The sequence below is a fragment of the Empidonax traillii genome, unplaced genomic scaffold (assembly GCF_003031625.1).
Source record: "Empidonax traillii isolate 1590-97213 ecotype Southwest subspecies unplaced genomic scaffold, ASM303162v1 scaffold374:size1477467, whole genome shotgun sequence".
NCBI lineage: Eukaryota > Metazoa > Chordata > Aves > Passeriformes > Tyrannidae > Empidonax > Empidonax traillii.
This window is the reverse complement of record NW_020955567.1, coordinates 247,982-320,070: the sequence shown is the minus strand read 5'-3', so window position 1 is coordinate 320,070 and position 72,089 is coordinate 247,982. Positions and strand designations below refer to the sequence as shown.

The window sequence follows — 72,089 nt, the reverse complement described above, 5'->3', positions numbered from 1 at the left end:
AGCAAAATCTTGCAAAGCTGGAAGAAAGCACTTCTAGATGTGGCCTCGGCTTGAATGGTTGGCCAGGCTAGGGCTGGCATTGCACAGTTTCAGATAAAGAAATGAGGTTAAAGCAATCACCAACAAGGAACAGTAAGATGGCCCTAAAGCCGAGGAGAACAAAGAGGAGGTGCATTCTGTGAAAAGGTGGATCACTCTTCCACCATGTGCTTAAGAGATGATCCACTCTTGCTAATGCTAATACTCTTCTGCAAAAGCATCCAGAACTCCCCAAGAGCCTCAGATCTGCCCCATGCAGCTGAATGTCTGTACAAGCAGAGTCACCTGTAGCAACACCTCAGTGATTTTGCTTAGCGCTCTTGTTTTCATATAAATGACTTTCTTAAGAAGTATTTACCTAGGAGGAAAAACAACAAAAGAAAATTCATCATCAACACAACAGCTGTGTAGTTAATCAGAAAGATTTCCCAGGTCTGGCGCTGCCCTGGGCCCCCTACTTCCTTCTATCACCACCCTCTGCTAGCTCCATGTTAATGCTTTAACCTCATACAGAGTAAATGTAGGGAGTGTAAAAGTTTAGCTTCCTCCCATGTTCCTCCAGCTACATGGATTTCCCAGGTCCCAGGCTGCATCCTGCATTTTGGAAGTTTTTGTTTTGAAACAAGAGGGTTTGAATTCCTTTTTCAATGCATGAAATATATGAAATGTAGTTACTGCAAGCAGCCACACCATGGCACTAACAAAGAAAAGTGGGTCTAAGCCAAAACCTACAGCTCATGACAAAACTTGCTACAATAGCACATTTTACTACGGCACAGGAATGTTAATGGGATACAATTAAATATTATATTGCAAAGAAATTACATGTCCCAAACAATTGCAATATGTATCTATGACCCTGGGGAAACTTTTTCTCAGCAGTGTGTTTATACTTATGTCAGTTTGCTTTTCCCTTAACTCTTCTTTTGCCATCATCCTACAAAAGTCATTCACAGTCCCAACTAGTTTGTGAGGCCATGACTGCTTCCCACATCCAGTGCCTCATCCTAGGAGGAGCAGGGCCAGCTGACCCTGCAGATTCAGGCAAGGCAGACATGATTACCACAAACTTGCTTTGTAATGGGAGACCAGAGAAAGTGCTTCGCAGAGAGCATCTGTGAGATGCCATAAGTTGCTGTGCCTCTCACCACTCATGCAGTTTGTGTCCCAGCCTGTGTTCCAGTTCCTCCTTTCAGAGGCTGGGTCTCCTGCCACGACAGAGTCTTTGTGGAAGGATATTATGAGCGGGTATGCATTTGGTGAGGAACTTGCTCTCCCACGAGGGCTGACTGGTGCAATACATCCTGCTGTGACAGGCAATGTGGTTGCAGTCCCTCATACCCCTCCCTCTTCTACAGCTTACACAAGGCTGGGTCTCCCTGCTCCTAGTTCTCCCTTAACAGCTGATACAAAGCTTAGTGTCTTGCTCTGAGAGTAAAAGATCACTTGTTTACTCTCCATTTGTTGAAACCACAGATTAAAGAGCCCATCTGTGAAGTGGCTAGGATGAAAGGTCTGCTGCGGCAGGAAGAGGTAATGCCTGTTGTGTCCTTTCACCTTGTCCTGTCCTCTTCCTCGGTCCTGTCAGCACCTGAGTACTCTGCCAGCCATGTGCATTTTGAGGAGCTTTTGGAGATGCTGGAATAATAACTAGAATTGGTGGAGTAGTCATGGGGGTTTCCCAGAGAGAGTCTGCTGGCACAGGGGTGTTTGCATGCCAGGATAAAAGTAGAGTCACATGATTATGGTTTTCAAATGGAACCTATGTCTAGATATTATTTCACTGACTGGTTTGTGTTGAGTGAGGGCAAGGCATCTTTATTAATGTGTGTCAGTGTAGCATTAGTATTTATTTAAAAGTCGAACCACTTTCCTTTATCCCAAAGTCTGGAGAGAGCCACCTCATGGGTAAATGATAGATTTGCAAGCTAAAGGCTTATATTCTCATTTTGCTAACTCTAAGTTAGAGGAACAAAACAATGACATAAAAAATACTTAAGCAAGTAATTAATGTTATTTCACTCTGGAGGCTGGTAGGCCTGTATTTTCTGTCTTTGTCAAGTAGAATTCTTCTGCTCTGAAAAACTCCTGTTTTCCCCTTACTCTTCAAGTAGGAGAGGAACAAGGTGGGGCTGCTTGGAGAATATGGCCTTTTTGCCACAAAAAACCACATAGAGCATGACTGCAGTGCAGGGACCAGCACTGGAATTAATTTGCCCTACATATAACTGAATTAAATCATGCTCTGGCTCCTGTGCTCGATGGGACCTTTCTAGGGGCTTCTGGATGCCACAGAGGAGGTTGGGAACTCATCGTGCAGGCTGCCACCAACCTGCCTGGGGAAGCGGCAGGAAGAGCCAGGCTGGGACTATGCTTCCTCCAAGGATGCATGTGTCTGCAGCCCTGTCTCCTGACAAACTGATTCAACCACACTGGTCTCATGCAGGCAGTGATGCAAACCTCAGGATGTGTTTGATGCCACTGCCTGTGTGATTTTCGTACGCTGTTTATTAAATCAGAGCTGGTGATTTCCGCTGTTGATGGAAGAGGTGGTGGAGAAGAGGGGGAGAAAGATTGTGTTAAAGAAAAATATGGAAATTTTTGTCATCTTTCTGTCAGCTGACAATTTTTTTCTGTGGTCAAAACTATGGAATTTTTTTTTTTTGAAGGACGAACTGCTGGTGAAGGAAACAAAGCAGCTATGAAAGCTGTAAGACCAGAATCCAGTTTTCTGTGAAAAAGGAAAAAAAAGTAATTTTGCCAAATCACTGTTTATAAAAGACATTACTACTGTAGTGTTTTAGTATGAGCTTTCTGTATCCTTGATACTGGCACCCCAGGGAGAGATCCTGCCCATTGACAGCCCAGGGAACAACAGGCCCAAGGACACCCTTTCCTGCTGTCTGCTTCCTGCACATGGACATCTATCTGGCCAGCTCCTCAGACACTGCCCCTCCGTTTAGACAGAATTGCTCTTTTTTTTTTTTTTTCTTTTTGTTTGTTTGTTTGCTTTTGTTTTTGTTTTTGGTGCTTTTTGTTTTTGTTTTTTTTTGTTGTTGTAGTGGGTAGATTTGAATCAGGTCATAAGTGCTAACAATCAGTGTATTCAGGATTTTTTTGGGTGACATTTTGAACCTCAGCTATGCTATTCCAGGAAGGGCCCTGTCAAGGCTCTGCCACTGTACATGGCTGGGAATGAGTGTGGAACCCAGCTGGAGACAGAGAGCAGTGCCCCAGTCAGATGAAATACTTTTTTTATCTATTGTAAGTTGAGTGGGCAGCAGAGACAACATTATGCTCCTTGGCTCACCCCTCAAACAAACTGGGGAGGCCAAGGCACCTCCAGAGATAACTGGGAGTTCAATCTTCCCTTACAGTTTTCTAACCTATCAAGATTTCCTCTGTTCAAGGTTGCATGTCTATTCACTCCGCACAGTACAGATACTCATTTTCTTTTCCACACAGAGCAATTCAAAAGTTCCACTGCAGGATTAGTGTAAATAATCCCTTCTGGCAAGCTCTCTAGACAAAAGATTGCCTATGAACTAATACTATGAGGACAATTCCTCTATCTGTAATCCCAGAAAACCACTTGCAATTCTAGGCAGTGAGAAGTGAGAGCAGAAAGAAAGCTCTAGTTGCAGAGATGAGCAACCAGTAGTGTTTGCATTACTAATTCTTTAGTGGTACTTGTACCCAAGTCTGTTCTGGATGTACTCCACTTCTGACAATATGCATAATTAGATGTAGCAAATTTTTTTTTTTTTTTTTATCTCTTAAAGACTCCTTGACTAATATTTGTGTTAGTTCAAGTTGTTATCTAAACTCATCTTCTGCAAGTCTGTGCACATTTTTGTGCATGCAGCGGGTCAAGTTCTAGTGGATTGAGTTCTTTTCTGTAAGCAAGGTCTGTTTGGTGACAGATTCTTAGAGAGCTGGGTATAACTCAATATAACAGGGCATTTTGCACACCGATCTTACTTGCAGTCTGGACATTGGGAACACCAATTAAAAACTGCTGTGATGCCACCAAATCTTCTTCCATCCTTTTGGCTCCTGTCCAGCTCCTTGCACCCAAAGATCAAATGGAGGGTGGTACAGAAGGCACTGATGCACATCTCTGCAGACTGGTGCAATAAAGAAGTTCCTGGTTGGTCTGGAAAGAGAATTCCATTCCACTGGCACTGCTGACCAGCTGAAGAGGGAGAAAGGCAGAATTTGGTCCAGGAATCTCAATTCTGCACAATTTCTTTGCCATCACACTGAGGAAGACTCCTGAAGGCTGATGAACCTCCACTCAGCTGAGAGCCATCTCCTCTTTTCAGTCAGAGCTGCATGACTTCAGGGGAATGCAGCAGAAAGGGAGGAAAAGCTAATGTAACTCTGGCAATACTGCAAGTTGATTTTTGTACTTCAGGTAGATGAACAGCAACATAAGTGAGTTTTTCGATATTATGTAGTTTATTTCAGTCTCTAATTAGGTTACGTTGTGTTCACAATCCCTTTCTTGACACTTGACACAGCAGCTGCCAAAGTTGGTTTCTGGACAGGATTTTCTTGAGAACAGCATGTACTGTGATTTGGATAAAGGGTGCTCAATCTGGATGTATGTCTGTACTTGCCCCTTCCATTGCAACGTCCTTGTGGTAATCTTTGTGAAACACAAACCAGCCGCTTTCTAGTTTTACACAAAAGACATTAATTGTGATCTCTAGCTTTGGTGTAACAACAAACTCTACTTGCAGGAATTGTCTACTTATGATGCTCTTTTCCACAAATTGCAGAAGTTTGCCTTGCCTCAGAATTCGGTACAGAGATTATTAAGTATTGGTAAGTAAAAGCATATAAAATCCTTGTAGTGAATCCCTCACGACCCCGTGTCTATTAAAAATAGCAGCTAACATATCTGATTTACACATGCCAGAGTGAAAATTACTGCCAGGTAATTTATCTGTGTCTGTCATTGACTATGGTTGGTTTTGGTTGCACTTTTAGTAAGCTCTTTGCACAAATTCTCCCTAAAAAGTGTGTAGGGAAGCTGCCTTATTGAATCAACCCTTCTGTAAGGTTATCAGCTTCTAAAGCCAAAAGAGTCCCCAACTACAAATATAGCAGCAGTAAGAGAAGTGGAAATCTTTGCATCCCGTTGATACGTTTGACTCAATCATATTTCTATCGATATATTAAACATATTTATATATGATTCTTAGTGCCCTTTTAACAGGTACTTACAAATCTACAAATTCTGTAGCTCTTTTAAAATGCATTAACTTTTTAGAATTTTTAAAAGCATGATGGAAGATGACAACTCTATTTCTTTTTATGATCTTTTTTTTTTAATTTTAGAAGACCTGCCCCTGTTTTTTACACTGATTTACATGGTAGCACTAGCCACGTGAGCACCACTGATTTGGTGATGAAGGTCACAGTCCAAATACTCATAGCCTGTCCTTGGCCCGGCACAACCTCCCAAGCCACTGAAGTAAAGGGTAGAGCTTGCCTGATGTAAAACAGGAATGAAGTCCTAATCCTTGTAAGCACCTTTTCCAGATAAGTCCTTGATGCATGGAGGAGTTTGTTGCTCTGACTGTGTCAGCATAATCAGAGCAGACTAGCTCTCCCAGTGCATTCAGATGCTGCAGCTATTCTAGTTTGCTCATATCAGTACAACTCCGTTTATAATGGAGCTTTTACACAGGTAGGTGTAACCTTTTTTTTTTTTTTTATAGCCACCTGGCAAAGCTTTGCACGTTCACTCTTGGCTGCAGAGGCTGCGAGCACGTGTTGACTCCCAGGCACAGCTGACCCTTTTTGGGTCTGTCAGATGCAGGGCGATGAGCATGAGTGGTGGTGGAGGGACCGAGGCTGAGACCTGCATTTGAACTGGCAGCTGGAGGGGTGGTCCAGCTGGGTGTGCTGTTCAGCAAACATTCACAGCTAAAGCAAAAAACCTGGATGCTTACAGACCACAGATACCTGGGATGTCTAATACAGCAGGCTTGAGCACTATGTTTGGCTCACACTGGTTTTGGCAGTTCAGAGGTTGATTTCACTGTTTTAGCTGCTTGACCTTCTGAAACAGGAACCAAGCAGTTTTGTGGTTCAGAAGCATAATTTTGTTTCCTAGCATGATAAACCTGCTGCTCTTTCCAAGGAAGGTTGCTTTCTTGGCTTGTACCCTCTCAACATCAGCCAGAATAATATAGGCAGCCTCATACCTCAGTTAACTCAGCTTTACATGACATTAAAGAGCATGCCAAACCAATGGAAATGGGAAAATGAGCAGTGGTGGGTGGTAGTCATTCATCTACTTCTTGATGTTTTGGCTTGTTTTCACTGCTATAGAACCCTCTAACAGGGTAGATAGGACCATGCAGACACATTATGGTAGAAAGAGTAACCTACTGTAGTAAGAGTTTTGTGTTTGTGGCTTGTGCTGTCGTGCAATGAAATTATCCATGCTTGGACAGGGAAGGGACTGACTGCTGCAATCTGGTGGCTGCTTTGAGTAGCTGGGGTTGCTGTGAGGCTCTGCTTCCCTAGATTAAACCACTGTTTCACCTTATGTATGCCTGGTCCTGTTGATCGTGGCATAGATATTTTACAAACATTGGACTTAGACACATCTTGGGGAATTATCTGAAATGAAGAGGAGAAAACACTAATTACTGTGTCTGTCCATATATTGTGGTCTGTTCCCCTGCAGCAGGCTGTGAATCATATTTCCATGGGGTGTGAAGATGACAGGAGGACAAGGAAAGTTCCTGAGCATTGCACAGAGCTGCTGAGTAACAGGAGAGGGTGCGAGGGGTGGCCACTGTGCCAGTGGTGGAGGGGCAAGCAGCCAGGGGTCTGGGACAGGTGCTGCTGCCAGGCATGGCTGGTCATGGCTCAGCTTCATACTGGGGCTGCTCTAGCATGGTACCATGCTGAGGCAGGCATATTCTACTGTGTAGAAAGGCTCATGAGCTCAAGCACAGCATCATCTTAGTTCAGCTCTCCCTTTTCTGCACTTGGAGTCTATAACTTCTAGATAATGACAACCACAGCCACAAAGATACCTAAATCCTTCCTGAACAGTGTATTTAGTTGAAAACTGCCACCATATCCACAGGCCTAGAGGAGCTCTAGATTTTACTAGCAATTTTCCAGAGATGCTCTAAGTTTGGTGGCAGCACAGCTCATGACAGCAATGCCATGCTGGCTGAGTGACTTGCTGCAGGGTGTTTCTCCCAGCCAAGACTGTACATGGCTCAGCATCAAATCTTGAGACAACTTCCCAGTTTTGTGGCCAACATTTTGGCTACTTATTCTGGACTGCCGTCCTAGTCCAGGAAGAGAACTGAGTATTTATGGAAAGAGGTTTGTCTTGTATCAGAATGGCTGGTTGCTTTCATTATTATATGGCAGATCCATGCCTACAGACCTAGTCTGTAAGGCAGGGATTTGGGTCTCCTCTCTGTCTGAGAGGATCCTCAAGCCAACTCCTTCCTGTTGGTCTCAAATTGTTGAGCTATAAGCCATTTTGTGGCGGCAGTAGTGAAAGGGCGAAACATAATTCTGTGGATGAGAAGACCATTGCTTTCACAAAACTTGTGCAAAACTGAAGTGCAGAAATGGGAGGAGTGGCAGGCATCTGTTTTGCCTGTACTTATCTCTGAAGAGAAATGTTCATAGCTGAAAGACGTGGCCTCAGGCAGAAGTTTCCTACCACCTGAGGAGAGTGGAGCTCTAACTACAGTGCTATTATGTGAAAGGTTGGAGCGTGGCTCTGTCCTCTGCCAGTGTTTTAATTGCAAGGCAAGTGCCTGAGTAGCTGAGTCAAACCCAAGCTGTAGGTGCTTTTGTGTGTTAGGAGGGGCACCTGGAAGAGAAAAACCTTGGTGAGCACTGCATAGCAAAGCACTTCATGGCACAGCTGAGCCTCCGAGGGCCAGGGCAGGCTGGGAGGAATGTGCAGAACTGAATTATGGATGCAGGGTCAGGGAGCGCTAGGCACATCCCCTGGCTTTGAAGTCAGTGCCTTGACGGGTAGCTCGTGATGGGCAGATGAACATGTCCCCAGAAGTGCTGGCAGCATCTGCAGGGCCTTTTGGCTTTGCAGCAGTGGGGCTGCCACAGGGGCCAGAGCACTGCTCTGCCTCCTTTGCAGCTGGAGAAGCTGTCTGCCCAGTACCAAATGAATGTTTTAATCTGCCAAGGATTGATAGGTGTGGGGCCCTGTTCCCCTTCCTTTACAGGGAGGAGTTTTGGCTGCATGAGAGGTTTCACAGCAATGCCTTCTTGCCTTGCAATAGACAGGCTTTTTAAAAAGGATTAGGCATTTTCCGTTTACCAGTGCTTCTGTGCCTCTTGTACTCCAAATGCTTGTGCTGTGGCTGTGGGGCACCTCTCTGATAGGACTGGGCACCCTGCCATATGGTGGAGCCTGCTTGGTTTACCTGCTTGGCTCTGGGACCAGCCTTCCCTGGCACACACGACTGCACTGTCAGAGTGGTATTTGCAGTGCCATATTTTACCAATATAATATTCACCCTTAAATTTTCCTTATCATGCTTTTCCTTAGCAGATTGCAGAGGATGGCCTTTGCCTCAAATATGCATCAGAGCTAGGGAGAGAGCTCCCTGCATGGAGGTGGCTGCGATCTACTGCCATCAGCCAGCAGCAGGGCTGTGCAGTTAGGACCCCAGTGTGGTTTCCAGGAGTCATCCTCTTGCTTCCCAGGAACCAGTCTGTGCCTTCAGCTTGTGTACTGACATGAAAATCCGACATGGAAACAAGGACAAGCAGCAACAACCAGATGACTGAAAGCACATTTGAGTGTTAGTGATATATTTTAATAAACACTATGCTGTTTTTTCTTCACAGCCCTCCCCTTTCCCCTGCTGCCCCAGGATGCTTTTAAAGCCTGCAGTGAGATGCCAAATTGCAGATTATGCATTTCAGGGACCTAATTGAAAACAGATGCCATGTTCCTGCAAGCTGCCTCTCTGTACTGGTTGTGGCAGACCTGGCATCGCAGGGACTACTGGCATGTGGGGTACACTGGGGGCACACCCCCTATGCAGGAAACTTCTGAGCGTATCACCCTGCCCTTCACCTCTCCACAGGGCCCTGGTACTAATTTTTTTTTTTTTTTTTTTTAAAGTCACTTTCCTCACACAGTTAGCAAGACCCCAAAGGGAAAATTGAGACCAGCCTTCAACTCCCCCTCCTCCCCCTGTCCTGCCATGAGTGTTCAGGGAAAACAGAACTGAAACAAACTGTAATGTTTAGGAACTGGCTAAAATTAGGATTCCTCACGAATAATGACATTCTCACCAGAGAGGGAATTAGTTAAATTTTTTTTTTCTGCCATGGGTACTGCTTTTTCTTCATGGTGGAGAGCATTTTGCTGTGCAGCTGGGAAAAAGGTGTACAAATCCCCTGCTTCCATCCACGGCAGAATCGGCTGCTGCTTCATTACAGGAATTGAAAAAGGAGTTGGAAACATGATAAACACATTCATTAGGCAAGTTTGCTCTATACTTCCTTGGACTTCTTCTGCAAACACTCTGCTGGTATGAGAGCCCAGCAAGGCCATGGGAACCTCCATCATGGTTCCTGCAGGATTTAGCTGGAGGAACCGGAGGTATTATGGTCCCTGCTGGGCTCACCAGCAACAGCTGCACCAGCACCAGCAGCTCTGGGGGACATGCAGACAGCTAGTCCCTCTGATGGCAAATAAAACCTCATCCAGGCATGTCTGCTTGTGACAAGCAGTGCTGTTTCAAGGTTTCATGAGCCTAAAGAAAGAGGGCAGTTGAAAGGAGAGAGGTGCCCTTTATGTATCTGTTAAATAAATTAAGTTTGAGGGAGATCTACTATTGTGTACTGAAAAAAAGAGAGTTGTTACAGAGCAAAGGAGCTGAAGTGTCTGCCAAAATGTCTAATACAATTCAAAGCCTTTAGATTTCACATAAAGAAACTACACAGCTCAACTAAGTAAGCTGGTTAAAGGCAAGCAGTCTTTTACACTTTAAACAAAAATGAGATAAAAGCTTCTCCCTGCCACGTGGCCAGGAATAATGTGCTGCCTCTGGACTCCTTGAACCTGACCTGAGATGCACTAACTTATCTGCTTTGACTGGGCGGCATCGAAGAGCCCTTCCTGAGTTCAGGAAGGCTGTAAATATGCCCATGGTGACAATTGCAGCTTTTGCTTGTACTACCATAGGAAATAACAACTTGCATAAAAAACACATGGCTCCGAGTTGGCACATTCTGAAGAGTATCAATGACAAATGCAAAAATGTGCTATAGGAAAAAAATGCTCTATTGTGTAAAGTGTCTAGGCTTTTTAAAGTGGTGATTATTATATTGACAGTGGAAGAAAGGATTATACAGTCTATATTTCTCCACTTTAGTATATTTTAACAACAGAAGAAATATTTTCAGCTCTGGAATCCAGACAATGAAGTGGGTCTGTGTGGTCCAATGCCTGATTCCCTGGGAAGGGGGGCCAGCTGAGGGCATAGGTAGGCCCATGGTATGGCTCCATAAAAAGTCCTTCGGATGCTCTTTTCCATCAAAATATTAAAAATGGAAAGCCCATTCCCTCTAAAATAAGCTCTTTCATTCATAGATGAGAAGTTGTGTGGAGAGGGCTGAGCCCATAATTTCCTCCTGTCAGTACTGTGTAAGGTAAATCAGAGGTGTTCAAAACAGAGGTGTTCACCACTACAGATGGTGTGGCTTGACTGAAGCAGTGGCTGGAAGGAGGATGGCTGCTCCTGAGGCAGCTACTGGCTTTAAAGCTGCCCTTTGCATTTATGTGAAACATTATCCTGGGTAGAACTGCTAATGGGATGCAAAATATGTATGTGCTTCCTTCATGACTCTCTTTATATGTACATACACTGTTTTTTTCTGTTTGTTTGTTTTCAGGATGTTTTTCAAGCAATAGCTCATTTTTCTATTGAAGTGTGATACTCTACCAAGGATAGGAAAATTTCCCACTGCACTTGACAAAAATTTCATATTAAGCATGCATTTGTTTAATATAGAAACAGAGTTTTATTTTAAAACATGCCTGGTTTTGTTTAGGTGAGCATAGCAAGCCTGGTGGTTAGGAAGTAATGCTCATTACTGCTATCATTATTGTTAGTAAAGTCAAAAGTTTTGAGTATGAATGGGTGAAAAATATGAAAAAAGTCACACTCTAGCATATCTTCATCTCATGACAGAGATTTTTTTTAAAGTCATGCTTGGAAATTGTGTATTTGCTTGTGTTTACTGCACTGGTGTATTTTAAAAAGCTGGTTTTTGAGTGTGAGTAAAATATGAGTGTACCTACTCTAGACACAGCTTGTTGGCATGAAGATGTTTTTGCAAGTGCCTGTAGATATTTCTCCATCTTTTCAACTACTCAAATCTATATTCCTGAGAGAAGAGGACCTGGTGTGGGAGGTGCAGAGGGCCAGCATTCTACAAACCCACCTGCTGATGTGGTGGAGGGCTTGATCCTGTGTGCATGAAGGGTGTGGACCCTGCAGGAAGCATAACTGTGACTGACAGACCCCCTTGTTCTGCTTGTCTTGTTTTTCTGCTGATTGAAGAACTTAGTGCCCATGGCATGCAGAGGTGCTCGCACAAAAGGTAAGACAGAGATTTCCCCACTGTGGTGGGGTCAGAGGAAGAAGAATGCCCTTGGATTAGAATCAGCAGGGATTTTGTAACTGTGAGTCTGGTCACTGTGAATTTATAAATTGAAGCACATTTTTTGAAAGCTTTTTATATGTTGTGAAGCCTTTCTCCAAAGCAATTATATGATTTATTAAAACATTTTAAAAAGGCTTCTTGATATGAAGGGAATCTCATACATAGCAGGGATAAAACAGGAGAGGTTCACTGTCAGGAGTCATTAATAAACTCCAAGGGGAAGAGACTGTCAAGAAAAGGAAATTCTCTGGCACAGCAGAATGGCAGGTAATTAATAATTGCTGCAATTACAGTTAGTAATAACTAGCGTACTTTTTGACTGTTCATCAGTGGCTTGCCAGGCTTTGTTACTCACATGTTCTTTTTGGTAAAAAACCCAAACCAACAAGCAAATCTCATTATGTTTTAGTGTGAGTTCAGCTCTTCTTGAAATGTTATATTTAATACTGAGTCAGAAACATTCTGTATTTTTATTTTAGGGAGATGAGTTGTTCTGAAGGCTTCAACACAGCTTCACAGGGCATCACCAGACTTCCAAAACCTGAGCTCCTCCTGCTAAGCTCACAGAGGTGAGGAAGTGGAACTTCTCCTTGGACCCACCAAGCCTGGAAATCCTGAACACATTTGCTTCCTTAAAAGGCATAGCCTGGTTCTTCCAGAGTCCAGCACAGTGGTTTGGTCCAGAAGATGGAGCCTGGAAGGGAGCAACTTGCACTTCCAGACCATTAGGATAGAGGAACTGAAGTGTGCTTTTGGAGGAGAGCCCTGTCTTGCAGCAAAAAGCAGGTGCCTGGTATGCCAGGGGACAATGAGATGTTGTGTAAGTAAGTGTCATAGAATTGGAAGGAACCCACAAGGATCATCAAAGTCCAACTCATGGCCCTGCGCAGGACAACCCCAAGAATCACACCGTGTGCCTGCAAGCATTGTCCAAACACTTTCTAAATGTGGCAGGCTTGGTGCTGTGACCACTTCCTTGGGGAGCCTGTTCCAGCACCCAACCATAATCTGGATGAAACACCTTTTCCTAATATCCAGCCTAACCCTGACACAACTTCATGCCATTCCATCGGGTGCTGTCACTAGTCACTACAGAGAAGAGACTGCCTCTCTGCTTTTACCTGTGAGGAAGCTGTGGAGTACTATGAGGCCTCCTTTCAGACTCCTCTTCTCCAGGCTGAACAAGCCAAGTGACCTCAACCGCTTCTCGTATATCTCTCCCTCTAGAACTTTCACTATCTTCATTGCTCTCCTTTGGATTCTTTCCAAGAACTTTTTATCTTTCTTATTTTGTGGCTCCCAATAATGCACACAGCACTGTAGGTGAGGCTGCACCAGCTCAGAGTAGAGCAGGACAATCCCCTCCCTCAACTGGTTGGTGATGTTTCGCCTGATGCTGCCAGGACATGGTTGGCCCTCCTGGCTGCCAGGGCTCTGCTGATTCATCTTCAATTTGCCATCAACCAGGACCCCCAGGTCTCTTTCCATGGCACTGCTTTCCAGCTTCTTGTTCTCTAGTCTGTACATACATCCAGGGTTGACCCCTCCCATGTCCCAGTACTGCTGTTAAGAATGGTTAGGCTTTCAGGAACATTTTCAACATCAGGCAGCAAATAAATCTATGGAGACTTTGGTTATATTGGGGAGTCAAAGCTGTTCAGAGGAAATATCACAAAAGAAAAGGAATTTCCATATTCTAAGGGGCATATTCTATATTTTCATATTCTAAGAGTAGGAGAACAACTGTGCGGCAAGACCTGAGATTCAAAAGAATTGTGGCATAAGTTTGTAGTGATTAAAAAAATCAGAGCTTTGTGTAATGTTAAATACAAGAAGCTAAAGTTGCTGTGAGCAAAATTAGTGCTGACTTACAATAGTGATTTCTGATAGCCATTAAAACTCTGTGTGGAGTATGTTTTATTTATTTTAATTAATGAAAAACAGACAAATACCTTTTGCATCCAGTGATCCAATGGTTAGCTTTTGTGAGACCACAGTGAAAAAGTGCCCTAAGACTTCCTAGCTAGGATGGAAGATGTCTCAAAGAATTGACAATGTGTCTTGACCATGGAAAGATCAGCTACGTTACGGCAGCCTCAGTGACACAGACTTTGAGTCTGCTATTAGGTGAGTATGTGCTCATACAGAGATATGTGCAACTCTAGCCAATTCAATGTTTTGGGATAGGTACCTTAGAATAATTTATTTAACTGACTGAGAATATCTGCATGCTTTTTATTCTACTGTGTATAACTACTGGAGCATTGACAAAGGTGTCATTTTCAATGACAGTCACGTTTGAGCCAAGGCTTTCTTAGTGTGTGATGCTGTTGTGATCTGATCAGGTAGCTGAGCCCTGGTGATGCAGGGTAAAATTATTTCCTTGACTAGCGTAGAATGGATGTTGATTCTCTTTGTAAAAAAGCTTTGATGATCAAGGATTTCAAAAGAAATGTAGCATGTTTAGTGGGAAATTTAAGGGTCAAAAAGTGCTTTAGATTATGAGACCAGAATAGCTAGGTTTAGTTCATAGCTCACAAAGCAGTGTTGCAAATATTATTCACTAACAGGTGTTGGAATGGAAGAAGAGGATGCAGAAATCACAGGGGAGGGGGTAAACTTCAGAAGAGAATGTGAAGCCTTAAGCAGAAATTGTCGCCTTTCTCAGCACTGGCTCTGAAGGTGCGCAGATGTGAGGGAAACCAGTGGTACTCCAGGCTGCTAAGTAGAAGTTTCAAGAGGGATGCTATTTTGTAAATGATTATACAGCTGTTGATAAACCCAGAGCTTTTGGATGTGACAAACTCCCTTGCCATGAACTTGGCCATGTGAAAGGTTGCACAGGGCCATCGAAAGCATCAGACCATTGCTGAAGGGCATTCTATAATTAGACCAATGTGGTATCATGAATATGACAAAGCAAATGAAGATCTCCAGACTTTCACCAAAACAGAACTGACTCAAAGAGAGTGTCAAATACTCCTCCTGACTCTCTCACTGAGTAACTGAAGGCAGAGGTACAGAGTGTCTCCTCATCCCAAAACTGCATGTAACCAGCACCACTGAATATGTTTCTGGCTTCCTCAAATTCATCATGGTGCTTCTGGAAGAGCTATTAGCTTGTGAATCTGTGGGAGAGTTTCCTTCAGAGAACAAGGATTTCTGCCAACTCCTCTGTGCTTTACATATTCAAAATCACAACCACTCTGCTGCATGTAGCAATAAGAAGAGGTGTAATACTGGCATGCAAAACTTCCATGTACCTTTTAGAAGGTGGCCTGTGTTTGCCAAAACCATAGCATTTGTGTGAAATTTTTCTCAGAGGGCCGGACATGCTGCTTTCCCAAATTATCCATTTGGCCCAAGCAAGTAGTATCAGGGTTTGATGATGGTTTGAAATAGGGAGATTAAATGCAGCGTGTTCTTGGTTGTTACCCAAAGCGGAGAGAGATGAGACAACTGAGAGCTTGTGTGGATGCAGAGCCCTTTCCAGGGCTGGAGAAAAAAAATGGAAGGGTGCAAGCTAACTGGCATGGGAAATGAAAAAAAAAAAAAGAAAAAAAAGAAGGATGCCTTTAACAAAATGAGACACAAAGGACAAAGGTCATCTTTGGATGGTTTCCCAGACAGTTAGCTTGTGACAACATTAATAGGCAATACAGAAGATTTTAAAACACCTGTCTCCTTCCCTCTGGATGATTATGCAACAAGTTGTGACTAGCTCGTGAACTGTGAGGTGGTACCTTCCAGCTAAGAGCTAAGAGCAAAGTGCTGCAGAGGTTGGACACAGAGGGAAGTCATGCCCTGTTGCTGTTTAGCAGAGATCCTGTGAGCCATGGGCTGAGATACTACAAGTTTATCTCGTTCCATCCTTAATAGGAATTTTACCAGTGCAGTAGAAGTTTGTCATATTTGCCATTAATTTTTTGACATTAAGTAGGAGTTTTAATTCTTTTTCTGTTAAAAAACGCCACAGTAATTCACAATAATGGAGACCCCAGCACCTTTTAAGTTTGCATGCTGGCCTCTGTGTCTTCACGATGGTTATATCCAGAAGGTTTATACTGTTTTAATAAATGGTTTAAAATCCTGCTTAAAATTCTTTCCTCTGTTTAATCTGTAATTTTTCAAAATAGTTTAAAGGGCCTTAGGGATTTCACTGACCATCTTGTCTTTTTAGGCTTAAGGCCCAGGCATTTTTTGATAGACTGCCTGTCTCACTGCAGATGTACTTTGAAACACAGTTTTATTTGGAAAGGTGCTGCATACCTACACCCCGGAGTCTTCCAATGTACATCTGCAGCTGACCCCTCCCTCTGCTTTTTATAAAACTTAGTTTTGCTGGTTTGGGGAAAATATAAACAGTCCACAGTTAGAAAGTTATGTTTTTGCCTGCCTCTGAATTTTTATTTCTGGTTGTTGCAGAGGGCTTAAGACCTTTCAAGCCCAGAACACCATGGAGGTTGCAATAAATCTTTAAGGTAAGTTTCAGTGTAGTCATGTCTGGTAGCTGCACTGCCACCTATTAATGGTGAATGAATGAAGTCTTGCTCACACCACAAAAACTGACATAAAGTACATTTTTATGTCTTCAACATGGATGATGGACCATGGGGGTCTCAGTGCCCTGAGCTGGAGAACCTTGACTGTAAGGATGATCAACTTCCAGGTGATCCTGAAACTGTGTGGGATCTGCTGCTCCACCTGGATCCCTACAGATCTATGGAACCTGATGGGATTAATCCAAGAATCCTCACAGAGCTTGGCTGACGTCATTGCAAAACCTCTCTCAATGATTTTTGAGCAGTCTTGGGAATCCAGAGAGGTCTCAGCTGACTGGAAGCTGGTGAGTGTTCCAATTTTTAAGAAGGCCAAGAAGGAGTGTCCCAAAAACTACAGGTCTGTCAGTCTCACTTCAGTGGCTAGTAAAGTTATGGAGAATATTATTCTGGGAAGTATTGAAAAACATCTGGAAAACAATACAGTCACAGCCAGCATGGCTTCATGAGATTAAAGTCCTGCTTAACCAACCTGATTTCCTTTTATGACAAGGTAATCCATCCAGTTGATCAAGGGAAGCCAGTTGATGTAATCTTTTTGGATTTCAGTAAAGCTTTCAATACTGTCTGAGTGAGCAGTTGGCTCTCAGGTTAAGCACAGAGGGTAATAGTGAATGAGGTAACATCAGACTGGTGACCTGTCAGTAGTGGGGTTCTACAGGGCTCCATCTTTGAGTTGGACTCAATGATCCTTTTGAATCCCTTCCAATTCAGCGTATTCTGTGGTAAAAAATAACATTTCACAGCAGCCTGAGAACAGGAGATACCTGTGCTGTTAGAAAGTTAGAGGTACAGTCCCTTAAAACTGCATTTATTTAACATGCCCTCTTAAACAGTCATGTCACAAACAGGAAGAAAAAATGGATGCTGAAAATGTATGTATGGATTTGAAACATTTCCAATCAAATTTTACATTTAATGTGAAGACATTTAAACCAAAAAAAGAGAGTTACGAGCTACAGCGTTGGGCTTGGATGTGGCTGGGATCATTTCCCAGACAGGCTCCTCTACTTCTGGATGTTTTTTCTGCAGAGTCCTTTCATTCAAACCATACACTGAGCAGACCCAGCATGGGTTGCCAGCCTGTCCTCTTCTCATTTGTTATTAGCTTATTAGCTAATGAACCACTATCCTCTCCTTTCTCTGTTCAGATCCCTGCTGCTGCTGTTACTCTCCTAAAGCCAGATAAGCTTTCTTTGGTCCAGGGTGTCCCTGCACAGCTGTTGTTGGTCACACAGCTCAGTGCTGGAGCAGGGGCTTGTGTCCTGCTGGAGATTGTCTGGAGACGATCAGCACTGGGAGGCCCAGCTTTCTCCCTGCACTCCTGAACTTATTTTACAAAGGAAAAAGGCTTGTGGCAGAGACTGCAAAGGCAGGATTTTGGACATTCATGGCCTGTACTATGTTACATCACATTACATTGCTTAGCACAAGGTTAGGAGGTGTGTAATCTGCTCAGATATTTATAGATATCAGACCAAGCATACTCTGTTTTGCCATAGTAAATCAGGCTCCAGTCTTGTAGTCTCCAAGCTTCGATGAGCTCAGCCTCAAGTTAGTATATATTTGTGGACCTCCTGAATAGATATCGCTCAGACTGATCCTGTCTCCAGATGAACATGGTACCTTGGGCATCAGAAGGGCTGTAAACGTGGAGTTATTGATCTGTAAGAAAAAAATTGCAAAAAGATTTGAGAAGGCTGAAGAAAAACATGGCTGGTGACTGAATTCATGGTGCAGCCAATAGTACAATGGTACATAGCTTTGATGTCCACATCTGAGTTCCCCTTGTAATAATAATAATAATAATAATAATAATAAAAAACAACCACAACATGTTTATTTTGTGAATTTAAATATTTTGGCATGTTTGAGAAGGTATTAAACATCTAAAACTGAGCTCTTCCAAGTTGCTCTCTGGTTCTTTGTTTTAGGATCTATGACAAGCAACACTAGCTGTTGTGCTTCAGTCCACTGGTGCTTCCAGATGGTGCAACACAGTTAGAAAGGTGTCCCACTGCAATGAGTTTGTAATGAACAGGTTGGATTACTTATCTGTAACCACTGCCACAGTCTATTCTTCACAACATACTTCCACAAAAATGAATTTAAAAAGTATTTGAGACTTTTGAACTATCCTGAACATATACTGTATGTCTGATGTTCCTGTCTGGAAGCTGGACTATAAATCAGCTGGGACAGGAATTTTCACAGCTCTTTTCACTAACATGAATACTGGGACAAGCAATGAACGAATAATCCTCATAATTTCGAGCTGATGTTTTTGATTACAAAAAACAGAATATTCCTGAATATCTCTCAAAATCTGCTGCTTGTTTCTTCTGAATATGCATGTAAAAACGATAGTAATTGTGCTGCAGCATTGTAAAACTGTTCAATTTGGAAGCCTTTGAAGTCTTGTACATCTCTATCTTCTGCAACAAAAAAGTGAAATCAGAACACAAAATTAACATCAAAATAGCCCATTCCAACTAGTACACTTTTAAACAAGAGACGGAATATGATAGCAAATGATAGAGCCATTTGAAATTGCCTGTATTTGCTCTTCTATTATGTGCTTGCAATAATTGAAATTAGGTAGAGAGTGAATACCAGCAGGTGTCCTAATTCCAATTCATTTTTTTTTTAAGAAGCTAGAAATAAATACTAACTGCCAGGAAGATATTTTATATATTTGATAAAACTGTTACCTTTTAGAAGTTGTGAAACTTATTTTTGGCTGCTAATTATCTCCATTTCATGTATGTGACTAACTGCTGAGAATTAAGAAGTGAAAGTGTTTTATTACATTAAAATGGTCTTTATATGTTAATGTGAACTCCAGAAGGTTTATGCAGTTTGAATGTATTGCTTGCTGGGCAACTCCTGTTACTGAAACGGGCTGCAATAACATGAGCTTAATAGTTAGTTTTGGTACAGGGAGACTTGCAGGAGCCAGGAACTACCAGAGAGCACAAGTCAAAGGGGCAACTTTTAAGATTTTTTTTTTCCTAAATATAGCTCTTTCTGGCAATCCCTGAAGTTAAACAAGCATTGGATGTTGTCGTTAGAGTCTCTGGAACGAAACTGGAGGTATGTGAGAGGCTCCACCTTGAGCTCCCATGCGGGTCAGGGCCAGAGATCAGAGGTGAGGGGTGGGTGAGGAGGGGGATGCACCCACATAGAATTGAGTAATGCAGATTTTGGACAACTTAGTGAGAACCTATCTTGATATAATGCTGAGGAATGGGGCTGGAGAGGTGAAAGAAAGTGTGAGTTATATCAATATGGGATTTATCTAGATTCCTTCCAGGCTAATGATTTTGGCTGTGCATGACAAGGATGTGCAGCCCCTCCTACCTCATGCTGTGATTTAAAGCTGTATTCTTGCCTCTTGGTGGCTGTGAAGATTTTGACATGGATACGTTTTCCAGAAAATTATTTCTTAAATTTTCACTCTTTGTCTCTATTTGAAAAAAAAAAGAAATCACTCTTGCTTGTCTTGAAACACGTTTGGATATTAAAACAGGCTGGATTTTTATTTTCTCTCATCAAATAGCTTGTGCAGACAAATGCAACTTTGGCTTAGCAGTGGCTGCTTGTGGACTGGGGACAAACCTGGCAACAGTATGGATGAAAAGAACAGGGAAGAATGTCTCATAATTCTATGAATGGTTTGCTTTGATGTTTGAGAAGTAAACCAAATTTGCTACATAGAACAATTTAAAAAAAAGCCAAAGCCTTAGGAGGTATCTGGTGGAGTCAGTCTTTTTTCTTTCCTCTCACACCAAACATCCTGTAGTAATCTGGATGGGATGCTTCCTGAGATGGTGGTTTGCAACCCTCCTCTGAATTGGGCCTGTTTCTCCTCTGTAGGTTTCTCCTACCTGCTGGGAAATAGGGAATTCGATGGAAGGTCTCCTGCAGCTTCTGTGGTAACAGTGTATTGTCTAGTGGCATGGAAAATACAGTAACTGAATAAAGGTTAATATTTATCAACAATTAAAAATAAATTAATTTCTTCTTCCATTCTCCTGTTCTCATTGTACCACAACTCTCACCTGTCAAGAGAGATGCATTGGGTAACTTCTGGGGACAACAGTCCTGTTTACATGCTTCTACTGCCCTTTCCTGCTCTACTGCAGCTGCTTCTCTACTTCAACTGCTAAAACTAGCTGAAGATGTTTGCCAGTAGCAATATTTGTAGTAAAGACTGTTTTTCTGTGCTTAATGGTGAAGACCAGAAAGTGACTCTGTCCTAATGTATTTTTTTAAAGAACAAAAAGAAAGAGAAGTGTCATAAAGGACCTAGTATTTCCAAAATCAGCTCTGAGACACTCTGTACCCACCATGGCGCTGTGAACACTCCCACAAACTCAGCATGGGTTTCCATGTTGGGGCATGAAACATGCCAGGCTGACAATTTCTCTCCTACGGGGAGCACTGCCAGAGTAACTGCACCAAAGAGCAGTGACTGTCCCCTCTTACACATAAACATACATGTCCCTTTACACTGGCACAGGGCCTGTGTCATGCTCTTGATGGAGAAAGTATTTATTTTCCTCTCCCAGAGGTGATGGTGGTGCCTTGGTGTCATTTTCATGGTGACTCAGCAGGCTCCTGCTTGGATGCCTTGCCAAGGCTTTGCTTGGAGCTGGCTTTAGGCTGCCCTTGAGGGCACCCATCCCTTGCAGAATTAGGTTGTCTGCATGGGAAAGGTGTAGAAGGTTGGCAACTTCATGAAGAGGATCTTGGAAAGGTACAGATGCCCTTTGCATGTGTGCCTGTGAGAACTGCAGTGGGGGAAAGCAAGGGTGTCTCCTGTGGTAGAGTTGGCTTACTGAGAGCTACTGATTCACCTGCCTGACTTACCTTCATTTGGCATCAGTGACTTCTCTATCCTAAGAGAGGCCAAGTAACAAAGGACCCTGGTCCATTTTGCTCTACTTCAAGTAGTCTTCCGCCTGTTCTGCCCATACCAGGAACCAGCCCAGAACCAGCACTCTGATGCTGTGCTGGCATTTGGTGCAGCTCCTTCCAGATAAGCACTCCCAAGAAGTTCCCTGGATCCAGCTCCTCACTCATGAAGAGTGATACCCGTCACAGTACAACAGCTGTGGTGAGGTAGGTAGTCCCTCCCAGGAGCAGGCATGGACAGTTACAGGTTGCTACATGCCACTAAAGAGCTTCTGTCCCAAGTACTTGAACTTTGGAGATATTGACATAAAACAGCAGAAACATATTTCCGTGCTACTCTCCTTTACTCAGCACTCCCCTCATGCCCGTGAGTAGGTGTGACTTTGTACAAGTCGATGAGATTTTGTTCTCTTGGAGACCAAGTCAGAATTCATGCCTCTGTCAGCCTTAGGAACCTAAAAGAACTTTTGCAGCCCCCTCTCCCCTGCTCCTTCTGCAGCAGGCTTGATCTTTACCCTTTGATCTCCGGATCTACAGCCTTAGAAAAACAACAGTTTCACTGGGGTTGGGGCAGAGCCCTCACATCTTCCAGGCTGTAAATCTGACTATTGTGTTTGAGCATTGCCTGTGATGCTTCTTATCGAGATCATTGTTCCACCCTTTCCTGTTTGGTTTCTTTCACAATTCCTTTTGAATGGGCTCCCTAGTGAAGAGCCCATCATAAACAAACACATGAGCTTTGCACAATGCAAAATAACATTGATTTCCCAGTTTTCCTCCCCAGTGGCATAAAAAATGCACCCCAAATATGAAATGAAAGAATCCCAAAGGGATGGAAAGCATCCAAGAAATTGTACTCTCAAGTGGCAAACCACCACTGGTGCAGCTGAGAACCCCCCCATCCAGTTTCCAGCTTTCCCAGAGTTTTCATGAGTGGGAGAAAGCAGTGGTGTGTGCCCACAGAGTGCCCCGCTCCCCACCACCCCACCCTCCAGCAGCACCCCCCTCTAACCCTCAGTAAGGTCTCATGTTGATTCAGTGTCCTCTAGTGGTAAACCTGCAACACAGGCACGAGAGCAGTGGGACATGGGGACCCTCTAACTGGCTTCAGAAGAATCAGGAGAACGTGGCCTTGAAGTAAATATTTTGGGGGAAGGAGGTCTATTGCACATGTCATCAAAGTCACGGGTACAATGTGTGGCAATGTGTTAGCCAAGTAAGTCACAGTGCCACTGTCATCTGCTCTGGTCTTCGGAGCTAGACATGCCAGAGACGCTTCTGGAGAGCTCTGTCATTGAAATATTTCAAGATATTCTTGCAGGTGAGAAAATTGTCCAAAATTTTTCAGGGTTCTTCACTGTAAATGACTGAGAGACTTTCTTAAGAGTAGAATTTACAGCTCCATTCGGGTGAAACGTAAAGTCACTGAGCTGCAAAAGTGAGGCAGAGCCCTCATCATCCCTATTTTTGGCTGGGAGCCAGATCTGTGATGCAGCAGCAGCAGCACTGCTCAGTGGGGCTAACAAACTGGTCCCAAAATATCTCCTCAGTATTACTGGGAATAGCACATTCACTCTTCATGTTTTCAGCATGTTAGCTTAAATTCTTCTTGTCATATTCACTAGATTTTAATTACTTAAAGTGCCATAACAAAACTGTATTTAAAGTGCTCTCAAAGATCTCCTAAGTTCTGTTGCAATTACACAGAATCACAGAATATGCTGAGTTGAAAGGGACCCATAAGAATCAATGAGTCCAAGTCTTAGCCCTCTCCGTTGGAACATCCAGGGTTGTACCATCCCAGGTGCAGAATCCAGCACTTTCCCTTGTTGAACTTCATATGCTTGATATTTTTTGCTCTTTGTTTTCCCTCAGCCTTTATTCTCATCCTACCAAATGCTTTTGAACTCTGTTGTTGGATGCTATTTCCTGACCTATGATTTAGGGATTTCAAATCCCTTCAGACTCTGAGTATGTTTTCCGTCTGGAGATGGACTCTGGCTAAGCTCATTTCTAGTGGTGACATGAAGGCATGACTTGTTATTTTGGCATGCAGCACAAGTCGATAGAGAAATCAGAAGATCAAATGGATCTCTGCATTAGGCAAGCTTCCTGGAAAAGATGATGCACTTTTAGTTGTTATCACCACAAACTCCCAATTAAAAATATGTCATGACACTACCATTGAGGAATAATGATTCAGCTTCTCAGATAATGGAGTGTTTATCCACGCTGGAACACAACATTTTTAGTGGCTGTAAAATGCCCCAGAATGTCTTTCTGTGCTGCAAAACCACATATCAAACGTTTGGCTGTAATCAGTTTCCCTCAAATGTGAAATCAAGCACTGTCTAGTGTTTTCCTTAAACAGATGTAGAAAACCTTTTTTCTTTTTTTCTTCCCCTCCCCCCCTCTTTTGCTGTCCTTGAACAGCAAGGGAGGCTCTAAAATGTCTGAGGTTTTCCAGATGACACTGGTTGGCTGACTTTACACATTGTATTGGGAAAAGCTGAGACTGCAAAGTTACTTTATTACATTTTGCATCAGACAAACTGGTTTTGAACATCTTCAACATCTTTTTTTCTTTAATAATCCACACTGTTTGGATAAAATGCAGAGCCAGTTCTTGGAAGTTGTACAGGAGCTCAGTCATTCCCCCAGCCTTACTAAGTGTTGAGAAGCTACCAAATTCACCCAGGACATCCTCCCTCTCTGGTCTCAGTGAAGTTTCCTTTCAAAGTGGAACTACTTCAGAAAACAGGCTTAAGGACTTCAAAGTTAAAGGCTGATCTCATCTAGATTGGCTGATTCCCATCTAGAAGGGAAGCAGCAGTTGCTGTCCACTGGTAGAAACCCAAATCTGGCTATATACCCAGGTCGAGGATGGCAGACGTCTAAGATGGTAAAACACCTCTGGCCTTATCACCTGCTTGGACCAAGCCACAGCTGTGGAAATCCAGGTTTGCTGCTTGCTGCCACTCAGGGGTGTGTTGGAGTAGATACTGAGCTCATGTCTGGCCATTGGCAGCAGTCACCCCACCACCTTTTCATCAAAGGGAGCTGTAGAAGTGGACAGCCTGGCCCTTCTGCCCCATACCATCCCTTTGTTTTCCTCCCATGTAAGGGACATCCACTTCCAACCCCTCAAACACAGCATGGCAAAACCCAGCTTTGCCCCATGGAGCTAAAAGGTTAGAGCTGGTTCAGATAGCATCCATTACATCACTTATGCTCAAGGAATAGATGGAAAAGGCAGGGCTCACTCTGGAAGAAGATTAGTTTAGGGCTCCACTGCAGGTATTTTTCCTCAGATGCTCCTAGTTTCTGTCGGACATGGAAGCTCAGGGGAGCTGAGAGCAGCTGCCTCTGTGCTAATTGAACTGTGCTGCTCCTCTGCGTCTGCAGAAATAATGTTCCCTCTAGCTCTTGGCAGCCTTTGCTTTTTCCCATCGTGTTCCTTAAATGTATCTATAGCATCCTGCCCTTTCACCTAACTACTGGCTGGGCAAAAGGCAAGACATTTTGCTTCTGGCTGGAGATATGGCCAAACAGCCCAACAGTCCAGAGGAAGAAGGCTTGATTTGAAACCTTTCCTCTGGTGAAGATTTGAATTTCTTCTCTCTATAGATGATGACTTTTATTCAACTCTAAAAAACTTTAATATATTGAGGACTGCAGGGTCCTGTCACATTGCACCAAAACAGGCCAAAAATTGGTCCAGAAAACGGAAGGAAGAGCTGACAGAGAAACAGAAATTGCATAATCTTAAATTTCCATGGGAACCCCGGCTAACAGGAAGACCTTTGTCCTATGAATCCACTCTGGGTATTGAAAATAGATAACAGATAATACAGTTTGTGGAACTGCAGGCTATGACTTCCAGCATGTTTTTATGCCTTCAAGCTTCTCCACCATCTGCTGCTTGTTACCACCTGACCCAGTCCTTGTTCCCGTACCAGCAATGCTGTCTCCATGGCCTCACAGGGGACCAGCCTGCAGAGCAGCAGTTCTCTGATCAGCTCTCACTCTCACTCACTTTGTGCATGGCAGAGTAGGTGGAAGATCAACAGGGATGTGAAGAAATGTGTGATGTGCCTGGAGGTCTAGATCCTACTTTTATGTGCCCAGATTCTTTTGCTGTTGGACAGGAACTCAAAAGCTGTCAAGGAGCTTTCCAATGGATCCTATGTGAGACATCCTCACTGAGTTGAGGCACCCTCCCATTAATAGTACTGATGGGACCATGGTTTTCATTTGGTCTTTTGCTTCAGACTACCTAAGAGGTTTAAATTTATGTTCTAAATAATTATTATGTAAGACAGCTTAAATAATCCTATATTGTTTTATCCTTCCAACCACCTCTTTTTTTAAATTTTATTTTAATTTTTATTTAAATTTTAATTTTTATTTTACCCTAGAGGAGATGAACAACAAATAATTTGATACACAGGAAGAAATGGAAAGTTTCTACACTGTTCTACCAGTGTGGTGTCACCTTTCTTCTTAGAGACACAAGGTGATGTAGTGATAGTGCATATGCTGCTTTCTGAATAGGGGTTTTGACAAAAGTTCCCACAATTAGCTATTCCGTAAGCAAGTGGATAAAGGTCAGGCCTGATTGCATAACTGCTTAGAAAACAGAAGGATCTGACTTGATAACACATGTATCTGTCTTGACTGACAGTTTAAAAATATTTGTCTTCATAAGCTGGTGAAAGAGGAAGTAAAGAAGATCAGGCACAAATCTTGCAGATAATGATTTATCTAGTGTAATAAAAATACTGTGTGACTTGCTAATCAGAAGGACCAAACTAAGCTACCCAACACAACGATACAACTTCATATTAAATACTGTATATGCGTATGGGAAGAGTAATTTGAGTTAAAAATGATTTGTAATCACTCAGGAAATCAGATGTCATTGTGGATATCTCAGTGAAAACATCTGGTACAGAGGATCAAAAGCAAATGCTATTTTGGGTTGGAGTAAGTGCTATTGAAAGTAATACGATAACATAATGTTTCAATCAATAGTGTTTGGTAGGTTGTGTTCAGTTTCAAATGTAGAGGTACAGCCAAAAAGTACATTGGAAAGGACTAGATCTTTAGAGGTGATTGTGCTGAAGAGATAGTTGGATACTGGGCCAGCAAGATGGCTGGACTTGCCTCCTGATAGAGTTGTTGGACTGTGGGACACTTACGTCAAGGCACAATTTACTTATTTACCATAGGGAAGCCATAATTGGAATTGCTTAATTATGGCAGAGGTAGATACTCCAGCACTCGAAATCTTTACATCAGTCTTGATTTTTTTCCTTTCACAAGAGTTCAGGGAACCTTCTGGTTTGTGCTGGCATCAGGTGAGCAGTCCTTAGCCTTAGAATGTATCAGTTAGGAGGAATAAGAAGGAAGAGAACACCAGGAGAAAATGAGAGAAAGTTTATAGATTATATAAGACTTCTAGAAAAACATTTGAAGTGGGAAGAAACATGTCAATTAATTTCTTACTTAGGTAGACCCAGCAAGAATAGCTAGTTCATCCACACTTATGTAGCCAGATTATCCAGGTTTAAAATCCCCAAATCTAAAACCTTTTGACCCTGTTTGAAAACTTTCCTTTGTCCTAGGAAGAAATACTTCCCATGTGTGAAAACAATACCTGTTTTTTTTCTTTGACCAGTTTGTAAAGAATAAGGCCCAGCTGAAGTATTCCATGTGTTGGTTTTTTTTCTATACTTCTGGTTCTGACACAATTTTACCCACGAGGGGCTCAGCATATGGACTAGAACAGCAAACATTTTGATAAATTAGTTCATCTTAGCAAGGACTGATGAACTTTATCATGAGGTGGTGGAGAAATGCAAGACCTAACCAACCTAAGATGGATGGGCATTACCGTGGAGAGCAGGAGAACTCCAAGTTAAATCCATTGGGAAATGTCATTACTAAACTTCAGATGATTGATTTATAGAATCATAGGATCGTTAAGGCTGGAAAAGAACTCTAAGATCAAGTAAAAAGTTCTGTGTCTAGTGAGGCAAAATCAGATGTGGAATTACAAACAGTTTGCAAGTATTTATGCAGAAACAAAGCAAAAAAATAGGGATCTGGGGCTATAACGGAGTGCAAACCAAACAATAGTCAGCCATAGGCAGAGACAGAGCAGAAATCATGGGAAGGCACTGCTCTTCCACTCTGCTTGCTGAATATCACTAATAAGCATTGAGATAGAATTCCTATCCATTCTCCTATTTTGTGGACTTACTGTATAAAGCTTATTCTGCTATTTTAAAGGCTTCACATGTAATTCTGCAGCATATGAGCAAGATCTGGAATAGAAAATGCAGAAAATTAGATGGACACCAGTGGTGGGAAAAAGAGAAACTCCTGAAGATTTAGAAAACAGCCCCTGTGAAAAGGCTGAGGAGAGCATGCAACTCTGTGTTGAATGTTCTATTTAAGGAAGCTGAGAAACAAAAAAAAACAAACATGAAGAGTGGCTATTTTAGTGAGCTACACTGAATATTAAGGTGGGTAGCACATGCCTCAGAATTTCTTATTCCAAAACCTGCTTCATGTTTGATCTCATGTGCCTGCCTAGACCGTATGTTTCAGAATGTCATGTCACCCTGAAATAAAATCTTGGAAGAAGGACATCTCTGCTGCTCTTGGGAATATGACCTTGTATTTGCTCCCAGAGAACCACTGTGGGGTTCTGGGTTTCAAACTTTGGGTGGTGATGATCAGGGCACGCGCTGTGGTCCCTGGCAGCATGTGGCATGTGGCATCTAGTGCCCATGACATGGAAATAAAAAAGGGGATTTCAGACTGTTGTGCTATATTTTTGCATGAGTAAATGGAGGCTGTTTGGCAAGGGGTTCCTCCCAAGGTAGGCAAACATAGCCAAGTGGAATAACTAATGGGATATTGTCTTCAAAAGCTCTTCTTAGGTTTCTCTGTGCAGTAAAGTCTGACAATTCACAGTCCGACATTCAAAATGTCAAGTGATGGTTTTGGGAATTACATGCTGTTGAAGACTGTTTAATGATAGCCTGCTCTGGAATGGCCAACCTTTCACAGTCTGGGAGCCAGAAACCAAAACTTGTCCTCACTGGAGGACAATTATCTTTATTATTTCATGGATTTTATGAGCAAACCTTATGCTATTCATTTAATCTTTGCTTTCTTTAACTTTTTTTTAATCATACCAAAAGTATGTGTGACTTTACTATTATATACAGTAATTTGTATATATCTGAAAACCCCTGCTATTACAGCAAACTCATCAGCTATAGTTACCCTCAGGCAGAACTACAAGATGAAGCCATCCAGGATTAGTCTCTCCATGACTGTTTCATGCTACCATGCAGGACCTGTAAGGCTGAAGCTTGACATCCACGACACAAAGTGCTAACCCCCAGATGCTGCAGCATCTCCTGCAAATCCTGGGAATCTACATCTTTGTTTTCAAGTACACAAACAAGACAAAGCTTATTTTAGTAGTTCACAGCTGCTGTAAGCCATGGTTTCCATTGCTCTCCAGTCTGAAAGAATAATCCCCATCTACCTAGCCAAATATAAATGCAGTGGAGAACAGTGTGTGCTCAGATGGCTTTCTGTGAGGCTGAAGGGTTTTATTGCCTCAGATTGTGCCTTTTGAGGGATAAAACATGGTCATAAGTCATAGGTGACACTATGAAGAGAATGCACAAATTTTTTCCTGTCACACTGGGATGTATCAGTCCAAGCATCTGAGGAACATGACTGAACAAATTCCAGATGGGAGCAACAGTCACCAAGAAAACCCAACAAAACAGCCAAAAAAAAAAAAAAAAAAAGGGCACAACAGAATCATTAAGGGTGGAAAAAACCTCTAAGTTAATTAAGTCCAACAAGTTGCAGTGATTGAATGTACAGCTTTATTATAGTAAGCAAAGCCAGTGTGGGACCAATGCTACAAATACTGAGGGGTATTTTCAGGCTTTTTAAAAGCAGTTGCTGCCACACTCAGGTGTATCTCATAAACCTGATTGAGATTTCTTCCAATTTTGCAAATGCCTATTTATAATGTGGAATGATGGACCTCTGTGTTCAGCAACAAGGCATATAGTTCTGAAGAATCAGATGTGAAAGTCTGCAGAGGCTGAGGGTTTCACTTATTTTTCTCAAATTTTGTTCCAATTTCAGAAGGAAAGATGTTGAGGCAGTAGTGACCACACTACCTGTAGGAGCAATCCCTCACCTGGGAACCTCTCTTTCTCTGCCACAGTTTTCTGTGCTAAAGGACAAGAAGGTTACCTTTCAGCTGTGATGAGTGATCTTGGTCTTTGTGCTACTGGCTGAACTTGCAGATAAAGTCATCAGCGTGGTACTTAGCCTAGCGGAGCCCAAGCTAGCCAGGACCTTTTAGCACAGCAGCAGTACAAATGTTAATAATAAAATGAGAGATTTGCCCTAAAAGGAAATCTCTCCAGCTCTATTCTTTCCAGCTATGTTGTTTCTAGGAGGTTGCTGTGCTGTTTTCCTACAAAAAAAGAGGCCCTTTTTCCTGCTCAGTTCAAGATGCCAAGTCTTGAGGTCTTGCTCTGAATAATTAAGAACAGAAAGTCCTTTACTACAATGTGATTTAAGGCCTTGTGATCTGCTATGGTCTTCTGATTTCTGACTCTGACTTTAAGTGACCAGGTTTGAATTCAGTATGAGGCTGAATAAGTAGTTACTCATACATGCAACCTGATTTCATTGAATGGAGCTAGCTGAGCATGACTGCTTAGCTGCTGGCGTAAAGAGCTCATGACCTGCCTGAAGTGACGATATGGTCATTTTTAGCAACAGTACATTTTCCTTCCTTTTCAGACTTTGAGCGAATGTGTTCCTGGACACAGGAAAGAAACAGTATCTGAAATTCCTTGTGAAACAGAGGAACTGAGTCAGTGAACAAAAACTGGGGGGGAAGAGTCCTCAGCAGAGCATATCAAAGCTGTGAATAGTGTTATTACATTTTAGTGTTCTTTTAGCTAGCTTGCTAATCCCATCGTTCAACTTGATCTTAGGAGGCAAGAGAGGGCAGTCTGACCTCTTGTAGCTCCTGAGGGATGCCATTGTGATTTTTCCAAAGCAACAGGGATTTATTCCAGAGCCTTGGCAAAGCGCAAGCCCTGGATTAGAGGTGGCATCCTTGAACAACTACTACTGAATTGGTAAAAGCTTTGCTTTATAAGAGCTGCATGCATACCAAAGATGGTCTCAGGATATCAACATGGAGAACTAACCTATAATTCTTTCTGTTTTCAGTAGAAAAAAAAATGTTTTGTGTCTGTTTTCCTGCCTGTAGTTTTCTATTGCGTAGTTCTGTTTCTCGGTCCAGAAATGGTAACATTTTTTAGCCTCTGAATACCTCATTTGTTACCTCATTGGTTAAAGAGGTGTGAGATAATGATACTTTGTCAGTTAAAGAGCAATTCAAGATGCTTCGGATTTCATATGAAGACAAATTTGTAGACATTAAGCCTGTTGAACAAACTTACTTTTGTGGGCCTAACTTGATTACAGAAGTAAATTATGAATACTCAGAAGGTATGGAAGGTAATGCAAGCATTGTGCAGAACCCTGCAATAGACTGGGAGGCAACCTTAAAGAGGCAAAACTGAGAACATAGGTATCTGGGAACTAGTTGGTATAAACCTCCCCTAGTATCAAATTTCCCTGTGGCCTTCACAACCACTAGAAATCTTTCTATCTATAGAAAAGCTTATGGACAGCTGCCAGTAGATGATGCCTGGAAATCAGGAATGGGACAGCTGGTGCTTGACCCTGCTTTACATGATCCTGATTTATAAAAAAAGCTGGAAATCTCTGGGCTTCTATGACTCCGTTGGGAATCACCCTTTCCAGCCCTGTGGAACAGCCTTCTCAACAAGATCTATAAGCCACAAGCGAAATTTTCCATGTCCCCTGGAGCCTTCCCCTGGCTAGCCATTGAATCATACCCCCAGTGGGAGTTTCAAACATGTTCATTGGTGGTAATTGATTTTTTTTTTCAAAAATCTCATTGGAGTCCTAGAATAGGCCATGCAATTGTAGCCTGAGAAAATCTAGCAAATAACTATGCAACAGATCCAGGAAATTACACACAGAGACTTAAAAATATCAGTATATAACCCTGAATGGAATGAGAGTTTTCAGAGGAGCATGAATAATTAAACTAATAGATTATTAAAATAATAATAAAATAAAATAAATAAAAAATAATAATAAAGTAAAAAACACACTATATTGACTAAAATTTGTAGGAAAAAGAGTGAGTTATATAGGAATTCCCCAAAGTTTTAATAAAGGGCTAAGAACCAAACAAAAAAATTTCACCTCCCCTTTGTTTTCTTTGTCCCTTGCTGCCTGTGGCCTGTCTCTCAACCTAGCAAAAGTTGCTCAGAAAAATTTAACACTTGGCACTAATTTCCAGAATTCCTGGGTCTTCCAGTAGAGGGAAGTATTGTTTCATTTCCTTTGGCTTTGAAAGGCTTTGCCAGGGGAAACAAGACAGAGGTACAGAGAGATCAATAATATACAAAGAAGAAGACGGAAATGATCACTTAGACCTTAGTCCTGCAAAAGCAGGCATTCAAAATAAAAGAATGCATAAAAGCTGCAGGATCAGTCCCTATGTCACTTATTATGCATGTGAAGGACACAGAAATTGCCCCAAACAAAAGCTGTGCAATGAAAGCTAAAAGTACAAATTAAAGTTTTGTTTGTGCTATTATAGGGGTTTTCCTAGACGGTAGTCTGTAGCCCAAGCTTTTACTTATTTCCTTACTGCTTTTATGTCCTGTCAGCTTTAATTATCCAAGGAAAAGTGGGGCTGGAAGACCTGAGTAATACAGGTACTACGTCTTCCCAAGGCAGTTCTACATAAAACCAGCTTGGATTTCTGCATGATGCTGCTAGGTGGACTCATTCACGGAGGGCTTCCCAGTTACTGTGTGCTGTCCTGTGGGTACTAGAAACTGTCTCAGGTGGGATTGGAGTCACTGGTCCTGAGGTCCTAGAGAGAGAAGCAGGAGGGAGCCAGGTACGGGGGTACAGAACCTGCTCAGGTGTACCAGCTCCTGGTGCTGTGCTCTGGGGCTGCGGACAAGGTGCTTCCAGCTGGCTCAGTGGGAGCACAGCTGTGCCTTACCCAAATAAAACTGATTTGGGTATCTCAGCCATGCTAAAAGTATTAGGACCAGAGTATAGACTCAGACAGTGGTCTTTAATTGTTCACACACTCCTTGTTGTGATTTTCTCCTGTGCCAGTTAATTCTCCTGCAGGCCAAGGTAGAGAGGGACAATTTGGGAGCTAGAGGCAGCATGCACATGGTCATCACAGTTTGGGTTGAAAGCAGATTATCCATATGGACATGATCTATGTGGTATTGCCATAGCCACACTGCCCAAGTAGAGACAGCTTTGTTATTTCTGTCCTGTGAGGTGTTATCTGTGGAGGAAGTAATCTGCTGGCTGGTAAGCGAGAACTGACTGAACAGATTGTGCTGCTGAGGGTAAGCCTGGTTGCAGAGCCACTCTGCATGACTGTACTTTATGTGGCTTCACCTTTTCACGTGCTGGTATCAATGTGAGTCCCAGCAGCACGGGGGCTCAACTCCTCAGGGATCTCTTATTCTGCTGTCCCATCTGCATGCCTCTTAGTATCCACTCCAAACTCGCCCTGGGATGCAGGCCATGGAAATTCTCAGAGATGCCTCTGAGACTGAATCCTCTCTCTCGTGGAACAAATGGGATTATCCTGCTTTGGTTCTGAATAACTTCTCCCAGCATTATGGGTACTGTGATGAGCCTAGCCTAAGTTCCTTAGCAATTCAGTGACATTTGCAACGTGTTTTTTTCTGGACACTTCAGTGCTGCGATTTTCCCAGTGATGGCAGAGACAGGATTTTAGTGCACTTGAATACGATTGCTTCATGCTCTTTTACCTTTCTAAGTACTGATGGCAGAAGTAATTAAATCTATAATGACTGAAATTTTGTAGTTATGGACCACCACAAGTATGTTTTTTTTCTACCTGTAGATACCATCTAACGTTGTTCTACTTTTTTTCCTTTTTCTTAAAAGCAATCAGACAAAATTTGTCTTCTCCCTACAGAGTCAAGACACAGGGACCTGCTCCCTCCAAGTTCAAAGGTATATTAGCCTAGGGATGGGCCTGGCATTTCCTCAGTTATAATTGGGGAAAACATTTTTTCCCCCATCTAGAATCTGTCATGGGAAATTTGTCATTTTAATGTCATCTTTGTTTGTGCCTGATGCCTCAAAAATTATGTGAAACTATTCTGGATGCAGGAGCTCATAGTGTCTTCCTCAGAACATGAGTCAAATGGTTGGACAGAGCACCCAACTACCCTCTGCAAGGTGGCACAGAGCAGCAGTGACTGTGTATAATCTGTCACCATACTCAGCTCTTATTCAATAAGTTTGAGGGTGATGTTTTAAGAAACAGGAGTGGGTATGGCAGAAATTTCTCCTCAGCTTGTTAGTAGTAGTTGTAAGGATTAGTATGTCATGCTCTGCAGAAACTCAAGAACTTGTTGCACTCTTTACACAGGCATGAACAATCAGGAAACAGCACTGTAGAGATTATTTCAAAATGCAGATTTTTCTTGTGCACATTGTGGGTTACTCCTTACAGAACTGTTTGACATTGCCAGAAATGTCAAAGAGAAATTTTCTTTCCTCGTACAAACTTCAAATGCAAGCAGAAAGCAATTTTGTTAGTTACAATAGACAGATTAACTCAGAGAGCAGGTAACAGTCAATTTGTTTTAAATTACCTTTACTCACAACCTGAAAGTTAAAGGGTATCAGGTGGCTGCCTTCAGTGTCTCTTCATATGATGATGGATGGGCATGTGTTCACTGGAGAAAGGACTTCAGCATTTGAAATATCACTCACCCTCTGTGATATTACTGTTCTTTGTTGGAAATGCAGAGCCACTGGAAGAGCCACGTGAGTGCTCATCCAGAATTTCAGAGCACAGTCTGCCTGCTGGGTTAAAGTCACTTGGGCGAGCTCTGGAAAGGATGTCTGGGCACTGCTGGGTGCAGCACTGGGGCAGGTGATGCTGATGGCCAGCAAGCAGCTGTGCCTTCTGTCACTAGGTTCACTTCTCTCTCCTCTTATGGTAAGAGTTAATGTCTGACTATTAGCAGTTTATAAGTTTTTGCTAATGCTGAAAACTCTTGTCAGAGATATTTGGCTGAATGCTTTTTCCAGGCAGAAGTGTCAGCAGGATTATTCACAGGCACCGGTCAGGACAAGTGCCTGGCTATTTCTGATTCCTTTGACTAAAGGCTGCTGCTGGGGCTAGCAGTTCACGTGGAACTCTCCCAGTTCATGCCAGTGAGCAGTGCCAATTAGGAAAGGGCATTTAACACAAAAAGAAGATCTAATCAGTGTCTAATAAACAAAGACATTGTGCCTTGTGTCAACAATATGCTGGGCACATGGCTACAACTTCCTCCAACCCCGTGACCTCTAGAATATGCAACTTTGTCCAACAATGTTTAAAATAGCCACCCACACAGTTTGGCTGTTTTAAAAATGACATTGTTCTAGGCTGAGGCTCATCAGTGCGATGACAGACGCAGGAAATTAAAAATACAATTCCCTACATTGCATAAATCTCAGGACTGGATTCTTGATTTTTTTGCTGTCAGGTTGTACCCCTGCCTTCCTTCTGCCAATCCTACATAAGGACGTAGCTATGGGCAGATATGGCAGAAGAACGAAATTTCAGCTATTACTACTACTACTACTACTACTACAGCTACTACAACAATGTTACCTATTTGGTTTCTGACTGGGGTTTACCTCACTGAGGTTAAAATCTGTTTGATCTTTGGATGCAACTGAGCAGAATGCTTTCAAAGGACATTTTAATATTGTCAGTAGATCAGTTGAAATCAAATCCAAATGTATAATTTCAAATTCAGCTCAACTCTGTGTGCAGAATGCATGTAAATATAAGGTGATTTTAACCCAGATATTAGAAATATTGTACATTTTTTCAGTATGTCAGGTGCTTGGAACATCACATTTTGCGTTCCTGGTTTCAGTGAAAATCAGAGAACAGTGACACACCAGAAAAAAAGGCCCAGTGGATTATGCCGTAATTGATATTTTATACAGAGATGACAGCTGAGATAGAATAAACCTCAAGCTTAGAGTTAACCTGTATTAATGCTTGCATAATATATGTATGTAATACATAAGTAATAGTATATGTAATATATGAAGATCCTTAAAAAAGAAGAAGGGAAATTATTTCAGGAACATATTGACTATGTTTCTTCTTGTGTTTTGATTGCCACTTATCTTTGGGTGCATGTGAATCTTTCTATTTGCTTTTACTGGAGTAACTTCATGCCAGCCAGTACTAGATATATGTTGCATCAAAGCTGCATACCTTAGAAGAGATGATCTAACTCTTCAGGGCAAACAATTAACTTCATATTTACTGATTGCTGTGCATTCTCACAGGAAGATACTGTATTTCTATGAATACTTTTGTTATTTACTTAGTCCTGGAGAGCTTTGTTTGGATGTTGGGTTTCTCACAAACTGTTTCTCATCACTTGTTTCAGCCCCAAGTGACCAGTAATTCATACAATGGATGGTGTGTTGGCCAGCTCCATCTCATGGGATGGTGTCTTTCGCAGGGGAGCTGAAATTTTCCATGAAGGCTTGAATGAGTCCCTCGGGGATTGGACCTTTCAGAAAACATATGTAAGTGTTGCTATAGCGATGTGTGTTTGTGTATTATCTGTCACAGATTGCATGTCTCCCCAAAGTGGCAGCAATTGTTCTGATGAATTCATTTACAAATTGATGTTTTTCAGGTCATCTCCTTGCACGAGAACTGTCATGAGCAAAGTACTTCTCTGTTCAGAAATGAGGAGAGCAAAACACATGGGTGATACTTAAACAGATGTTGTAGAAAAGTTAGTATTTTCCTACTTCCTCACCTTCTGCACTCCAACTGAAGGAGAGAGGTTTTCGTATCTCCACTCTGAAGTGAGGGTCAGACAGTGGAACCCTTCATTCTGGTGAATGTTTGTCCCTTGTTTTCTGTTCACCACTTTCAACATGGCTATGTAACAACATTAAATGTTCTGGTAAATATACCAGAGCAAATAAAAAGTTTCTCTTCATTGTTCTTTAAGGGGATAAATATAAGTAGTGTTTCTTTTTCCCTGGTAATTTTTCCAATACATGCTGAAATACAACGTTTAGATAGCTGTAGTAACTGTCATAGGCCTCCAATGTGGACATTAGCAAATATCGAGGGATGAAGATATACAGACTATAATCATCAAAGAACATGCAGAAGCAGTTTCTAGTGTTCAAATGAAGTCACAGCTCATAGAAACATCACAGGTCCTCTTCACATGTGAGGCTAAATGGGTCTATCTTCCCTTTCCACTCTGAATAATAATGTTTAAGAACTCTGAAGTTGTCTCCATTTCACTGGCCCTTGCAGTTTTTCTCCACAAGAAGCTTTGCAGGAAAACTATTTTTAGCTTTTGGGAGGGGAATCTGGACTAAAACAAGCAAGTTTTAGCTGGAGCTCCCAGGGTGATAAAACTGTTCCTGGGAGCTGCTGCTGAGGCTGGAGTGTGTGGTACAGCCTTCTGTGACAAGCAGGGTGGGCTTGGACATCTGAAGTGACCTGCTGTAGTGGGTTGACCCTGGCTGGATGCCAGGTACCCACTAAAGCTGCTGTCTCACTCCCCTTTGATGCAACTGGACGGAGGAGAGAAAATATAACAAAAGGTTCATGAGCTGAGATAAGGGCCCAGAGAGATCACTGTCATGGGCAAAACAGACTCAAAGTGGGGTTGCTAATTAAATTTATTACTAACAGAATAAATTAGTAGGAAAATGAGAAGTAAAATAAAACTTAGAAACACCTTCCTCTCCCCCCTCCCCCCTTCCAAGTTTTTCCTCGTCCTCCCCAGCGGCGCAGGGAGATGGGGAATAGGGGTTGTGGTCAGTTGTTTCTGGCGCTGCTCAGGGGAGGAGTCCTACCCCTGCTCTGCATGGGATCCCTCCCACGGAAGACTCCTCCATGAACTTCTCCAGTGTGAGTCCATCCCACAGGAAGCAGTTTTTCACAAACTACTGGAATTTGGATCAGTTTCCCACAGGATGCAATCCTTCAGGAACAGGCTGCTTCAACACGGGTCCCCCAGAGGGCTACAAGTCCTGCCAGGAAAACCTGCTCCAACATGCATCAGTGGGTCCCTGCTAGGACCTTGCTCCATCATGGGTCTCCCATGGGGTCACAGCCTCCTTCAGGCATCCATCAGCTCTGGCATGGGCTCCTTCAGAGGCTGCGGGTGGATCTCTGCACCCTGGTTATCCTCCATGTGCTGCAGGAGCACAGCTGCCTCACATGGTCTGCACCACGGGCTGCAGGGGAACCTCAGCTCCAGTCGGGAGCACCTCCTCCCCCTCCTTCTGCACTAACCTTGGTGTCTGCATTGTTGTTCACATGCTCTCACTCTGCACTTTTCATCCGCACAATAACTTCCCCCTCCGCCCCCCCCTTCTTAAATATGTTACCACAGAGGCATTACTGTCACTCCTGATTGGCTTGGCTAGTGGTGGGTTCATCCTGGAGCCGGCTGGCATTGGACATACCAAACATGGGAGAAGCTTCTGGCAGCTTCTCACAGAAGCCACCCGTGTAGCTCCCCCCACTATAAAAACCTGGGCGTGCAAACCTGATACACCTGCTACTGCTTTCAAATACTTCCTTGTGTGCAACTTGATTTTCTTGTGTCCAACAGGGCAAAAAAGTAGCTTATCTCACTGACTGCTGATTAAAGAACAGAAAATGCTGTGCCTGGCTCCACAGTGCCAGAAGGCAATACTCAGCAAGCCTTGCAGGCCCTCTGTGCCTAGGATTCACATTTTATTGCTAGTACCCATACACTGCTTAGTTCATGTTATTCAATGATTGTGGGGCACAATGGTTAATAGAAAAACTGAAAGTGAAATAAAAAAACAAAGGTCTCCGGTTTGACTGTAGGAGGCTTTTCTTATTCTCATTCTAGCAGTTTGCTTCCCGGTGTTTATAGGGTAACCAATCAAAATATTCTATCAGGCTGTAGTAGGTATTGTAAAAAACTTGTTCACATGTGCACACAGCTGTGAGGTTTTTCTTTGATTTGGCGTTGAATCTGGAAGATGCTGGCTAAGGACTTTGGCACTTAGTTGACTCCAGTGTTTTAGCAAAACATCCCCTCTACTGTATAAATAACCTGTCCCTTGTGGTGGTCATGCTTCAGAGTGCCTGGAGTACAGACTGAAGAAGTGCTAACTGCACACTCCCAAATTCGGAAGTTAAGGCTGTGATCCTTTTGCTGCTGGTGGCACAGTGTCTATGGGAAGGAAATGGCTTTGGTCCCATCCAGAGGATAATGGTGATACCTTTTTTTTTATTATTATTTTACAGAAATACTGTACAAAATTTCTTTTGTTCCTGAAGCCAGGTAAAATATTCCCATTTAACCAAAATATCAGTTCATGGCTCTGGCAGTGTATATGCCTGTATATAAGAAAATGAGTTATTCCTGACTAGGTTGCCTGAGTCAGCCCAGCATGAATGCTGTTAGTCTGAACGCAATTCGATGTATTTCACATAGTACTATGAAGCCTTGGGCACTGGAGACAATTTCAGGGAAACTTGCTTTCTGAGTCATCTTATCTTTGATTTCCCAATAGCTTCGAGGAGCTCAGTTGCTTTAACTGCCAGCTGTTTTAGCCACACATTATGCGGATGTTTGCCCAGCTCGTTATGGGTGAGGCTAGTAGCAGTATTCCGTGTCTTGCATATTCTTAATGAGCAATACCAGGAACAACCACATTTTCTGCAACAGCCTAATTTGACATCAGATTTTCTGGAGAAAATAATGGGTAAATAATTTTCTGTTGAGCTTGTATCTGCCCAGTTACTAATGGTGTAAAAGCAGGGATAATTAAGATGTTTGTTTTCTTTGAGGCTGGTTTGAAAAAAGGGCTAAATGGCATTTTGCAGAAGGTTTATAAGAACTGTGGAGTGCAAAAGCATTATTAAGAGCAAAGAAGTGTATTAAGAGAGCTGAGGCACCATCAGAAGATTTGTATCAATTTGTTGGAGGTTTCAGATATATGTAAGTTTTATCACTCTGTAGATGAAGGAGGGAAATAGGTGGCTCCTAACCCTTATAATGGGGCTTTGAGGACATAAATAAAGTATCTATTTCTGTACACTAGTGATATATTAGGCTGAAGTGCCTCTGAATGGTGACAAGGTGTTACAAGTCAAGGTGATGCCACCAAGTGACCTGTAGAAAACAGTAAATAAGGTGGGGTATAAAAAAGGTGTCTGCCTCAGTAGCTGCTTCTTCCTGGGGAAGTTTAAGAATGTTTTGTGCCAAGCCCTCCAACTTCGCTCAGGATGGACTGAGTTAAAATCGTGCATTCAAAGGAGAAATGTCAATCTTAGAGTGAGCACTTGTATTAATTCATGCATGTGGAGCTGTTTGTTGGGTTAGCCTGACTGTGGCAATCTGAAAACTGGGTCAATTGCTTGCGCTGCTAGTGAAGAAGCTAAACCCAACCATCTTGGAAAGAAAGGGTGGGAAGGGTTGGCTGGTCTGTGGTGGAAGAGACAGAAGTTTTACCTCAGTTTGAGAGTGAAAAGGAGGCTGATGCTGATGGCATGCATCCATCGCTCCCTGCCATAGGCAAGCTTCCACCTGAGAGGAGGTATAGACCCTCCTTTTGGAAATAAACAGCTAGATAATAATTTAGGTGTAGACAATCTGGTACTGAGGAGAAGGTAACTTTCCCAAGCCTTAAGATAAATGATCCAGGAATGGTGTGTGATACACGTAAAGCTAAATGAATGCTGTGAATACTTTTCATTTGAGTGTGTGGAACTTGAAACATCCACTTCAAAGTGTTCTGCAGAGCTGTAGCCAAGCAGGTATCCTTTTATTTTTAGTTTTGCTTTTGCTGGCTGATAAACACCTTCTGTTTCCCTGTTAGTAACAGCACAAGGTCTCCTTCTCATTTTATGTAGCAAAATTAGGATGGTGTATTGATTTCCAAAGCTATTTATCATTATGTGATGCACTGGGTTTAGAACTTGGCTCAAGTGGTAGGCAAGGGAATTAGGCTCCACATGATGTATTTCCTTTCAGTGTTAATGCTTTGCTGATGAAGGTAGCAGCTCTGCAGCAGAGTGAATGCCCCCAGCACCTTTTTGTGCAGAGGGTACTGAGGTATCAGCGATGTATTCTGCATAGCTGGAAACATCTCTTCTACACTTTAATGGTTGTGAAACCATTCAGCACATTTTTTTTTCTTTGACTTCACTAGATGTCTGAAATAAGCAGCTCAAGCTGATGTTGTTACCTTTAAACACTCGCCTAAGACTGCTATCTAACCCAGGTGTGGAATAGGAGGTTACTTGAGATCTCTTCTAGCTTCACATATCTCATACTGTTAAGAATACTGTCTTTATCACCCATCGTCAATACAAGTTTTTAAGCGCTCATAGTATGTGATGATTTAATTAACTAAAACAAATCCCCCTCCCCCCCCGGATTCTACTAGACAGCACAATATACCATGGAAATATTGACAGGCTTGCCACTGCAGCACAGAGACCAAGCTTCACCAAAGGAAACTCTGTGACCCCAAGCTCACCCTGGACCCCCAGCCGAAGCACTGGGGCTATCTGGGCTAGGTGTCAGTGGGCTGGTCCTTCCCCATTGCCAGGTGGTGGCTGGGAACTGTAACCCTCCCACAGCACCTTGCCAGGCAGAGTAATGGAAAACCAGGCAGGTTTCCTCTTAGGTTTACCTGGGCTCTGCCAAAACTTTGTTGCAACAGCACATTTTCAGTAAAACTTCCATTGACATTTAAAGTCAAATAAATGGATATTTTTCACCTATAACACCAACTAGACATCTTAGTAAGTAGTTGCTGACTAGCTTGAATTACTATTATGTCAGTCATTGAGAACCAGCCAAGCATGTCAGGGTTTACTGAAAATTAACACCAAAGCCAGATGTTCTGACTTACTTAGGCCTGCTGCCCCTCTTTAAGATAGATGTTATTGAATATAATCTTTGATTATTTATGGACTAGAGAGGACTTTGCCCTCTAAAGAGTGTCTCTCGTTCTACCCCTTTCCAGAGCTGAAATATTCATTACTTCTTGTTTGGTTTTTTTTGTTTGTTTGGGTTTTTTTGTTTGTTTGTTTTTGTTTTTTTTTTTTTTTTTTTTTTTTTTTTTTTTTTTTTTTTTTTTTTTCCCCCCCCCCCCCCCCCCATATCACTTCTGGCATTCTTGTCACATCCATTTAATGACACACTTCTTTGACCACTAAAATTTCTAATGTATTTTCATTGTTTTTTTTCTTGTCCTTGAAGACATACCTTTTACTTTTAACTCCACTCATTCACTATGCAACAATTGTAATTGTTTAATTAAAACATCCTCCTGCCACTAGAAATTTATACCTCGAGTACCACAGAGACAGAGTAAAGCTGATGCTGCAAGGAATTAAGGATGCCTAACTACAAGGGAAAGAGAAAATCAGGGCGGATGTTTGTGTCGAAGTTGTTGAGCCTGCATCTGGGTCTGCAGTGCCTCCTTTATTAGTGGGCAGGTTACAAATGCTGGCTGGCCCCGTGTTTCTCCCATGAGCTCATTGGTGCTAGAGGTATGTATAGACCAGTATATTCTGAGCTGTGATTATACACCAGACAAGTATGTAACAGCAGGAAAACCCACAGCTGCAATGATAGGAAGTATTTATACAGAGCAGTACCATCTGGTGCATGTTCCTATACTATACTTAGTGATACACTATATTTACTCCTATAGTACACTTAGGGACTATACTTAGCTGCTATACTGTGTATCCCAGTTAATCCAAAGACATTCAGTATCTCACAGATAACCCCACTTTTAACAGCAGCCATTCTTTACCCGGTGACGTCTATGCAGCTCCATGAACAGATACAAAACAGGGAATGTGAAAGGGTTATTATATCAAGGGGCTGCCATCTTGCTCATCTGCAGATACATGGATACACAAATTTCTCTCTTAAAAGGGAGTGCAGTTTTAGTGATGCCTGTGTTAAGGCTACCAGCTTGACTGTGCTTGATTTTCAAAAAAAAATTCCTTCTCCTGCTAGCCTAAAACAGAAGAAAAAAAAATCTACAGTCTTCGAAAAATTAATTTATTATACATTCGTAGATGATTTTGTAATAAAAATCCTCACCAGGCCTATTGTCAACAATACAAAACTAATAAGAAACTCCAACATCCACCATTTGCAGCAGTGCTAATAAGTTAGTGGGCAATAGTGCCCTTACTTGCGGTGTGCACTGCAGCTGCATATAACTGTGACCAATGTATTTTAACTTGAAAACTTGACATTTTACAGCCTCTCTACCTCTGTTTTGGACACTGACAGTTCTGTGCCATAAAAATGCAGTGAGTTATGCCATGGTTCCATAGCTCTTCTGTTCTTTTTCTTGAGGTCATCTATATTTAGATGGGCTACATGAATCCCTAAGTCTCTACATGCAGTTGTAGTCATGATATGTGCTTTTACTCTGACCCAAAGGTGCAGTTACAATTTCATACATATCTCTCAGTAATGGTATCAGGAAGAGAGGTGTGGTGTTGTGTTACTATTAACTCCAGTCCGTGTTAAAGGCCTCTTCAGTAGTAAAGCAGCATTATTGTTATTGGTCTACTTAAAACAGAGGTAAATATTTTTGGCACATTTTTCTTAAAAAATGCAAAGCCAGACTTAACATTCACAAAGAAGTGTTTCCCAGTATATTAAGGATACAGTACTCAAGTGGGCATACAATATTGCTCAGAAAGGTAGCATTTGGCATGGATATGCTTTTTTCAATTAATCTGTAACTATACATAAATTTATGCATACACACACATACAGATTTTTGTGCAAAGCCGAGGAGGGAGCAGACACAACTTCCAAGTGCCTCATAGCCTTCTGAGTTCACAGTTGTTTACTCAACAGCTTTCTAAGTTGGAAAATGAAAACTCCAATTACATGAGCTTGGACTTGTGTAAGCATGATAAAACCAAGAGTCTCACCTTCCCCATCATTCCCTGGGCTAAGGAGTTAATGTGACCTCTCCGACTACTTTTCCCTGGTGTGTACAGAGAGCATATGTAGTGAGTACTCCACAGGATAGCCCAAAACATGATCTGAGTGTTAATTAAGCACCCATATAACACAGAACATAACGGGTTTTTTTCCTGTCTTGCACAGCTGCATAGCACAATACACTTGAGATTGTCAGTAATGATGTTTCCTTTGCATACCTTAATTACATATTGAATGCTAGTGTATGCATAGGCAAGTTAAGGTACAGCAACATACCAAGTTATCCAAATTTTTGGTGTACAATGGCAATACAGAATTTTAAGGCACATATTAAAAATTTTCCAGAGGAAAACATCTTGCAATTTATTGTAACATACGTAGTAGTATACACCTGAATGTGTTTTTACACAGATAACAGTTAGGTGACTTGCTACAGGTATATTTTATACAATGGTGAATAAAAATTAACCTTTTACAAACAAACCAATTCAATATGTTTTCTTCAAAACAATATTAAGTGTGTGGCTATGAAAACACATAAAAAAAATTTTAAAAATCATTTACCACAGCATAATATTTTTATGACTGGAGAAAAAGAAAAAATTATGTACATAAATACATATATTTTATATATAGCAAATTACAGTTTCCTGCACTGAACATTTATCAAATATACAAGTACTGAACAATACTGGATAGGGTGCTTTGCCACACCTTGTGGTCTCTTTAAATTCCTGTGAGAGTGGAAGACAAGTTTCTACAGAGGATACAACTTGTTCAGTGGTGCAAGCTCACATAACAATTTAAAAAGTAAAGAAAAAAACCCACAACCTACAGCAGAAATGTCTGATGTTCCCAGCACAGGCATCTTTAACAACAAAATGAGAATGTCCAACTGTTCTTCAAGCACATGTTCCAACACAGGATCTGTGTCAGAGACCTTAATTCTGTATGACAAGCCATCACCTGCCAAGGGCGATACATTTGGACAAGAAATCTAATGCTCAGCTTTGTCCACTGGCTTGTCAAAGCCATCATCTTTCTGATAGTCAGATTGGTCTATCAGGCAGTGAAGAGTCACCTTTTAGATCCCCTACAGAAACTGTACCCTTTTGCTTGGACCTGGGCAGCCACTCCCATGAGCTTCAGATCGAGAATAAGGCACTATCTGGTTTTCTGGCCATTAACTTTCCAAGGCTCTAGGAACTGTGGTTATGATCATGATGGGAGATTTTAAAAGGGGTGACACCAAGCTATTTTTGAGGACTATGTACAAAGTTATTTTGGTTTTGAAAATAGGAAGCATTCACACCACACATTTCATTTCACCTGGCCAGAAATGCTAAGCTCAGGTTTCTTATGCATAAGTAACGATCCTTACTGAAAAGGATGACATAAACTCCATTGGGTTCTTGTGACCTTACCAGAAACTGTTTTCAAAGTACTGCAGTTACTAGCCAGGAATAACAATCCCATTTAGATGTTTTTTGGAGCACACAATACAAATATTTATGTCATAAAAAGCACTTGGTTGTCTCCACAGGTTAGTGATGTCTGGAACTTGGGGGATTGTAAATCCAGTCTATTACAATAAGAGTCATACTCACAATCATGAAGATTATGCCAACTATGAGAAAAATCAGAGCCTGCAATTGGAAAATGAAATGTTATTAATGAAACAACTGACTGTCCCACTGGAGCCACATTTATATAACACCCAGGGCCTGAGTATGGGTGTGAAAAAAAAACTATGACTAAAGCCCAAGTAATGTTGTACATGAATCAAAGTTAGTCCTGTGTGAATTTCAGTCCAAGAGAGCCAGGCTTTACAAGGCTAGATATGAAGACAACCCCTTTGTTACTGTGAACAATAATACAAAACATGACACAGGAACAGCTTTTCTTTTTCTTTAAAAATTGATGAATTTTCAATAAATTATCATAGTCTCTGACATTAAGAACAGCTTCATAGTTAATCTGTTTTATGCTTATTAGACAATCATATTTCTTATCTAAAAGTATTTCTGTGTATATTCAAGTGATTCAGATGCTTGTAGTCGCTCTCTGGTTTACTGGGGTTTTAGTTTATCATAATCTGTCCACAGTTAATATTATTCTGCCTTGCAACACAAAGATGAATATTGTATGTAATCTCAGTGCAGGGTGTGAAATTCTAGATGTGCCTAACACACAACAACGTGAAGAGTAAGCAAGGAGACTTGAACAAATATTCACAGTCTCTCTAGAAAAACATTTCCAAAAGCCATGGTAGAAATAATTTCATGATAACAAACCTCTTCTTTTATACTTGCAGTATGTATTGGTTCACTTTCATGGTTTTTTGTGAATATATGTATAGATATATATACATGCTCACCTGTTTATTTATGTGCCTGCCTATATATTTCATTAATAACCTTTCTAATTAAATTTTCAAAGAACATTTCCTTGGTGATAGTTAAGTGTGCAGACAGTTATTGATGTTCAGGATGAAAGGTATTGCAGTGGCAGTCCAGTATGACATACAGACACATGCTGTACATAAATGATATATGTCTCCTGTAGGTGTATGGATCTGTCTCAGAAGGGAAATCACTATTACTTATTTATCTCTGCAGTACTAGCATGAACCAACAGTTTCTTATACGCTTATTTAGTCTTGGTGCTATTTATGCAAATGCAGGTGTTAACTAGACCTTAGATCAGATTAAATTAAATGTCTTTTTATAGTGGTTTAAGACACACTTTATCCTAAATACTTAGTGTTGTGTATCAAGAGTAGTAGGGCACTAAAGGCTTCAGCTTCACACTGTCCAACCTATATTTTGAGTGAAATGCTACCATTTATGAGCAACTGCCACATGTTGCAAGTCAAAGGTCTGAGTATTTGTGACCAGTGGAAAGCACACACCCACCCACACTTATTTTTGCAATTGCTGCCAGCTCTCTTACCCCTATCTTCTGGGGAGACCTCAGGGGTTCCTTCTCCACAAGACGCAGGTAGAAGGCACCAGGGAGGATGAAAATCAACATCGTAGCAGAAGATGCTCCTGGAAGAGAAAGTAGAGTTGAAACCGTCTGTCAGAAAAGCAATGTGGTGCACCTGCCAAAGAGAGCAGGTGGGAAGGCAGTTGCTGTTCCAAGCCCAGCTGCACAAAATGTTCTCTCTGTAGACAGCATTCATGGAGAGCTGTAGATGTCCAAACACTTGTTTGAACGCTTGGGGCCTGAAGAGACACTTGTTACTGAGAGGCTTTTTTCAAACTGATGTCTGCATGTCAGCTGGTGAAGCAAGGACAAATAGACTGCCAGGGTGGGATGACCCTGGAAAGCAGGTATCGAAAAGAGAGTGGATGATCTGTGTCTAGGAAGTTCCTACTCCTCTCTGCCCAGCAGAGCCCATCATGGTGGCCCAGGCACAACAGGCAGGGAGGAGCAAACCAGCTGCAGAAAGCCCATGGAGGTGTCTTTGTCAAGGGCTTCTGCATTCATGAGTCTTCAAGCAGCTCAGAAGACAGAGGCTCTTCATGGACCTCTTTGATCAGAGGCCAAAACTGACCAAAAGAAAAAGGTAGGGAGAGAACTGTGAATGTCAATATAAATGTGTCACTTCTCTCCTTTTTCTTATGTCAGTACGTTTTGTTCAGGCTATAGGTGCTTGAAAACCAAAGATGATTTCCCACTTCTCCACATATATGAAATAACCTTTTTGTCAAAATGGGGATTCCTTACCAGTTTTTATACTGGGATTATTGGATTCCTTGTGCCTCATGAAAGGTAGCAACAAAACTGGGTAGCCTTCAGCTGTGTATGTCAGTTGTTTGGGAATGATATCCCTTTTACCTTTAATCTGTGTTTATATTACTATACGGTGAGACCCAAACTGAGACTGTCATGCAGTCCATGAATGTAAATATGTTCTAAAAAGAATTAACAAAGTGTTTATGAAACCTACCAATAAATCCAAAGATGTCTTTAATAGTTGGAACAAAAATTACAAGCAGGTTATTAAAAGCCAGAATTACTGCTGCAATCAGGAAATGTCTTATCCAGCTGAATGGCCTTTTGGGAAACAGCAACGCACTGATAGATGAACGGATCTGCAAGACGAAAACCAGCAGGGAAAGTAAAACAATAATTAATTTTTCTTCACTTTTCACTTTTAAAAATGATCTATGTTATTTACTTTTGCTGTGAGAAATTCTGACTGAAAAAATGTGTTTTCAGTCTTTGATTCCCATAATGTAATCTCACTCTGATGTAGGTTTTTGAGAACTGAGTTCACAGTTTAATGTAGAAACTCAAATATTTGAAGTGTAGAAGAAAATCAAGTAAATAGGGTGTAAAATCCAGGATATGAAATCTGTTCAACTGAAAGATGCTAATATTAGCAACAAACACCCAAAGAACTCCCCACTATGAATACTAATCAGCAAGCAAAAAATTCATGTGTGAAATAGGAGTTCCTGTGTTCCTGAACCTGATCCCTCTGAAAATCCCACAGGAGTTCTGTCATTTACTTTTCTGAGAGAAAGAGGAAGCTGTTGGTTTACTTTCACTAATTATATACATATACGTATCAGAAAATAAAAACATATTTTTCAATGCCACTCGGAAATTATAATCCTAAAAGCTGCTGCAGAGGATCCTTTTTGCTCCACTGACTTTCTCACACAACACAGAATTTTTTTGCTTTTTCATCATAAAAGATGGTAAGTAGGAAAAAGGTCAAAAGCAAATCCATTTGATGGCTGGAGGTAGTGTTACTCTCAAGTACCATGATTAACTTAAAATTCAAAATGTAGAAATTGAACAACAATATTTTTACACTGTAAAAAAGCTCCAAACCCACTTCTGTTTTATTCTTTTAAAATAATATACAACTGTTTCTGGGTGAGTCTGGCAACTGAATAAATGTATAGGGTTCTGCCAGACTTGGAGACCATCACTTGAAAACACAGCATGAATTTTGTATTTTATGTTTTTCATTTTGTTGTCAGCCAATATTAGGAAGAGAGAGGCAGATTGCAAATATTTTTTCCAGCCCCTGAGTTGGTGTAAAACAGCTTTATTGAAGCAAAAAACTGCTGCCTATGTTTCTGTGTACTTACTCCCAGCAGCTTGTCCGTTATACCTTCTGTGATGTAGTCCTTAAAAAGGATTTATCAGTTGGAAGTTTTACAGTGACTAAGGGTATGTAGATCTATAGTTTATTTTTTTTTAACCATGAAATGAATTTTTTTAAAAGAAAAAACTCTGACTACTTTGAGAAAATACAAGTGCAGTAATGAATTACAAAAGTAGTTGAAATAATTATATTGCTTATCTGGAGTAATAATATCTGCTGTGCTGGCTGTCCTAATAGGCTATGTAAATCTCTTTGATATTCTGGCTTGCAAGCAAATGATATTTTCTCAGGAGTCTTCTTAACAGAGCAATTAGTGCTGTGGTATGCAAATATTAAGACTTCCCACACTATTCAGATATAAAAATGATTTTACAGAAAGTTAAAACGAAAAATGCTACATCTGACAGACAGAGGCTTTTGCAATGCCCTTAGCTTGTTTTCCCATGAAGCGCAATCAGTTTGTTAATACTAATTTAAACATTTAACCACTGGTTTAAACAAGACATTTAAGGCAGAGCACTGGTGTTCTCCAAGCTACAAGAACCTATCGCTCTGGGTCCTTAATACCAGAACTTACTTTTGGATAGACAACACTGAACAGTGATTACTGCTCTAAGGCATTTGTCAGCAAGCCTGGAAATAGTATCTGCACAGACCATGCATTGCATCCAGGGAAACGGATCAACAGGACCCCAGGGTTACTGTTCTCATCAGATGGGATCCCTGTGGTGTGACGTGGATTGCAGGGAGCCCTCTGGCAGCATGATACTGGGCTTGTACTTGCCGTACAAATGACACACCAGCCTCCCAAAACCTAATCACCAGGATCAGCTGTTTTCTCCCCAGCTGCATAGCCCCTCAGGGAAGGCATGACAGACAGTCCTATGCATTCAGGAGCTTAGAGGTCTGCTCTTCAGGGGAGATTGATCCCTGAGGAGGGTCAGTCCCTCTGCAGAGCTGCCGACTCCCACCCCAGCACAGAGCTGTTTGGTTACCCGTGTCTTTCTGTCCCTGCTACTATGGATATTTTGTTTTTCCTGTGAAGAGAACACAGAAGCTCCAAACTTTGCACAGACAGCTGACTATGTGACTGAGTCTTGTATGCCTCTGTTTTCTGGCATTTAGCTTCCTCCCATGTCCAAATACTCAAGCATGTAAGGTGACCACAGGGCCTCTGTCCCTCTGCTTTGGCAGCTGGGTCTGGGAGTCCTGCACAATGTGTGACCTGAGATTCACATGCCTGTCCTGAGTTTGGATGCTATAGTAGGTGCCTATATTTCTATTAAGAAATCTCGTAAGTGGTTTCAGTATATCCCCATCTTTGGTACTTAGCGCTTCTCTGATAAATATAGTACAGAAAAAGCCAGAGAGACAGAGAAGTCATTCCTGATTTATTTATAAAGACTGATTTATTTCAGTCTTTCAAATTTTGCAACCCTAACCGCCTAAGGTCCACGCTCTGATCAAACTGCATATGAGGAAAACAGACCCTTCTAAATAAAAATTCAGACTTATTTTTCTTCAAAGTCTTTTCTTCAAATGTCTTCAAATGCCTGTGCTGTGGACATGCAGTCAGTGTATATGGGCTAGCCCTGATTTCAGCTTCAGCAACTGTGTTACTTACAGGGAAAAGGACAAGGGGCACAGTCAGGGTTACAGCCACCAGCACTGCCAAGCGAACTGACAGCAAAAGGGTGTCGAAGGTGTACACTTTAGTGTACGTATGAAGTAGCTCATCTTCAACTTCTCCTACAAAAAGGAAACAGAAAGGAGCTAAATCACTTAAGCAATATCTGAACATGAAAAAAGATCTTTGTACTACAGCAAGATAAGATTAGCTTTATCCCAGCCACTGTCATTAGATACGTGTTATGGGCTAGACATTAAAGAGGAATTTTCCCACCATGACAGATACAAGTCCATCATTCAGAGATGATGAGGTGATGCTTTGTACTCTAGTATCTTTGAAATGACTTTAAGAAAGACTTTGAATGGATATAGAAGCTGAAGTAAAATTAATTTCTGTGATATGAAATATGAAACAACTGAACTGGTGACAGCTCCCTTTGACCTCCACACACATGTCCCAGCTCTCAGACAGAGCTCTCTTGGCCCAGCGATAGGGAGAAGATTGTGCTGTATCATTCATTTCTTTGCTGCATGGAGGAACTAACGAGCTAAAAAGAAGTAGCGTTTGCATAAAATGGTGTACTAATAGAGGGACTACTCTGTTTGCCTATCGGTTAGTCTAGCTCATCCATATTTTTTACAGTAGAATGATTTGCACCTGTTTTTCAGCATAGATGAATCTGAACTAGTGGTGTCAGAGCCAGATTGGGTAGCATTTAATAGTGTCATGTAAAACTGTTGAGCTCTAGAGTATTTTTAGTACGGTCACTCTTGGCCTTTGACAAGAGCCAAGTTTACAGCAGCTTCTTGTCTGAGTTCACAAAGCCAAGAGATACACAACTTGTCGCCCTAGTAGATGCCTCTGAGTCTCTCAAAGGTGAGGAACTGGTGGTCTGACAGCTGGAGAAGTGTCACAGATCATTCAGGAGATTGCACACTCCTTATTGTAATTGAATGTTGCTTACACTTGGATTTGAGCCCACAAAAAATGCATTAGTACTTGGGCCTCTGAGATAGAACCAGCTCACCTGCTTGAAATGACAGGGAAAATTCTGCAGAAAACAGGGTTTTGACCTACCATAGAAGGTAAGGTATCCAAAGAGGGCAGCCAGAAGATACATGATAAGCATGCCAGTGATGGAGATATTTGAGACATTCTGCATCCGCTTTCGGGAGCGACTGAAGTACAAAAGAAAGAGAGTAACAGTCCTATAAAGCCTCCACTTGTACAATAAGTACTCAGAAGTATCTTAGCTCTCTGACACATCCTCCCTTGCTAGTAAGTTCATAGCAACTGTATTGGTTACACAAAGCTGTTGATGCTTTACAGCTCTGTGCAGAGCGTCATAGACTTGTGCTGAAACTCTGTTTCTATTGCTTTCTTACTGACAATATAAAATGCGCCACATTATTTTGTATATCATTATTTATTAACTATCAATCTCAGTGTATTTTAAATAAAAAAAAAACAGGAGGGCTAAAATAACAGGACCGGTAGTAAGAATAGGCAAGAGCTTTTAGCCAGCTCTATATGAACATACCCTTATATCTACATAGGGCTGTTCTGCAGGTTCAAGAACCCCTTGCAGGTCAAATCCTTTCTTCATAAATCCTTTGGTTAAAGATAATCTTCATCTTATAGGACCTGGAAACATGTTCCCAAGTTATCTGAGAATTTTTATTGCTTCTGAGGTTAAACCTGCTGAAATAGGAGCTAATGATACATAACCTCCTTGAGTTTTGCAGTACGCTCTCTTGTAATATATTTTTTGCTGTTCAACAAATGCCTTTGATTAGTGCTTCCCAGCTATCAACTATGTGCTGATTTAAGCAAGTGTATTTGATTTTTGATATTTCTTAAGCAAAATAGGCTGGGTGAAGAGACTACGTGAGACACCCAAAGCAATGGCACCCCAAGAAACTTTAAGAGTAAGTAGCAACTGGCACAGACATACAACTCATTAAGGTATTATTAGAAACAAGAATTATCTGCTTCAGTGCAACAAAGTTCTCCAGTTTATTTCACATCCTTTAAAGAACTGTCCACATTCCTCCTTTCCTAAGTAAACAATGATCAATACTATGGTTCTCTGTCACCCATATCTGACTACAAGGTCAAAGCCAATATCTGCTTTATATGTAAAGCAATAAATCATTATCATGTGTGTGTTTATACATCTGCAGTCAAGAGGCAACATGTAGAAAATGATCTCTAGATATGGTTAACTGGAAGTATTGGACAAAATTTAAGAACCTTACTCTTTCAGTTCACTGTATATTGGTAGCACCTCAGGGTGGCATACGAATGCAAATGCCAGGATGGGTATTGCATAGGCAGTCTGTAAAATAAAGTTCCCATTAGTAAGAATGGTCATGGTTGTACCTCTGACTTTTGGCAGCCAGCAGTTTAGCTGTAGTCCAAATGGTTAAAGACAAAGTCTACAGAATCTCCCTTACCCGTGAGTTGAACACAAAGTATTTTGGCTGACACTTGTCACTGCTGTCACTATGCGCTTCATATTCTACACTGCTTTTGGGGGAGGTATCTTTTGGCTCCTCAAGGCCTGGCAAGTGCCCAGCTGTGTTGTCCATCATGAAATTCACACCAGAACCAAGTGACTCGTTTGGTAACATGATCAGGTGCATTGGCACTGTGTTATTGGTAATGGTCCAGTTTTCAACCCCATGGTCCATGATAGGGAGAGGACAGGGTATTTGGGATTTCTTGAATATTACCTACAAAAGAGTAGACAATGTCATCAGAAGAGTACAACTGTAGGTGATTAGACACCTGGGTATTCCAACAGAAGTATAAACAGGCACACAGAAGAGAGAGGGGAAATAGAGGGAGCTAGAAATCAAGTGTTACCACTTCTGCTTCTCTTGCAAATATTTGTTGTTAATCTGTCTTTACTGTTGTCCCATTTTATTTTTTATTCTCAAGTGTTTTTTAAACTGATTTTTTTTATTCTGATTTCAATCAGCAATAGGCTTGTTGATTGGATTCACTTGCAGGTGCTATTCTAACATCCACAATAAATTGTCATGGTAAGAAACACAACAGTGTTTAAGGGTTTGCAGGTTCTGTATTTGCTAAGAGACAACACCCAAACAGTCACCTACCACACTGACAAAGAAAACCATACAGGTCAGCGAAAACCCACTCGTATAACCAAGATAACCTGTGCAGTAAGAAAAACAAAACAAAACAAAAAAGAAACCAGTTCAGCTACATATATATTCACAATCCTAATAGAAATAAAAAAGGAGCTTAAACGGTGCATTAAGCTTACCTAAGGTTTTTAGAAGGGAGAGGGGAAGAATAACCACAACTGTTACAAGTATGACGAGGTAGTTCCCGTTCAGGTACCATTCTCTAAAGAGAATGAATAAAAATAACAACAAACATCATTGACATCAAGGTGGAAAATTTTCATCTGAGTTTCAGGTTGGGAAAAGGTACCTACCCAGAATTCTCCTCAAGTTTCATAAATGCTCTGATGACTTCTGGAAGTTCATATTTAATAATAAAGAGGTAGCTTGACATTGCTGAGAAAAAAACAAAACAAAACTGAAAAATTAAACACCTTCAGGGAAAACAGTAGTTTCAAAATAAAGAAAAAAAAAAGGTTTTTTTCAAAAGGAGAGAAATGAGTTTTGTTCAAATGAAAGTGCAACTAAATAAATGATGTGTGCCCTTCAAATTGTTATGAACATGTCCTGAATGACATTAGAATGACATTAGAATGACATTATTGTATTAGAATACAATATAGTTACTACTGAATTAACAGCATACTTAAATCAGTCTTAACTTTTCCTTTTACTCTTTTGTTGTAAATGTTGTTTTTCCAGTGGACACTGTCCATCCCCATTCTTTAGTAACTTAAGTTGTTACTAACTCTATATTTGTTCAGCTACCTTATCCTCCCTATTTTCAACTTTTTTCTTCTAACACTCTTCTCCGTATAAAAAGAAAACAACTAGTTGTCAAGATTCTTGATGGAAGAGTGGACTTCTGTACACCTCATTTAAATGTACTTCCAAAAGGAATGCTTTTTTTCAGTTGTTTTACGTTTGCCACAGAGAGATCTCCAGAGACCTATAAATCAATCTAGACAAGGACTAGAGGAACAACTATTCTTCTTTAATAGGAAGCATGCTTCATTCTCGAATTCAATCAATTTGATATTTAGGCTTGAGGAAGGAAAGGAAGACCATAGAATAGCACCTTTATGAACAAAATCCAAAAGTCTTTTGCAGTAGAGAGATGTGAACTACCTCTATCTGGGTAGCAAAGTTGCTATAAAAGGACCATAATGATGTGTTGATGGAGATTTGCAAAATATAGCAATGGAGACAAAATAGAGACAAATAGAGACAAAAATATATACATACATTCAATTGACTAATGGTATATTTAATTTAAATTTCAATTACTTCTCCTTAAGTAAAATCTGTAAAAAATTATAAACTCCCTTGAGCTTTCCATCATCTAAAAGGCTCCTTCTTCAGTGTCCTAAAAGGTTTCTTCCAGGATAGTAAAAGGAAACAAGCTTCATTGCATACAGTCCTATCTCTACTATTTATATTGGTAAGTAAACAGCCTCCTGTCCTGACAATGAAGATTACTTGATTCACAGGAGGTATCTTTGTAGATATTACTTGTTTCACAGGAGGTATCTTTGTAGGTGAATACATTAAAAACTTACTTTTAAACACACAGCATCTTCAGGAGAACACAACCCAAGTGTTATTTCAAGGAGAGAATTAAGCTGAAAAATGACCTACTGAAGAGCCTTTTATGGATAAGACAGAACCATGTGCTGTTCCTTTTACATTGGACTAATCTTTTCTAAGTTGAAGCAGATGGTTCAATTAGATGCTAAGAAGAACAGTCTGAGTTGTACTCAATAAAGAGAAATGATCAATTCCTGGAAGACAGTCAGCCAGGCCACTTTGACCATCACTGAAATCTTTCCACTGGCCATGGAGAGATCCCAGGTAACTGTCTTTCACCATACACTGAAGTGTCAGGTAGCTGAATCAAAGTGATATTAACTCCTCGTGTCCTTCCTTTTTGCAGTGCAGTGTATGCTGTATCTGGCTCAACTCTGATGCCATTTAGCCAGACAGAAGGAAGAAAGCACTTGTGTTCTGTAGAAAAGCATTGGAAGATAGAAAATTCTTTCCCCTACCTCCAATGTTCTGCATTGTAACTGAAATGAAAACACCGCACTTTCCAGGCCAGCCAAATGCCTTTTCTCCCAGTTTTTCATATATTAATGATCCTGAAAAAAATACAAAATGAAAAAAAAAAAAAAAAACAAACCCATGAGCCACTGCATACTTGATGAATTGCATTCCAAGGTAAAATACGTGCAGCAGGGACTCTCTATCAGCCACAGCCTGCTCTCATACCTCCTTCTTTTGATATCTTCAGTAAGAGGTGGACTGAGTAGAGTGACAATATTGCTACGCTGAGCAGCAAAACTCTGTAAGGCAAAGCAGAAATTAGAATCCTAAGCAGGACATCAGAGACAGTGGATTTGAACTTACACTTGATAATTTTCATGAGTTTCAACATATAAATAGTTTTCAGCGTGTTTGTTCTTTGTTCTCCCAGTGCTAAATGCAGAGATAAGTGTCAGCTGTAGCTTACTTGTAAGTACAGTTGCACCTTATACACTCCAAAAGCCCCTGAAGGCTTGTTTAAGTCCAGTAGGTGCCACTTCTGTGCTATTCCACAATGACAGAATCTTGTATCTTAACAAGATCCTACTAACAGATTTCTATTCAAGAGTCTGGTCTTTGGACTCTTACCTGCTCCTTGACCTCTCAGTTTCATATCTTTCCTTACTCAGAGCTGTCACAAAAAAAAACACCCCGAAACCCCAAACCAAAACCAAAACCAAAACATGACTGTGAAAACTTCACAGCTATCTCCCAGGTGGTTACTGCTTTTGGCTTCTGTCATATCATTGTGGAGTTAGTTGCCTGCTTTGCAAGTACATTAAAAACTTTGCATAATGTTAAAGCATGGCATGATACTGGAAAACCTGCTCTTGGAGCACTTGTAGCTAAGTCTTCTAGTCTAGTCTGCTTGAAGGTACTGGTGCCCAAATTCATTAGCTTGATTACTGCCATGTTCCTTCCACACAGCATTTGTATCCAGTGATTTCAGCCTCTTACAAACTGCTGGTGAAAAATGTAGCTTTGTGTGACATATTCAGGGCACAACACTGTGGGCAGTACATCTTATTGCCATAACTGTCTTGTCATCAGCCTGCACAAGTGCTGGTGCAGAAGGGAATGCGATTATAACGTGACAGAGCTAGGAAACAGATGTGCCTTACTCCACGGCTGAACAGGAGGCTGTGCCCACACCTTCCACCCCCCTGAACATGCAGTTTGGTATAGATATGGGAGACACTGACAGCTAAGTTCATAAATGAGTTACAATCTAAGATCAGACCCAGGATCTGGGGCAAGGTGATGGCTACCAGACCATCACAATTTTTTCTGAAGTTTCTCCCTTTGACAGAGACAGACAGTACTACAGCCTTCATGGTGAGAAGGGCTGCCTGTCGTGATGCAGACTCACACGATATGGTAAGGGGGGGTCATGCCTGAGATTACAGTGTATCCTGCTGAGATGGTGTCCTTCTTGATCAGGGGAACCCTGGAGCATGCTGTTCATGTTTCCATGTCCTGACACACGAGGTAGGGTAAAACAAAGTCCTCCTGCTTTCACTGGTTAAATCATGCCAGGCAGCAGAAGTGACACTCTTGTGCAATCTCTGTGCCATTGTAAACCTCCTCCACAGGAGGAATGTAACGGGAAGTTCCGGAGAGCTTCTGAGTTTTAGGAACCCTCCTTTTACCTTCACCCTGTAGAACATCTTCCATCACAAAAGTGCTTGAGCAACATGAGAAGAGTAAATTACAAAAAATGTAGACGATTCTGCCAGCATCATCTAAATTAGAATAATGTCCAGCAGTTTCCGTTTAGGTAGATGGGACTTTTCTGTCTCAGTAACACTAACGCTGTGATCTGTGAAAACAGAGGAACTTCCAGCAAGTGGATACAAGCCAGGGGAGAAAAAATATCCACACAAAAGTTTATACTTTTAAATAAAACTCCTTCCTCTACCAGTAGGGAGAATATTTTCATGTAGGAAATACGGAAATAGAATAGAAAACAAAGCAACCTCTGGGTGGAGATGCCCTTTTTCTGGTTGTTTAAATCTTCATGTAGTGCTTTAGCCTTACACCCTGCTCCATCACTGCTAACAGAGCTCATGTGATTATGCTCAGATTTTTTTTTAGCCACCTGTGTGAATGAACAGAGCTTAAAAATACTGATATTACAAAGATAATGTTTTTTTTCCCACTAATGAGGCTTAATGTATCATGGTTTTCTTTCCAGTGATAATTTATGGACATACTAGTTAGTACAAGTGCTCAGAGAAAGCTGGAGAAAAGAAAAACTCCTACATTTTTCTAACCCCGATGCGGACAATTTTAGAACCAGCTTTCATTTTTGATCTGCAAATACTATGTCTAAGCCAGTAGAGTGCAGGTGTTATGAAGCACTTACCCAGAACAGCGTTTGAATATTCAATTAATTTTCAGTTAAAAATTCTACTGGCAAAACAGGAGATGTTACTTAGCAACTGGAATCTACACGTAGTATTTCAAATGCTGTTTCTCTTGTAGTTACACAGTCTTCACAAGCAAGAAGCGATATAAAAACAGCCAAGCAACCTGGTTTAAAGGCTTGCTAGATTTCACTAATGTCAGATGATGGCCTAATACTATCCTTATTCTACTCTCATGGGAGGTTAAATTAACACTTCAGTTAAAATTAAAACCAGCTATAAAAAAAGGAAACCCAACATTTTTCCTTGGTATAGTCTGTCTCATTAAAATGCTTCAGAGGTTAGACATCTATTAAAAAACTTACCATGGCTATCTGTTACTGTCTATCAAAACCCATTCTGTACAGATACTGCCAGCCACATACTATTGCTTTCATCTGTGCAGATTGTGTACAAATAGACTTGAGGGAGCAACATTAAATCTGGATAAATCTCTGAATGCATTTACATACAAAGCATGTTGCTATTTCAGATTACACTGAATATTCTTCTTTTATTTCTACATAATGATTAGATAGTTGGAATGGTGTAAATATATTTACGGGTGATTTAATTCCCTTGTTGGACTCCCATAATGAACCAGCAAGATTGCTAACTTTATTTTAGGACTGGTATACTGTCTTTCCTTCTGTTTATTGATTGCACAGTGTCAATTCACAGTTGTGTTCCTGATACAGAACAGGTCTAAAATATAGGGAAAAAAAGGCTTTTCAGCAGTGGTTCCTTGTGGTTTAATTACATAGTATCTTAAAAAACCTTTCAGCTAACAAAACAAGCTTAACATACCTCTCTAACCATAAAAGCTTCATTACCAGCTCTGTTCTTATATTCTATTTGTTTTCTTTCTATGTACTTACACGAAAAGGATAATTCCTGTGTTGGCCATGGCATAGGAGAGCCCTAAGATGCCGCTGCCCATAATGGCATTGCTGAGGTTGAACGAGGACATTCCAAAGGAGGTTCTACCTCCATGCTGTTGGGTGCAAAACCAGAAAATGGCAATTAATTTGCATTTTACTGAGCAAGACAGACTAATCTTCCTCATTGCTGGATTTCCCTGTACTGGTCCCTTGATCTTTAGAGATGGAGCTTTTTCAAGGTTCCCAAGTCCACAGATGCTTGCCACCATAAGGAGTCTCTTTACCCCCAAAGACAGCTATGGTGGTAGTGTTTACCTCTTCCCACTCTTCAGTTGTCTCAGAGGGGAGCAGGGCTACATTCCACAGGTGACTGAGATGACACAGTTACAATGGCTGTGGTGGCTAGCCTCTGTAGAAATACATGCTGCTATCTTATAGATTACCCACCAATTGATTTTAAAAAATCAGTTTGGTTGTTTTTTTTTTTTTTAACTTAATACAACTGATTTTTGAATTTTTCCCCAGGTAGGATGTGCTTCTTTCTCTGAGGAAACAAAAGTGTGTCTGGGGGGAGAAAAAAAATGAGGGCTGGGTGTCTGGGGCTGGAGGCAGGTGAGTGGAAGAGGACAAAACCTAGGACAGGGAGGATGACGCTTTATGGAGTTACAACTGACACCAACTGGAAAAGAAAAAAGGGGAATATGGCTCTTAATTTTAGCTTACAATCACAAATAACATATTTTGGTTTTATGTGATCAGTTCTAATAAAACCTGTAACACAATCAATAAAATAATGTCTTTCTTTTCATTAAAGTCATGAAAACTTTGAATAAAGTTAAATCCTGAGTGGACAGGTACCCACATCCACATCCCAGGAACTGGTGCTGTGCTTCCACTTGCACATGGAGTTGTCTAAGGAGTGAGAGGTGCACTGAGCATGTAATGCTCAGCATCTTAAAGACAAAACAAGAATGTCCTTTCTTTAAAGCAATGCAGCTGGATGTGTATTCATTTACGCTGATGCTGGAAACAAACGATACAAGCATGCACACACTAAGGCTCTGATCTACCTGGCTTTTGGAGGAAGAAAGTCCCTCTTAACCAAATGTCTTGTCAGAAAAATGGATGCAGACCTACAATAGCTGAACACAGGTGAGATTACATGGGTGCTACTGAAGTTCAAGTGTGATCTCAATAATTTTTCTGATTACTTGTGAAAGAAAGACCCAGTTTTACTTGTAAAACAACAGAAAGGCTTTGTTGCACTAACTGTTAGAAAATGCATTTATTCTTTGAAAGCCAAAGTTATGTTGATCAAGTGACTTTGTTTACTGGAACTTTTAGAAAAAAGATTCAGGTTAATAAGACTTATTTTGTAATTATTCATTAATTCATTAAAAATGAATAAAACTTACATATTCTTCATTATAGTCTTCCAGTTTCTTTTTATCCAGATATCCATTTGTAAGGAACTTCTGACTTTCTGCATCTTCACTAGCAAATGGATTGAACACAAAGAATAATAAGAAGATATTAGATAAAACTTATAACACATATTTTATTCTAGTAATACCTTTTGTCATTAGTGGGAACTTTCCTTTGACATTGCAATAAATATTTAAAAATCCTTCAGAAAACCGCTCTCTTCTCCTGTAAGATTCTCATGTCCAATGGCATGTTTAAAAGATCTTTGCTTTGCCTTGGAATTTAGTTTTAAACCCAGTAATCTTCAAATTATATCTGATTGCAGATGCTGGAAAGTAGAATTCCATACAGCAGTGTGCTAAAGCTGAGCACATACTTCACATCAGAGCAACAAAGCCTCTTGCAACTGCCCTGTTGGACAAATGTGGTGGGGAGTGCAGCAAGCTGAGAGCTGGAGGCCAATGGCTGGTTTTGAGATGTCTTTCTCCAGTCATACAGGTGCTACTGCTGTGGTGTGCTCTGCTGGATCACCTGAGGGTGGACTGTCCCTGTGGGAGAACTGAGCTGCTGAGGTTGCACTGCTCTGAGAGTGTATTAATTTACGCATGTACTATCTGACTGGAGTGATTGGAAATTACCAAAGGGCTGGGAACCTGCAGAGGTCACTCCAGGTGGTGGCAAGGAGGAACCTGGGCTGCCTTGGATGTACTGGGTGCTCTGTCCTCCAGAGCGCAGTGGGGAGGGTCACTGCTGTGGGAAAACTGTCCCAGATACCGTTAGTGAAGCTTGTTTTTTGATTACTGTTTTCTAGCCTTAACAGAACACTTAAATGCTTACCTCCTAATTGCAGCCTTTTCTGAATCAACCAGCTCTGTGTAGTTGTCTTCGAGGCTTTCCCCACTGTTGCTCTGGTTGTCAAGCTCAATGTTGACTTTTTGCAGCTCCATACGATCCATTAGAGAGGTCAGCGCTTTCCAGCACACACACTCGCTTCTTCAGGGTAAACAGCACCGTGCTGTCTGCTTGCACCTCTCTGTCATGCAGGGACTGCCAGAACACTCTGTTCTGCAAACAAAACACACTAGAACTCATTAGAATTTTCTTCAAATTAGATAAATCAGTGTGAATTGTTCAGTTTGTGTTTGATCTTGATAATAACATTAAGAGAGGAAACTGTTACAGACTGGGAAAATTCTAGGCAAGCATAAAGGTTCCTTTATATGCCAGCACTCGGCCCTCCTGCCTCCCATAAAATGGTAAAGTGTCAGGCCAACAGATGCACAGTGGGTGTCCAGCACCTGGCAAAAATACAAAGGCAGAAGAACATAATTTACTTAACTGCTTCTTTTGAATTTCTAGGAGAGGGTGATGCAAAAGTGTTTGCTGTTAAAAAAGGAGTATAGCAGTACAGCACGCTTTCCCAGTTGTTGTAAGATTAATGCTGTCACAGGTTTAAATGTATTGTAGACTTGTCCCTTTCACTGGGATCTGACAGAGGTGAGCATTCCTGTATGATCACTTTTTGATGATTGGGAAGTGCAATTCTGATAGACCAGTTTCTGGTTTTCAGGGTACTTGTGTTTAATTCTTACCTGAGTCTGTCAGAAAAATTCCTGCCTTTTAAAAATCATATGATGCTCAACTCTTTATTTCTTATGGGCCAAATAAAACTGTATAGACCAAATTTACAAAGGGAACTTCACCTCTGGGATTTCAGCAGCTGCATGTTACAGACTCCTCTGTAGATACACACGTGGATTCATTTGCTCATAACCAGACTCAAAGGGAAAAGACTGTGCAAGAAATGCTGCAGTTTTGCAACACTTCTCCCTTCCCAAAGATATTCCTTGAGGTATTTTATATTTCCATTTCACAGCTGAGGGGACACCAGTTAAGGGAGTGAGCACAGACCAGAGAGCGCATTGCTGGCAAGCTTGCAGCCAGCATCACAGGTTCCTGACCCTCTACCTGCTGCCTTGAAATCAGGCACACACCAGCTGTCGCTCTCTCTGGTAGGAATCTAGTGCATTGTGATATTGCTTTCCATTTTCACTTGTCTGGTGTACATGAATGCTTTTAGTAAGAAGTAAGGAATCTGACTTTAATTTATGGCCTGGGGCTAGTTTTAACTTTTTTTAAATTTTTTTTAATTAATTTTTTTTTTTAATTTTAATTATTTTTTTTTTTAATTAATGAAATCCATGAAACAGGCCTGGTATTAGATTTGCATCCTGCAAACACTAATGGATGTAATTATGACCAGTAGTGTCTTGAAATTCAGCAGAACTTTGCAGAGCTGGTTCTTAGTTGGTGGAAATCCATATCTTCAGGATCCAAGCACTGCAGATACTGAGAAGTTTGGGAAGATGTTCAGACACTGGCAACATGTCCTCCCCATGAGTAACAAAAAACAGGTAGAACTGCCACTCCTTCACCTGAGGGGAAATGGGTAACCCTGTGCCTCTGGAGCCACTGCTCAACCTGCAAGATATTTAGATAAAGGGGAATGCACTGGCATCAGGTGCTCAGTTGCACCCCTTCAGGGGTTTGTGCTGGCTAGGCTGCTGCTCCTGGGGGTTGGCCAGGAACAAGGGTGGGGATGGCCAGGAACAAGAGCAGGGATGGCGTGACAGCATGGCCACCAAGGTCAGGCAGGCCTGGGCCTTGCAAGAAGCTTAGCATGTAATATTGGAGGAGAAACACCAAAGTTCATATGTTTTAGCTTCTCTGGGATTTCATGCTTTCTCCTTCTGAGTTCTGAAGTTGGTGCCTAAACATACAAGAAAAATCTCCTAGATTTACAGTGTTCCTCAGACTTGGCTTCAATATGCTGATGGTTTTGCTGCCTCCTGGGACATTTGGCTGAACAGAAAAGATTTTTCTTGAAGTATAATATTAAAATGGAATACTTATTGCAAAAGGCATTTACCTATTATTAGAGGGAAGTTATTTATTTCTATAAAACTGATTTTCCTCTTCAAATATAAGGTACTGTTCTGCATCATTTATTAAGTAATGGTTTTCAGAAATGATTAGGAAAATGATGAAATTTTTGCCGTCTGATTTCACAATGTTATTGATTCCTGTCCAGTCTGCAGTTAGGACATTTAGAGAATGGGCAATCACTTAGTAAATAATGCTGGGTCACAGATATGACTAACACTTTCATGGGTTTTGCAGTATCAGTATTTGTAATCTCCTCTATGGTATCCAATTTAGCAGATTTTGCCAGATTCTTTGTCTTCATGACAGTGACTTTATAATATTATTTTCTATGTGACTATTTCAAAATTAAATAAGTGTTATCACTGTGAAACACATAATTAAAATGTAAAGTTTTCACAAATTCTTTCGTATAAAGAAATGTTAGCCAAGTAAATCAAGAGCCTTGAAAAAAATTCTCAGAAGTTAGCCAAGGGCTGCAAAGGAAAGCAATCATTCATTTCTTAATTGACAAGACAATTTTGAACACTTATGCTGCTTCTCTGGTTTCTTAGATTTTGATTTTCTGTACAAAAGAGAAGGCTAAATTTCATTCCTGGAGAAACACCAAAGATATTTACCAGTGTAAATTATCATGTCAGTAAATCTTAAGGAGCCTATCCTTCACATTGCACTTATATGTACAGGTTAATAAATTTCTAATTCCCAATTTTGGAAGACGTGGGTAATCTCTAAAATACATTGATCAAACATTGTAAAGCAAGAAAGTTTACCTCTGAGTCAAGCAGGTTCTCTTCCTCGCTTCCTAGGCAGGTTATATCTTTTAGGAGTTGTACCTGTAAGGAAAAGTTTGCTCATGTGCAACCTAGAGCAGTTGAACAGTGATTTAAAGACAAATGGGAGTGTATGAGATGAACCAATCAACAGCTGCTACACCCCAACAACTCCCTTCGACAAACTTGCGTCAGCTCTTTTTAAAAAAAAAGGGGAAAAAAGAGAAGAAAGGTAAATCAGTTTACTGGAGCACACTGAGGGCAAACATCTCCGTTACCAGAGCTATTTACTCTCTGAGCGTAGCACTATTACAAAACGCTTGTCCACAGAGTGCTTCACCCAGGCTTGATCACACTTTCATTTCAGTCTTGATTTTTCAATAATGCACATACATGAAACTTGCAGTAGCACAATAGTAATAAGCCTGGAAAACAAGATCTGGGAAAAATACCTATGGGCTCCACGCATCTGTTATCTCTGACTACAGAGATACATCTTGCCCTGCCTGTCTGGGCTTGATCAGAAGTGTGTGCTTTCAAGTGGGTTAGTTGACCTGTGCCTTAGTTTCCCAGTTGAAATATTTACTGTAATTGGAATTATAGAGGTATATGTCAAGTAACAAATGTTATTCATTTAATGACAATATAGGCCTGTGGAGAAATATTTCATTACCAGTGATGTGCCTGTAATACTGTAGAATTTACCAGCTTTCATCCAATTACATAATGACTATAGTTAAAAACCACGATGAACCCTCCAGCCCTCTCTCCCATGTAGTCTTGGTAATTAAAGCCCTCAGACTGGCCTGAGTGAGAATGCTAGGGCCAAAGAGGGGATGTGATTTTTAGTTCTTAGAGTTTCCTGTGGAGCACTCAGACTGCTCTAGCTCAGGCTGCATGACAACCTGTGCGAACCCAACCCTGATCTACTCTGACCAGGGCTTTTGCTTGCTTGCTGCCAGCACTGGCTGTGGTATGCCAGTTTCAGAATTTCCCTCTTTCAAAAAAATCCGAGGTCCAAGATAGACAAATAGTTTAACAAAAATAAGCTCTGACTCTCTCAGTTCTGCATTCCCATGAAAAAATGACTGATTGTAAGGACCATCATGCCATATGATGCCAAAAGTAGTACAGTCCAAAGATTAAGAGCTAGAGGTCCTATCTTGCTTTAAACCTAGCACATAGGTGGAAAAATGAAAAAAATTTTGGGCTTAGAGTTGTTGAAGGCACTTTGAACCTGAAAGCTCCCTGTGTTTTCCAGTGCATCACCTGGTTTAATGAGGGAAAAAGGCTCTCCTTCTAACGCATATTACAAAGAATATGTGTCCTTAAGATATTGAAGCAGTTCTCAGCAGCAGTTTAACACCAAATTGTCCTATGACACTGCTAGGGTGAGGGAGCGGAGCTGCAGGAGGGGCTGGGTGAGGCAGCCCCACTCTGCTTGAGCCTGTTTACTTTGCACACTTGAGAGGGCTGTGGGTATGGGCAGCCTCCATATTGCACTGTTGCTCGTGTGGATGTTTCATGTAACAACAGGGGACAGAAAAACATTTCTTTAAACAAAGGAAAATAAGATTACAAACCATAAAGAAAACAGCAGGGAGTGTTGGGGACAGATGTGCTAACAAATCAGCAACAGCTGTGAAAATTACTTCTCATGCATTTTTTGAACCTGATTAAATAAATTATAATCAAGGTTATAGTTAATTTCCTTTTCAAATACCACAGATACCAGTGTCTATGTCTGATACCCATCAAGCCTCAGCAGTGTGGCACAATTATCTCTGCAGCTACATCGGGATACTTAGGTGGGTCTTTCTTCAGTGAATGGGGAGATGGAGTCATCAGAGTCAAGGGTGCTCAGCAGTTCCCCTGTACCAGCACTTGTTGCCCCAAAGATGCCAGGCACCATAACGTGTACAGGTAGATGGGGCTGGCAGGAACCATCCACATGCTCATAGGCAATTTTTTCTGCAGAGGAGCCAGCTGTATTAACATGGGGTTTCTTGCCACTGACGGTTCTTTCTGTTTATCCCTAACTAGAAAAGCACCTCTTAATTTTCATCAAGAAAGACTTCTTGCAGCAGAGCAAATGTGAGTGTACAATCTTCACACATGGTAACCTTAGGACTGCACAGTCCTTTCTGTCTTGTCTTCAGCTTGGCTGTGTTTGATTTCACTATTTGTAAAGAAACACTTTGTATATGCTAGGATTGCTTGAGATCATGCCAGAGTTCACAGAAAAAAAATAAAAATTTCTTTGTTTTGTGAAAAGAACAGGATTAAATCCTTGATTAGGATGTTGGAAACAGTGAATAAAAGAAAACACAACCTTGTGATATCCATCTCATCCATGCCTCTTTGTAGGTGGAATTAGCCTTCTGTGTGATGTATCTGCCACAGACACACTGCAGTCAGAGTAGCTCCTCTTATATTCAAAGAATGGCCAAGTGTGCTCTTGGCCACCTTTCTCCCTAAATCCACTAAATAAAATTCTTCTGTGTTAATTTGTGGGATCATATTACAAGCTGCAATACTCACCCTCAGTGCCTATGGAACAACCAGAAGCTCACCAGGGAATGTTTTCTCAGCTCAAAGCCTGTTTACCCTTTCTCTGGGGAAACCAGGTCAACTGCAATTAGAACTATGATATTTGGTAGATATCATTTCTCATATGGTGCCTTTTGGCTACCTATCATCCCAATGCCTATTGCAGTAATACCTGCCATCCTTTACAGGAGAAATTTCCAGATGTGGCACACCTGAGGATTTAGGTCACATTTCCTGCACAGAGAAGGCAGAAACAATCTTCTGTAGCTATAAATGTGTTTCCAGCCCCCGGTGGTCCAGGGGAAAATTCACTGCGCTGTCACTGCAGAGACCCGGGTTCGATTCCCGGTCGGGGCCCCTCCCCGGGCAGATGGAGCTCGTTAGCCTGTAAGGCAATCCATCTACGTCCTGAGGACCTCGCTGCCACCGTCCAAGCGTGCTTGGCCCCGGCAGATGAACCTCAGGATTAAAGGGTGGGCTCAGTTCCGCGCACACTGTGTCTCACCTAAAAAAATCCAATGCGCAGGCTGGAAGGTGGAAAGACCTTCCCCGGTTCTTCGTTCGCGAAGAGACTGGCCAACATAGTTAGAAGGGTGTTTCCAGAGCAGATGTTTTGGCAAAGCCTAGAGCTGGCAGAGATGGCAGTGCCATTAGAAAGGGCTCAGTGATCCTTGCATTCCAGATACAACCTCCTCCATTTGCCACATCAGCAGGTCCTGTTTTCTGAATGCTATAATGCTCTTTAGTCAGCAAAATCTACCAACCACTGCTCAGAGTCCTTGTCTGAGGCAAAGAGCAAAAAAGGGCTGATCTGGTTGTGTGAACTGGAGGTGCTGGCCCAGAGCTTGGTACTTCAGGTTCCCCAAACATGGAGATCACTGTTGAACTGTTGGGCAAAATCCAGCATGTTCTGCTGCCTGCCTCTGCCAGAGCTGCTGTGCCCCACACTTGAGGTGGTGGTCAGCCTCTGGGATCTGGGCTTGGGCAAGGCAAGTCAGAGCTGTGCTGCTGTCCCTGTAGCTGCTTACGTCGCAATGCATAGAAACTAGGTTGATAAAAAAGCTTTTCAGGGTGAAATAAGGTTGTACTGAACATATTGGAGATGTTTTACCAAAATTCTAAGCACACTTTTTTTCCCTGTATTTTGGCCTTATTTTTTGGAATGTGAGGTAATGTTAAATGTTCCGTTAACATTTTCCTGTTTTATACGAACAGGAAATACCATTCTCACCTATAAGCTAAAAAAATAATGGAAATAGGCCTGTTTTGTGGTAATTGCTGCTCTCTGACTCACACTGCCTCCCTCCTCATACAAGAGCCTTATGCCTGTCTGTGTTTGCTTCTTGCTCAAATACTATCTTCTGAAGTTGAAGGAGATTTTTTTTTGGAGCTCTGAGTTTAGTTTTCTCTCTGTACTCATTGTCATTGTCACCAAGACAGTTAGTTTGTAGAGCAAAGCAGAGTGTATTTTGCAATTTTATTTTGGCTGGCTGCTCTATACCAGTACACTAGAAGTCAAAGGAATCCTGGTGATGATAAGCGAACTGCATTCAAAGCACCTGACCTTACACACACATCTATACACAGGTCCAAATCTACACTTTAAAAGGGTTAGGAAGATTTTTGCAGGGATCATTTTGGTATTATCAGACTCTAACTATGTTTTACCCTCAGAAATACCCATTAAAAATAATCTTTTATTTCACGGTTCTTTAAAGTTTAAGACCAAGTCGGGCAATGTCAACTCCTGTATCTCAAACAACTTGCCTGAGTTCTCATCCAGATCCTGCAAATTTAAGCTGCTGCATGATTTCAACTGGAAAAAATAATTTGGGTTTTTCAAAATAGAAAACTTTAAGAAAGCAGCGTTTGTTTAAGCTGGCAAAGGGGAAGCTAAAGGGAGGCATTAGAGGAAGCTCATGGAAGGATAGCTACTGGAAGGATATTTACGATGACAACAGGCCAGATTCTTCTCAGTAGGGCCAGACAGCCCAGACATGGAGTGGGAACCACCAGAGTGTGGAAGGATCACATTGGACGTGAGAATGTCCAATGGACATGAGACAGTGTGACTCAGGAACAGATTGCTTAGGGAGCAGAGGCTGCAGAGTCACAGCCCTTGAAGGTTTCTGAGACTTCATAAGGCAAAGTCATGTCTGAGATGACCTTATATTTGTGTCAGCCCCTCTTTGTGGAGGATGCTGGTTCAGCTACCCTCCACAGGTCTCTTCTAACCAGTGTTTTGTTGAGTCTGTGACACTTCTTAGTGCAACAGACAGGAACACAAGGTTACCTCATTGCAGCCTCCAACTTCTTCATGAGGGGAAGAGGGGATCTGATCTCTTCTCTGTGGTGGCCAGTGACAGGACCTGAAGGAATGGTTTGAAGTTGTGTCAAGGGAGGTTTAGGTTGGATATTAGGAAAAAGTTCTTCACACAGAGTGGGGTTGCGCACTGAAACAGGCTCTCCAGATAAATGGTCACAGCACCAAGCATGACAGAGTTCAAGAATCTTTTGGACAATATTCTCATGCCCATGGTGTGACTCTTGGGGATAGTCTTATGCAGGGCCAGGAGTTGGACTTGATGATCATTGTGGGTCTCTTCCAACTTGGTGTATTCTGTGATTCTGTGATTCTGGGATATTAAAGATGCTCTCAAAAATACTGATGGCAGAAATGCAATTAGGTGAGACGCAGCCAGACATTAGGTAAACAACACTCCATGTGTCAGAAGCAAGTCAAAAAGAGGACTTAGTGGGGAATTCAATAGTCCATTGATTTCTTGAAGAGATTTGCTGGAAAAAGTGGAGACGGTTTTGTCTTTAGAAACCTTTCTATCTTCACACTATACACTGAAAATACATAATTACTCACAAAAAAGCTCAGAGTGTTCTTTTACAATATTAGTATTCTGAATGTCGCAAAACAAAACTGATGATAGTAAATGTATTCAATTCTGTGTAGCAGAATAACTGGTATGTTCTTAAAAAGGCTGCAACATTCTGTGTTTCCTTGTCAAAGCCAGGATTTTTTCTTTTTTTCCAAGTTTATTTCAGTCTCTTTGGCAATAATGAGCTTCAAGCAAGGGCAAGCATGAAAAGTTGCATTTGCAATTTGCTACAGTAAACTGGGGAAGAGATAAAAGAGAATATTAAATAAAACTCATTTGATTAATTTTATTAAATATAATTCCTTATAATAAACACAAGTTTCAGTATCATGACTATAATTTACAATATATTAACTACTTTACTACTGTACTGTTTGAGTTTGTGTGCTTATAACATTAAGTACGACTGTGGACAGCACAGGATATTTCCTTTGTGACATTACCATATCTCCTTATTGTAATGATTCTTGCCACTGCAGAGTGTAGGTATTTATTGTTGCCCAATATTTTTAACTAAAAAGGAAAACTAGAGGTTCATAACACCTAACAAAAGGCACTTCTCTGCAATGACTAAGAATGGAGAAAATGTGCCCTAGTGTCTGTATAATCTCAATAGAGATAGAAAATAACATTTCTGAAAATTATTCCTACCACCTAGAAGGGGCTTATGGTCACCAGCCAGTTTGTGTAATACTCTTCAGTCTGCTGCTTAAAGGCTTGTGGTATGAGTCTAGGCTTTGGGAAGGGTATAAGGTATAACGGTATTACTTACACTATTTCAAAGAAGGACATATCACGAAAATTTGCTTGCCTTCTTTACATCTGAACAATGCCAGGAACAGATAAAAACATCCTCTAGATTTTTACCCCATGCCTTCTGTTGTTCTAAACCCTCACATAAAAAGATTACTTTAGTGGTATAATTTCTCCTGCCATTATTTTCTGAACACATTTGGGAATGTCTTGCACTGTCAGGACAGTTATTCCTGGCTTCAAGCTTTGTCTGAGCAAAAGCAGGGGCTATCTGGAGACTTTCGCTGCAAGCCTGTATCTGTTGTTTGCTCTAGAAATGCCCACGTGCTAGAAAGAACATATTGTCCATGCTCTGCATGGAATGAGGCTGAGCAAACAAAGCTGTGGGGCAAAGGAATGGTGAATTCACTGGGTAGTGAATAGCCACAGTTGGATAACATGGAATATAATACCATGATTTTAAATGTAATAGCTCACTGATGAATATTGAGCTATTATATCACTTTAGCCTATACTGATATATGAGAAGTCTTAACACCCCTGATTGTATGAAACTATGTATTGCAATGTATCCAGTCTCTTTTCACTGTGGTTTTTGCTAAGGGCCCCTCTCAAATCTTCGTTTGCGAAGCCTAGCCATGATGATAATGATGATGATGATGAGACATCTACCCTTTCAGGTGACTAACAGAGTGCCTGGGGTTTCTCGCAGCTGCTGCCATGTTCTGCCCAAATGTGACTGAATGATTCAGACTCTCAAATTTACCACTGCTTTGACACCTCTGACTTGGGCAATGAGTGATGCTGAGACTAAGGGGCTCATCCAGAGCTGCATGAGGCATGTCTTTGGAACCTCTCTTTCTTTTAAGATCTGGGAAAACTGCAGGTCCAGAAAGAAAAAGAGTTAAAGAGTTAAACTAAGTTTGATATTTTGATCCCCATCCTCATTTCAGGAGGCTAATTTTCACAGCAGCTGCAATGACCCCTTGCATTCTGAGAAATCCATCAGAAGCAGATCAGCTCAGATCCAACCTGCCAAATCATTTAATTTAGGTGGTTTCCATCTCTGCAGCCGCTTCTCATGGAGGTCCTTCAACTGTAAATAAGGAAAGGTTTCCAGCAGGATTACAGCAGGATTTCCAGTAGGATTAGGCTGGACTAGCCTGCTTATGGATCCCCCTTCCCTGAGGCACAATGCCTCTCCCATTGCATGACTGGACATGTGTCCACTACAGCATGTATCTGCAGTTATCTACCATGAGCTAAACACACAGGCTGGAGAGAGCTCAGCGTTCGTAATTTAATAGGGACACATACATACATTTTTGTTCATTTGTACATTTTGTTCATTTGTACATATTGTTCAAATATAGGCCAGATGAGCCTATATTTGTTTAGTAGTGCACAGTTCTCAAATGCCTCCATATGTACCAGCATGATGTGCTGAGATAGAAGGCCTACCATCACTGTTCCTCACCCTAGGAACACAATGAAGGCCTTGAAGAGTTCTCATGAAACCATCTGGATAGCGTTATCTGGAGTGCAGTTAGTTGGTCAAAGGTGCAGAAAAGGTTATTTCCCTCCATTGGGCACTTTTGAGTTTTATTCCCCCAGAAAGGACTACAACAAGATGGCAGTGGAGTACAAAGCATACAAGAGGAGGTTGAGGGAGCTAGGCTTGGTCAGTCTGCAGAAAACAAGGAAAAAGAGAGATCTGTTTGCTGTCTACAGCAACCTAATGGGAATATGAGAAGAGAGAGACAGGTTCTTCTTGGAGGCAGAGAGGCACAGGATTTTGTAAAACACACATGGAAAGCCACTGATAACTTTGTTTCAACAGTAATTTTTAGGGCCCCATGGCTACATTTCTGTTTATAAAAATAACAAGATGTTCATATAAAGTTGATGTGATTAAAATCATCCTGAGAAAATAATGAGATTCCCCTTCATTATCAGACTCTGCGGGAGACCAATACTGCTGTTTGTGCTGTCTGAGCGATGTATAATACTTTCCACCACTTAACAACGTTTTTTAGAACCTAAGAGCAGAGTC

General features: G+C 41.3%; 1 protein-coding gene across 2 annotated transcripts; it reads right to left on the bottom strand.

The window, feature by feature from the left end:
• Positions 1-43,576: 43,576 nt before the first annotated feature.
• SLC38A4 (solute carrier family 38 member 4) lies at positions 43,577-63,955 on the bottom strand. Of its 2 annotated transcripts, none has more exons than XM_027892912.1 (16): positions 63,843-63,955; positions 60,964-61,191; positions 60,117-60,195; positions 58,699-58,814; positions 55,602-55,675; positions 55,379-55,471; positions 53,648-53,729; positions 53,474-53,556; positions 53,304-53,362; positions 52,638-52,916; positions 52,440-52,519; positions 51,259-51,359; positions 50,176-50,300; positions 47,379-47,523; positions 46,376-46,473; positions 43,577-45,069 (listed from the first exon to the last, which is right to left on the bottom strand). In XM_027892912.1, exons 2-16 carry the CDS (start codon positions 61,080-61,082, stop codon positions 44,968-44,970), a joined length of 1,635 nt encoding a protein of 544 aa, XP_027748713.1. In that variant the 5' UTR covers positions 61,083-61,191; positions 63,843-63,955; the 3' UTR covers positions 43,577-44,967. The 2 variants fall into 2 exon arrangements, with proteins under 2 accessions (XP_027748713.1, XP_027748714.1); XM_027892913.1 differs by having other exon boundaries at positions 60,964-61,186.
• Between the last annotated feature and the right edge of the window lie 8,134 nt (positions 63,956-72,089).

Coding starts and splice junctions, on each gene's coding strand:
- SLC38A4 (XM_027892912.1), bottom strand. CDS start 61,082: ATGGATCGTATGGAGCTGCAAAAAGTCAACATTGAGCTTGACAACCAG. Junction 53,557..53,647: donor AAACTTGAGGAGAATTCTGG/GTAGGTACCTTT, acceptor CATTCTCTTTAG/AGAATGGTACCTGAACGGGA. Junction 52,520..52,637: donor ACTTTGTGTTCAACTCACGG/GTAAGGGAGATT, acceptor TTTATTTTACAG/ACTGCCTATGCAATACCCAT.